We start from the raw sequence: 67,797 nt of genomic DNA, 5'->3' as shown, positions 1-67,797 counted from the left end.
CTTGCTCGGGGTTCCGGGACCGAGAGAGCAAACCGGGAACGCCGCGGTTTGCTCTCTCGGTCCCGGAGCCAGCCAGCAAACCGCAGGGAAGGAGACCTGCTTGCTCAGGGTTCCGGGACCGAGAGAGCAAACCGGGAACGCCGCGGTTTGCTCTCTCGGTCCCGGAGCCAGCCAGCAAACCGCAGGGAAGGAGACCTGCTTGCTCGGGGTTCCGGGACCGAGAGAGCAAACCGGGAACGCCGCGGTTTGCTCTCTCGGTCCCGGAGCCAGCCAGCAAACCGCAGGGAAGGAGACCTGCTTGCTCGGGGTTCCGGGACCGAGAGAGCAAACCGCGGCGAAGCTGGTTTCCTTTCCCGGTTTGCTCTCTCGGTCCCGGAACCCCGAGCAAGCAGGTCTCCTTCCCTGCGGTTTGCTGGGTGGCTCCGGGACCGAGAGAGCAAACCGCGGCGAAGCTGGTCTCCTTTCCCGGTTTGCTCTCTCGGTCCCGGAACCCCGAGCAAGCAGGTCTCCTTCCCTGCGGTTTGCTGGGTGGCTCCGGGACCGAGAGAGCAAACCGGGAAAGGAAACCAGCTTGATTACCAGAGGCTTCCTCCTTCCACGGAGGTCAAGAAAAGCGCTGGTAACTGTCTACATTGGATTACCAGCGCTGGATCACCAGCGCTGGATCCTCTACACCCGAGACAAAACGGGAGTACGGCCAGCGCTGCAAACAGGGAGTTGCAGCGCTGGTGGTGCCCTGCAGATGTGTACACCTTCAAAGTTGCAGCGCTGTAACTCCCTCACCAGCGCTGCAACTTTCTGATGTAGACAAGCCCTAAGTCTTTGTCTAGTGGAACAGTTTCAACAGGAGAGAGTGAGACAGCCTCACATCAGCCTTATCCCAGTGGATAGTGCTCTGCTCTTTCAGGATGGGATTTTCAAAGAGTTAGACACCCAAACTCCCCTTTCTGCCTTTGAAAAATCCTCCCCTCTTCAGCTTCATATTGAACCTCACTTTGCTAATTCCATAACCCCTAGAATGAGAGATGCAGCCCCTCTTTCCAGCAAGCAGCACTGCCCTCAGGTCTAAGACTGTACCTTCATACTACTGTTTGCTGGGTATAGGTCAGTACATCTTAGTACGTGGTGCTGATTTTTAAAGTCTTGTTTGTTCACTTAGATGTGTAACTCACTTAACAAAGGGACAAATCCCGATCCCTGCAGAAGTCCCCTACAGTGGGAAGCTGGTACATTTGTGCTGGGACAGGATTGTCACTGGAACACTATGGGTCAGTTCCAATTCCCAGTTAAATCAGTGGCAAAACTCCCATTGATTTTGGTGAAAGTAAGATCAGCCTCTTTGCGGTTAAAGTGGCCCTTCAACAAATGATCCTGCTCTTTTGAATTCAATTTTTTTCCATAGACATAAATGGCAACAGGATGAGGCCTGTTGTTAGGGCTTAATTCTGCAAGGTGCTGAGCAATCCCTGGGAGATGTGGGAGTTGTGTGTGCTCAGTACTTTCAGAGAAGCTCTCAGTACTTTGCAAGTTTGGGCCTTAATTTAGGGCTATGCGCTGCATTCCCATAAGTCTGACTCCTACTGATGTTTTTATTCTTTGGCTGGGGTAAGGGCCAACTCTGCCCATTCTTACTCACATAAAGTTGAAGGAACTGTCTTATGTAAGGATTTGTAGAATCAGTCTCTAGGTTGGCATAAGAAATGACTTTTGTCAGGATAAGTTAGTAATAAGTTTCAGTAAGATGCATACATGGGGAAGAGAGGTTCATGCACTTATGGCCATCCATGTAACTGGACACTAACCAGCTTGCTGCTGAATAGGCAAGCAGTATCTACTACATTTCACCCTTTATATATCATTGAGGCCATATGATGTTTCTGCTTAACAGCAAAGCAGAAGAATTTCCATTTACTATTTGCTTGTCCTATAATTGTCTTGTTAAATGCAGGAAACAAACTTTGGGGTGGTTTACACTGCAGGGGAGGGGATCAATCTAATATACACAACTTCAGCTACGCTATTCGCGTAGCTGAAGTTGAAGTATCTAAGTTCAACTTACCTGGCCATCCTCACGGCAGCAAGTTGACCGCCACGGCTCCCCCCTCGACTCCGCTTACTCCTCCTGCTGAGGTGGAGTACAGGCATTGATTCGGGGATTGATTTATCACATCTAGATGAGATGCAATAAATCGATCCCTGATAGATCTATTACTAACCGCTGATCCGGCGGGAAGTGTAGGTCTGACCTTTGTCATGAGATTTCAGTTGAGAACTAATGCTGCATAAATGTAAATTGAACGCATTATCTTCATCTCCAGCGATACAAGTGCATTTTCTAAGTTTACTCATTTATGTTGCAATGTTTTTCATTTACCACATACAGATGGGTTGCTTCAATGGGTTTATCATAATTAAGTATTTCACATGAGTGTTACAAACTAAGTACTAAGGTTGCTCTCTCTCTCTCCATGCCCACAGCAATTGTGTGGTACAGAAAATACTGTTGATTTTGTCACAGAAGAAAGAAAAGCAAACATTAACCAGAACTGTGCTCTTGCAAGCCAGGACAAGCATTTGTGAGCTGGATTAATGGTTGTCTTAATGGAGTTTGAAGATTTTTAGAAGACCTGAAAATCCAGCTACTGGCTGAAATACGTGTTTGGGGGCAGTTGGGCCCTTCCGAAGGGAACATTTGCTGGCTGAAGGGCAGGACTGTAATACTTTTTAATTGCTGTAACTCTTTCACATTTTGTTTTTTGGACAGGTGTACCCCACCCACTCTTTTGGTCCCACCACTGATCTCATGTTCCAGCTAAACCCAGACACCAATTAATCTAACTGGTGGCTGCCCCAGGGCTTTTAGTTGCAATGATTCCTGGTAGCTGATCCTCCATCTATCTTTCCCCCTGACTGAGACTTGATGTATATCCCCATCCCAGTGATGCCCTCCTTTCGAGTTTAACAGAAAGTCAAACTGATGAAGACTCATTGTTTTTTACTAATAAGTAGCTACTGACGTCTGCTGAGGTAACTATTAATATTTATTAACACAAGGAGTAAATAAAAATATCAAGCATACCAAGATGAAGCTGAAGTCAATATTTACCTCAAGGAAAATGAATCCTTCTCTTTTGCTGAAACAAGAAGTCTCTTGAGGTTTTGTTAGAAATATCAGAAAAATTAGAAGTCTAGCTATTGTTGAGATTAGAAAAAGCTTGCCAGCACACTCCCTCTAACACCACTGGTAAAAATGTAACAGGTTTTCCACGGAAATTACCAGTGGTAAAAAGGTAACAGGTTTTCCATGGAAATTAGCACCCTAAAGGGGAGAGGAAGATCCAGAAATCCTATGATTTACCTGAGAGGTAGTGAAAAATCATTTTTACAGGGCATGTTGCAGTCAAGATGCTGTTAACCATATATGTGACCTACTTGATCTTAAATGTCAGTATTATTTGCATCAAGGAAGTAAACCACAGAAAAAGAATGACTCCCTTGCCTAGGAAGGGAATCTTTTTACGAGTTTATACAGTGCTTAACACAATGGAGTGCTAAACCTTATTATGGCTAGTCAGCATTATCACTATACCAATCATAGTTGTGTTCAATAAATCACATCTCAAGATGTTTTCTTGCCTTACTCAGATATCACATTTGAGTGTCTTTGGCAAAAATCATAATGCGCTGGAATAAATGGCAGGACAAATCATTATGTTTGTTAAAAATTTAAATATTATTGCTTGCATCTGAACCATTCAGTGCCTGTTTTATTTAGTTACAGTTCAGATTTTCTCTTGTATTTTACATGATTGTGACAGAGTGCAGGGAGTGAGTGGGTGAGCCTGCACTCTTATCACTTAGATGCTAATTAGTGCCCCAGGAGAAGCTGATTGGGGGGTAATAATCTGAGCAGGCTGGTGGGCTGGATGGGGGAAAAACTTAATTGGCCTTATCAGCGCCAGGCTGATAAAAGAGGCACAGGAAGGAAAGGAACAGGGCTAGCTGAGTCTAGTAATACAAAAGGCTGAGAGTTAGGAGACCTCTATTCCCCTCAGGTCTTGCTGAGAGGGTCTAAAGGTTGGCAAATATTGTAAATAGGCAGGAGCATGGCAGACTGTGGTGATACTAGTGAAGGGGAATTGAAATAAAATTTCATGGAGAGCGCACCCAGGGGAGTCCACGCAGTTTCTGTAGGGAAAAGGACATGAGCACAGAAGGGCCCCTGTTACAGTGAGGTTACAAAAATTTTTTCATTTATTTAACAGCTGAGTTAAAGTATTTCAAAAGTTGAAGCACCAAGGAATGAATCCTCATTATTTTTATTGGTGCCTTAAGTGTCTCTGAAGTGCAACACAATTGCAGCATTTTTTATGGCTGTGTTGCATAAATGTATGACCTAATCAGTTATTTGAGCAGAGGAGGTAACAGTCTGTTGGGCAGCTAAAAAAATAGTTAGAGGGAAACGACCTTAAAACCCTGTGACGTGATGTCATGTTTGTCTGGCTTTTACAAAACAATAACTGACAATATTTGGAAATCAAATTTCCAAAGAACTCCGTGGAGGAAGATACATGTTTTCTTTGTTACTGATGCTTATCTGCAATGTGAAATAAAGTGAGCAAACACTTGGCACTAGAGCTACCTGAACTAGTAGTTAGGATTTGTTTTTTTATCCATTTTCATTGAACAGTAGCTCAATCATTGCTAATTGAATTCCTGTTTGATAAGAAATCTGCCAAGTCAGAAACGTCTGCTCATTGCCCAGAACAGCTCTAACTACCATGGAAATGTGGTGAACCTGCTCCTTATGAGCCATTGATGAACTGCTTGGGGACAATCCAATCGCTATGTAACTGCTGAAGGCCCAAGTTTGTCCCCCTAGATTACCACAGTGCAGAATCCTCCATGCACAAGTCTCCTGTTGTTCTGCGCAGAATGGACGCTCAAACACCTCGATGGCACTATTTCCCACACCCCTCTGCATCTCAGTGGAATCCAGGGTCTGCAATAGAAGGGAAGGGGTGGCGAGTGAACAAGTAGGAGATGGCAGCAGTAGAGGGCCCTTTTCAGCACCATGGAGATTCCTTGGGAAAGATAATACAGGCCGTTTTCCACAGCCTCCCCCATGTCTTGGGGTCAGTCATAGCCAGGGGGAGTCTCTGTTAATATGGCTCTAACGAAGTCATACTGCCAGGGAGCTTTTTTAATTAAAAAGCTATTTTTTGCCATGGAAATATGGCCTGGAGGAGCTGCCAATAGCCAGCACCGGAAAACTGACAACTGTCCTTTTGTGCTGAAATGTACAAGTGCTTATTTCAAATCACAGATACAAATTTTTGAAATCTTCTCTCAGCCGTGCTGTACAGATGGCTTCTGTACTATTTTTTCCCCTTTGATAACAGTCCTTTGCACTTATGTAGTACTTTCTACCTGAAGGCCTGAAAGTAGGGTAGAAAGGGGTTTTTTTTCAGCTGGGCGTTAAGTAACTGTATTCCCCAAATTACTAAATTTATAATCTATAGAAACAAGAGATGGTCAAGCCAAATCTTAATAACTGTCTGTCTTCACCCAAGTCAAGAATGCAACTCCCACTATTTTAGTCACATGGGGTTCTTGCCATGCCTTAGGGGACACCACAAGAAAAACAAGCAAAATAATCACAATTATTAACTAGGAGTGACAAGGTGGGTGATGTAATATATTTTATTGGACCAACTTCTGTTGGTGGAAGAGACAAGTTTTTGAGCAACACAGAGCTCTTCTTCAGATCATGGAGCTCTGTATAACTCAGAAGTTTGTCTCTTCCACCAACAGAAGTTGGTCCAATACATTACCTCACCTGCCTTGTCTGTCTAATACCCTGGTGCCACCACAACTACAATAACACTGCAAATAATGCAGCAAAGAATCCTGTGGCACCTTATAGACTAACAGACGTTTTGGAGCATGAGCTTTCGTGGGTGAATACCCACTTCCTCAGATGCATGTAATGGAAATATCCAGGGGCAGGTATATATAGGTTGCGTGCCAAAGGTTGCCAAAACCTGCCTTAGATACTGTGGACCAGATCCTGGCAGGTGTTGAGTTCTCCCTGAGGCGCTGAGTGCCCTTGACTAAGGCTTGAAACTAGCTGGTACCAGCCCAGGCAACACACTCCACCTTTCTGTAGATACTGTGTTGTTCTCCAGAATCTCAGGTTTCATTTTTCTTAAAAGAAATCTCCAACTGCCGTGGTTGTGAAGAAAACCACAAAAATGTGACCTTGACTAACGTGCTGAGATGAACAAGTTGAGCTTGCAGAGAGCCTGGAACGACTGGGAGGGGCAAACTGCCCCATTCATCTAGTGAGCTGTAACTCCGATGCTCAGTGACCATGATTTTTGTCAACACTGTGAACAGGGGCGGCTCCAGGCCCCAGCACGCCAAGTGTGTGTCTGGGGCGGCAAGCCATGGGGGGCACTCTGCCGGTGCCATGAGGGCGGCAGGCAGGCTGCCCTCGGCGGTTTGCCTGCGGAGGGTCTGCTGGTCCCGTGGCTTCGGCGGACCTCCCGCAGGCATGTCCGCCGAAGCCACGGGACCAGCGGACCCTCTGCAGGCAAGCCACGGAAGGCAGCCTGCCTGTCGTGCTTAGGGTGGCAAAATTCCTAGAGCAACCCCAACTGTGAACTATTTTACTGCTGCAGTAAGAAAGGTTGATAAAGATCAGAGACCTAGACAATGCAGTGAGACAGATGCTGGAACAATTTGTGGAGTGGGGGTGCTGAGAGCCACTGAACCAAAGTGTAAACCCTGTATATAATGGAAACCACTTCAAGCCAGGGGTAGCGGGAGCACCCCCAGTTCAAGCACCTATGCACCTATGGTGCGCGTTTCATTTTCCTGCTACAAGTGGGTAGCGCTTAAGAGATACCACTATTTATTCCCTCCAATCAGGAAGCCAGCCAGAGCCCATGGTTACACTTAAGCACAACCAAGCTGGAGCCCAGCAGGGCAGATTGCTGCATGACTCTAGTTTGAACATCTCCACAATCTCCCCTGGGCAGAGCCTCATGTTGTCCACGTGCACGGAGACAGTTTGCTAGGGCCAGAGCTGACTCCCACCCCCTCTCCCTTCCTCAGGCTGAGCCCCCCCGGGTCCCCGGCAATTCCACGCTTTGGTTACAGCTAGTGGAAGTGAGGGGGCCGCAGGATCACGCCCCAGAAGAATGGCACGAGCCCTGCAGCTCCCCCCTCCTTCCCGGGGGCCCTGTGTAGCGCGCCCACCCCGCTCTTCCCAGCCACGCGCGCTCCGGAGCTGGCACCTGCCCCGGCCCCAAACTCTGCCTGCGGAGCGGAGCCGGACCCGCACGTCGCAGCCGGGCTCTGCCTGCACCTCCAGCAACTACTGACAGGGACCGCGGGCATCTCCCCCCGCCGGCGTGGGAGGGGGAGCCCCTCGCCCCCCCCCCGCCTCGCTCCGCGGGTCCCCGCCTCTCCGGGAAGCGGCCGCGGTACCCCCGCGCCGATCCCTGCGGGGGAGGGGGTGGGGCGGAACGTGCAGCCCAGGCCGCTCCTCCAACCCGCTTTATAAGCGGGGATGCTGCGGTGCAGCGGCTCAGACCCGCTCGCGCTCCGGTCACCGCCTCTGCTGGCCATGAGGCGCCTGGCAGCGCTGCTTCTCCTGGCGGTAGGTGCGCGGGGGACCGTGGGGGACGGGGCTCTCCGCGGGGGCTGCGGGGCACCGGGCGGTGGAAGAGGCTGGGGCAGCCTGGAGCGGTGCACAGGCAGCGGATGCGGGAGCTGGGGAAGCTCCGGAGAAAAGATACATAAGAGTCTGCTAGGCGTCCCCCGCACCTGTGCAGGGGTAATTCAGTGCCACCAGCTACACCCCACCGCATTAAACTGCCCCACTGCGGTAACGCTGGTTAGGGGGGAGGGGGATGCCTTTGGAAATAGAAATCTTTGCCCTTGAAATAGTTTGCCTGTTAACCTACCTTCTTCAGAGAGGCGTTGATCTCAAGGAGGTGGGCTTGGCCAACTTTGGTTTTTGTTTTTTAATAATATCACTTTTAAGCACTTTGATTTTTAATCAATTTACATTTTCATAGTTGTGGGAAGTTATGGAGGGGCCAGACACTAATTATTTAATGACAGTAGATGAGATTTAAAAAAGTTAAGGCTTTATAACCATTAAAACATAAGTTGTCAACAGCATAATAGACAAAGTAAATATCCTTAAATCAATTCTAGTACATTTTGAAGCAGAATTTTTCTTACATTGTCTAAGCTGTAAATTTAAATCATCATGGATGGAAATTTGTCAGTTTGTGTATCTTTGGTGAAATCAATGTTTACCAACAAAAATCTAATCCTTAAAAGCCTACAAATCAATTAATCAGTGATTTAGATAATGGCATAGAGCAGGGGTTCTCACACTGGGGGTCAGGACTCCTCAGAGGGTCGCAAGGTTATTACATGGGGGGGCTGCGAGCTGTCAGCCTTCACCCCAAACCCTGCTTTGCATCCAGCATTTATAATGGTGTTAAATATATAAAAAAGTGTTTTTAATGTATAAGGGCGGTCACACTCAGAGGCTTGCTATGTGAAAGGGGTCACCAGTACAAAAGTCTCAGAACCCCTGGCATAGAGAGTACACTTGTAAAGATTGTGGATGATATCAAGCTGGGAGGGGTTGAAAGTGCTTTGGAGGCTAGGAATAAAATTCAGAATGATCTGGACAAACTGGAGAAATGGTCTGAAGTAAATACAATGAAGTTCAGTAAGGACAAATGTAAAGTACTCCATTTAGGAAGGAACAATCAGTTGCACACCTACAAAATGGGAAATGACTGCCTAGGAAAGAGTACTGCGGAAAGGGATCTGGGGTAATAGTGGACCACAAGCTAAATATGAGCCAATGGTGTAACACCTTTGCAAAAAAAGCAAACATCATTCTGGGAGGTATTAACAGGATGTTGTAAGCAAGTCACGAGAAGGAATTCTTCCGCTCTACTCCACCCTGATTAGGCCTCAACTGGAGTATTGTGTCCAGTTCCGGGTGCCATGTTTCAGGAAAGATGTGGACAGATTGGAGAAAGTCCACAGAAGAGCAACAAAAATGATTAATGGTCTAGAAAACATGATCTAAGAGGGAAGATTGAGAAAATTGGGTTTGTTTAGTCTGGAAAAGAGAAGACTGAGAGGGGACATGATAACAATTTTCAAGTACATAAAAGGTTGTTACAAGGAGGAGGGAGAAAAATTGTTCTTCTTGTCCTATCCTCAGAGGTTAAGAAGCAATGGGCTTAAATTGCAGCAAGGGAGGTTTAGTTTAGACATGAGGAAAAACTTTCTAACTGTCAGGGTGGTTAAGCACTGCAATAAATTGCCTAGGGAGGTTGTGGAATCTCCATCACTGGGTATTTTAAGAGCAGTTTGGACAAATACCTGTCAGGGATGGTGTAGATAATACTTAGTCCTGCCTTGAGTGCAGGGGACTGGACTAGATGACCTCTTGAGGTCCCTTCCAGGTCTATGATTCTATGAAATAGGTTCTTTTGGGCAAAAAATAACCAAAGAAGTTGAAGATATTGCTGCAAGGTAAAACAATGGAAATAATACATAAAGTGTTGGTACCAATCTCAGTCCCCAGTTCTACAAAGAATTACTTTAAAGCATATGAATAGTCCCATTAAGATGAGTGGAACTACAGTAGAACCTGAGAGTTACGAACTGACCCATTCAACTACAAGCTTCACTTGGAACCGAAAGTGAACAATCAGGCAGCAGCAGAAATAATAATAATAATAAAAAAGCAAATACAGAACAGTACCATGTTAAATGTAAACGACTAAAAAAAAAGTTAATTTTTTTTGACAAGGTAAGGAAACTGTTTCTGTGCTTGTTTCATTAAAATTAAGATGGTTAATGTCACGGAGTCCCCAGGTGATACTCTGGAACTGCTCCCCACAAAGCCAGTCAGGTCTCTGGGGAGCCTCCTCTCCCTTGGAGCAGACTGTTTTCAGGGTAAGAAGCTCACACGACTTCACCTTCATGGGTCTGACCTTGGAGCATTCAGCATATGCTTCTCTGTGTGCTTCCCACAGTGAGTCCACCCAGGCGGGGTCCTAGGAAAGCACAGGGTCCTGCACCCCCACTTCGCAGTCAGCAATGACTCTTAGCCAGCCAGTAAAACAGAGGTTTATTAGAAGACAGGAACACGGTCTAAAAAAGAGCTTGTAGGTATAGAGAACAGGACCCTCAGCTGAGTCCATTCTGGGGCCCAGCAAGCCAGACAGCCCCGTCTGCACTCACTTCCCGTCCCCAGCCAGCTCCCAACTGAAACCCCCTTCAGCCCCTCCTTCTCTGCGGAGTTCTTTTCCAGGGCCAGGAGGTCACTTGACCTCTTCGTTCTCCCATACCTTTAGCATCCCCGTGCGGGGCAGGGGGGAAGAACTCGGGCCATTAATTGCCAGGAGACAGAGCGTTGGTCAGAAACTGAGGCATCCACACAGTATTCAGAGGAAACATTAAGAACAGTTCCACTTGTCACAGTTCAAAGCAACATTTTCTTCTGCATAGTAAAGTTTCAAAGCTGTATTAAGTCAATATTCAGTTGTAAACTTTTGAAAGAACCACAACATTTTGTTCAGAGTTACGAACATTTCAGAATTACAAATTACCTCCATTTCCGAGGTGTTCATAACTCTGAGGTTCTACTGTAGTGACATGCTTGAAGTTAGGCCATGCCACGAAAGGGGGAACAATATTTCTCTGATCAGCAGTTCACACTTTTGTATGCTGTTTAAGGAAATGGGTATGGACCGTGGAGTAACTTCATTAATTTCAGATGCAATAAAGCAGACCTTTGTACTGTGCTTGTGCTTAATGCCCTTTATGACAAAAACTTGGTCTTCCATGGAAAAGCTTGTTTGTGTTTGCAGATAACTAGTTCTACATAATATCCTTTCATATACTATTGTGATGTTCCCCTCTGGTGTAACTTGGTCCCGTGATCTGCTCGGTCACTCCAATCTTTGACTCTGGGAGCCAGCCTTACCCTGCTCTGCTGTGAGAACCCCACTCCTGGGCTGTTCACACACAGCCTCCGGCATGTAAGCTGCTCTCAGCTACTTGCAACCGAATGACACTAGCCTATATCTCCGGTCCCAGACCCAACCCTAGGAACCTCCGTCTCGCAGTGTCCAGTTATGCCAACTGGACGCTGCAAGCTTATATGAGTTCATCAATTTAACAAAGAAAACTGATATGTATCAGAGTTCTTATCCCAAGGGGAGCCTCTAACATGCTTCAAACCAAACACACTGGTTAAAGTAGAATAAAAAACCCAAATGTATTAACTATAAAGATTATAAATCAAAGCATACCAAGTCAGATCTGGTCAAAAGAAATAAAGGATTCTGTCATTTGTTCAGCTGCAGAACTCCGCCAGCTAACAATTGGGACAGTTTCCTTAATCCCTTCCCCTGTGCCTGAGAGAATGTTGCCTTGTGCTGGAAAGGAGCTAGTCTCAGCCCTCCCATATTTGGAAGCAACCTGATTCCCTGTGTTATAGAGCCGCGGTTTGCCGCTCCAGGCCAACATTTTCATAGTTGTGGGAAGTTATGGAGCGGCCACACACTAATTATTTAATGACAGTAGATGAGATAAGGCTTTATACCCATTAAAACACAAGTTGTCAACAGCATAATAGACAAAATAAATATCCTTAAATCAAGTCTAGTACATTTTGAAGCAGAATTTTTCTTACATTGTCTAGCTTTAAATTTAAATGATCATGGATAGAAATTTGTCAGTTTCTGTATGTTCGATGAAATCAACATTTACTAACAAAAATCTAATCCTTCCAAGCCTACAAATAAATTAATCAATGATTTAGATAATGTCATAGAGAGTACACGTATAAAGTTTGCCGATGGTACTAAGCTGGGAGAGGTTGAAAGTGCTTTGGAGGATAGGATTGAAATTCAAAATGATCCGGACAACTGGAGAAATGGTCTGAAGTAAATACAATGAAGTTCTATAAGGATAAATGTAAAGTACTCCATTTAGGAAGGAACAATCAGTTGCACACCTACAAAATGGGAAATGACTGCCTAGGAAAGAGTACTGCGGAAAGGGATCTGGGGTAATAGTGGACCACAAGCTAAATATGAGTCAATAGTGTAACACTTTTGCAAAAAAAGCAAACATCATTCTGGGATGTATTAGCAGGAGTGTTGTAAGCAAGACACGAGAAGGAATTCTTCCGCTCTACTCCACGCTGATTAGGCCTCAGCTGGAGTATTGTGTCCAGTTCTGGGTGCCATGTTTCAGGAAAGATGTGGACAGATTGGAGAAAGTCCACAGAAGAGCAACAAAAGTGATTAATGGACTAGAAAACATGATCTAAGAGGGAAGATTGAGAAAATTGGGTTTGTTTAGTCTGGAAAAGAGAAGACTGATAACATGATAACAATTTTCAAGTATATAAAAGGTTGTTACAAGGAAGAGGGAGAAAAATTGTTGTTCTTAACCTCTGAAGATAGGACAAGAAGCAATGGGCTTAAATTGCAGCAAGGGCGGTTTAGGTTGGACATGAAGAAAAACTTGCTAACTGTCAGGGTGGTTAAATTGTCTAGAGAGGTTGTGGAATCTCCATCATTGGGGATTTTTAAGAGCAGGTTGGACAAACACCTGTCAGGGATGGTATAGATAATACTTAGTTCTGCCTTGAGTGCAGGGGATTGGACTAGATGACCTCTTGAGGTCCCTTCCAGGTCTATGATTCTATGAAATAGGTTCCTTTGGCAAAAAATAACCAAAGAAGTTGATGATATTGCTACAAGATAAAACGATGGAAATAATACATAAAAAGTGTTGGTACCAATCTCAGTGCCCAGTTCTACAAAGAATTACTTTAAAGCATATAAATAGTCCCGTTAAGATGAGTGGAACTACTGTAGAACCTAAGAGTTACGAACTGACCCATTCAACTACACGCTTCACTTGGAACCGAAAGTACACAATCAGGCAGCAGCAGAAATAATAATAATGATTTAAAAAAAGCAAATACAGAACAGTACTGTGTTCAATGTAAATGACTAAAAAAGGGAAACTTTAAAAAAAAATTGGACAAGGTAAGGAAACTGTTTCTGTCCTTGTTTCATTAAAATTAAGATGGTTAAAAGCAACATTTTCTTCTGCATAGTAAAGTTTCAAAGCTGTATTAAATCAATATTCAGTTGTAAACTTTTGGAAGAACCGCCATAACATGTTGTTCAGAGTTATGAACATTTCAGAATTACAAATTACTTCCATTTCCGAGGTGCTCATAACTCTGAGGTTCTACTGTAGTGAGATGCTTGAAGTTAAGCATTTGTGAAAGTCTCTGCAGAATTAACTATCATAAGCAAACCATTACTGTGCAATGCTCCTGCTGCAGAGGACATTTTTGTGTGTGTGCGTGCGTGTGTGCGTGCGTGTGTGCGTGTGTGTGTGTGAGAGAGAGACAGGTGGTGGGTAGGGGCTGATGGCGAGTTTCCACCCTACCCCTGCCTCTGTCTGAATTTACAAGACAGCATGCTGACACACTCTGCCCCCCCAAAACACACTTTCTCTCCCCCTACATACACGCAACACACTCCCTGTCATACTCCCCATCCCCTCATTTGAAAAGCAGCTGGCAATCTAGTAGGATGCCCATGGAACAATGGGATTGGGGAACCTGCATTATGTGACACTGTGCCTGCCCCATTGAGCATTGCTAACCCTTTCCAAAGCACGCTGCAGCCACTTGCACACTGGGATAGCTACCACAATGCACTGCTCTCTGTGGCGTTGTAAGAACTGCTAATGTGGACGTGCTCCACAGTCACAAGGAGCAAGTGTGAACACACGGCAGTGCTTTCCCTGCTGCTGTCTCCAAGGGCTAGTTTAACTCCCGGTACTCTACATCTGCAAGTGTAGCCACAGCCTGAGTCTGTGTTGTAGAGTGAAAGGAAGGGAAGTGTGGCTGGAAGGGTTATGGGTTTTACCAGGCACAGACTGAGTTATGGCCACATTCTGTTACTGCTTGCTGAGCACCTGAAGCCAGCACTTCTCAGGATATGGTCCTGTGGAAATGGCAGAGAATGACTTGCCTGCCACATGTACTGGAAGGGTGTAAATACCGAAGACAGAGAAATCAGCATGGTACAAAGTGGCTGTAGCTAAAAATAATGGAATGAAATGAAGAGAAGGGTAACTAGGAGAGCATGTAGCTGAGCTGAGCTTTACAAGATAATTTCCCATGGAAAATGGTGAAAGCCCCATCCAGTGGGCCATTTTGTTCAATCAGTTAATGAACAGCAATTGATATTAACAATGCATATCACAATATAGTCCTGGGAGACACTTCAAACTAGCATGCGAAGCATTAGAACGTATACATTGGGGGATCAATCCTGCACTCTCCCCAGGGGATAGACTAGAGGACCTGATAACATGCCATGAAAGGAGGAACAATATTTCTCTGACCAGCAGTTCACACTTTTGTATGCTGTTTAAGGAAATGGGTATGGACCTTGGAGTAACTTCACTAATTTCAGTTGCAATAAAGCAGACCTTTGTACTGTGCTTGTGCTTAATGCCCTTTATGATAAAAACTTGGTCTTCCATGGAAAAGCTTGTTTGTGTTTGCAGATAACTAGTTCTACATAATATCCTTTCATATACTATTGTGATGTTCCCCTCTGGTGTAATCTGGACCCGTGATCTGCTCGGTCACTCCAATCCTTGATTTCGGGAGCCAGCCTTACCCTGCTCTGCTGTGAGAACCCGCTCCTGGGCTGTTCACACACAGCCTCTGGCATGTAAGCTGCTCCCAGCTACTTGTAACCGAATGACACTAGCTAATATCTCCGGTCTCAGACACAACTCTAGGAACCTCTATCTCGCAGTGTCCAGTTATGCCCACTGGACTTGCAAGCTTATATGAATTCATCTGTTTAACAAAGAAATTGATATGTATTAGGCTTGTTATCCCAAGGGGAACCTCTGACACACTTCAAACCAAATGCACGCTTCAGGTAGAATAAACAAACAAATGTATTAACTATAAAGATAGATTTTAAGTGATTATAAGTCAAGGCATAACAGGTGGGATTTGGTCAAATGAAATAAAAGCAAAACGAATTCTAAGCTGATCTTAACACTTTCAGTGCCCTTACAAACTTAGATGCTTCTCACCACAGGGGGGCTGGTTGCTCTTCAGCCAAGCTCTCCCTTTTGATCAGTACTTCAGTCGCTTGGTGTGGTGTCTGTAGATGTAGGTGGAAAAGAGAGAGAGAGCATGGCAAATGTCTCTCCTTTTTATCATGCCCTTTCTTTCTTCTTGGCTTTGCCCCCTCCCGCTTCAGAGTCAGGTGAGCATTACTTCATCGCAGTTCCAAACTGACCAAAGGAAGGGGGGTGACTCCCTCGAGAATCTAAGGGCTTGTCTACACCACACAGCTTTTAGCGACAAGGCTGGGTCGACCCAGCCTTGTTGCTAAAAGTCAGCATGTGTAAATGCTCTTTGTTGGTACTTTGTCGGCACTTTTGCCGACAAAATACTTCCAGCCCCTGCCAATAAAGCTGCGTTCACACTGCTACTTGCGTTGGCAAAACTGTTGTCTTTCATGGGGAGCGGGGGGGCTTTTTTAAGTACCCATGAAAGAAAAACGTTTTGTCAATAACTTCACAGTGTAGACCTACCCTAACAGATTTTTTTGTTGCTGCCTATGCCAGCATCTTTTGTTCCTGTGAGGCGGGGCTGGGTTTGCCCCATACCTGCCCAGATGAGGTGTGAACTGCCTGTCTGCTCTTAGAAAGTTTTTGTCTGGGCCTGCTTTAAGCCATAAGGATACATTTTCAGCCTCACAACTATATACATGAAATTATAACCCATAACATAACTATAACATCACTATAACAGCAATACTTAGTACATCATGAGCCTTCCATAGACACCCGACATGACAAACTTTGCATTGGATACCACACAATCATTTTACAAGGATGAACATGAGGGTGCTGGGTGTTCCCCCGAGGTACAGAGCATCACAACTAAAGAGACAGAAAGCTCTCAAAAGGATGGGCTTTCTCTTCTGGTTATAAACGGCACTCACAACACTTGATCCACAATTACATTGCAGTTGCAAATCAAATAGTTTAGTGGTCTTGACTGCCCTTGCAAATAATTTTGCAGGTACAAAATTGAAAATTCCGGTTTTGTGGGTACAGGCTACATCTGGAAAATGGAGCCTAAGTCTCAGCTTTGTTGAAAACATACCCCCACTTGTGAGCTCAACACTGAAAATGCCACAGCTGTGAAAGTTGTTTTGTAGAACTTCTTTCTTTTAATTTGCAAAGGAGCCCAAGGGAGTTAGATAGCTACTGAAATTCCATGGGAGCTGGGGTCTTGACTCCCTTAGTCTCCATTGAAAATCTCAACTGCAGACCAAATAGAGTGGGATTTTTAAAATTGTTCATGGTTGACGTGGTTCTTCTCCCAACGATACTGACATCAACGGGAAGAGTGATAAACCACCAGTGAGTGCTTTTGAAAATCCCACCTGACAAGTCCTTGTTTTAGGACCTAACACTTTTAAGCCATAAAAGTCAACGAGCTCACTCTTAAAGCAAAGAAATAATTGACCACTTGCTTGTGTAAGAGTACCCTTTACTACAGTAATTATCCTTTTAGGTTGAGTACTGGTATGTTGTAGGACTGCATATCAGAATATTAGTATTTCCTAGTATTTGTTTGGATTTGGAAAAAAACAGAAATGTATGGAGTCAGGTGTGAAGCAACACTATTACAAGAAGATAAACAAATTTATGATACTAGCAATTTTTAGTAAGTTCTGGAGAGAGAAAGAAACCCAATCCACTGTAAATCAATCTCTGTTTTATACTTCACAATTTGGGAAATGCTTGATGAGAACTCTTCTTAGAGTCAGATGTCTTTTGGTTCCTTTTTCTGTTTGAAAAGCAATGTACTTTCTGTTGTGTAAGTACAATATTACATAAATCTCACAGACAGCTTATAATTAGCCATCCCTCTAATTAAAGCCATTTTGTTTTATAAGGTTACTGCTGCCAAGAACACCTCTCCTGAAAAGGACAGTGTCCGTCTAATAAAGACCATCAGCAAGACAAGCAGCAAGGTTTGTTAGTCTACTAATTTACTTAATAAATAATGTATTTAAAATTGGGAGTAGAGTGATATATAAATATTTAGGATTTGCAATGCTAGTCGTGGCTTGCAAGAAATCACCATGATATAAAAAGGCAGGGAAGAATTAGTTGCATTATTAAAAGGCCAGGTCACGCTCTTTGATGAACCCTTTATGCTTGAGAAGTCGAAGGGAAGAGTGGCCTATTTGCAAAAGTGTTTCCATCAGGTACCTGCCCCCCTTGTATCTAAGTGCCAAATTTGTTCTTATGGCTGCGCCTGTTAGTATGTATGTTTGGGGAAAAGTTCACTCCCTATTAGAGGAAGTATTAGAGCAGGGGTAGGCAACCTATGGCACACATGCCAAAGGCAGCAAGTGAGCTGACTTTCAGTGGCACTCATACTGCCTGGGTCCTGGCCACCCATATGGGGGGTGGGATCTGCATTTTAATTTAATTTTAAGTGAAGCTTCTTAAACATTTTAAAAACCTTATTTACTTTACATACAACAATAGTTTAGTTATATATTATAGACTTATAGAAAGAGACCTTCTAAAAACGTTACAATGTATTACTGGCACGTGAAACCTTCAATTAGAGTGAATAAATGAAGACTTGGCACAGCACTTCTGAAAGGTTGCCAACTCCTGTATTAGAGAGTAGACAGGTACAACACTTGGTCAATCACTTTCTTCCTTCTTGTCTATTGTACCCCACATAGGGCTGGGAATCAGGAAATTCCAAGTTCTAATCCCAATTCTGTTGAAAACTTTAATGATTTTAAAATATTAGGTTTATACTCAAGACTCTTATAAAATAGTTTAATCATAAAAGCAAAATCTGCAATTCACAATCTATTGGGAGAGTCACCTCTCACTTTGTGACCTGAATTCATTATTATATCAACAGGGGCTGGATCATTATCAGTCAGAAAATCTTCATCCTCTATGGCGTACAAAAAGGAGATGGACTATAACCACCTTTGAACTTGAAGAGGAGGACAAAGGACCATTCCCCAAACTTGCTGGAGAGGTAAAACAAAAACTCTTAGTAAGGATATTCCTCTTTCCTCTATAGAATACTATCCATCGCAGATTGAGGCCTCCAATGTAGTGGGGTGGAGAGGCTGCCACTCTTCCACTGTGGAACATGACTGGTCCTCATTTGAGAGACTGGTACCTTGCTTACACACCACATGAGATAGAAACATAAGAACTGTCATAGCAGGTTGGACCCGTGATCCATCTAGACCAGTATTCCTTCCCTGACAGTGATCAGCCCCAGCTGCTTCAGAGGAAGTGAAGAAATCCATGGACAACTCAGGAAAAAGTGTCCATAGGAGTTGTTTCTTCCTATGAGTTAGCATTAGGTACATTAGAGTTTATATGGAGGAGAAAGTCCAATAGAAAACTAAAGTCTTTGTTCCTTATTTGATTAATCTTTTGGTCTTTCATGACAGTACATTGCCTCTCATTCCATGGCTACTTAGTCTCCTTAATAGCCTCTGGAAGGGATTTTGTGGAAGACTTTTTGAAAGTCCAACTGGTTCTCCATTATCTACTGGTTGTTGTTTTTTTGGTCACACTAAAAGAACTGCGGTAGGGAGGTTTGATATTCCTTTACAGAAGCAGTGCTGGCTTGTCCCTGTCATATTATGTTCATCTAGGCATTTTTTTATAGTATTCATCTATTTTTAATTGTTGTTTCAACAAGATTACTTGATAATGAAGTAGGGTTCACTAGTCTGTAATTCTCAGGTTCTCAGAGTGATCATATCTTAAAGATAGGCATAACTTTTTGCTGTTCTCAATATCCGCTTTTACAGTTGCTGATTCTGATGCGTGATTATAGATTTTTGGTAACAGTTCACACCTTTTGTTCTTCAGTTTCTTAAGAACACTTGGGTCCAAGTTAACTGGGCCTGGGGATTCGCTGCTCTTTAATTTATGAGTTTGTCCTTCCTCTTAATACATTAGGGTCCAATCCAACTGGCTTTCTATTAATTTCAATAGGATTTGGATCAAACCCTTAATTACAAAGGCTCCATGAGTACTATGAAGATCTCCCACTTCTGGTAAAAATTGCTTCTTATAAAAAAATTGGCATCACAATTTGAATTAACATAGTAGCTAGAAACATCCTATGGTATTTATTCTCCCAGAGTGTGGAGTCATATAACTATGACTATATAAATGTACCAGATGAATATGTTGTCCTGAACTTTTTTCAGTGTGTCTTTAAAACCTTTAAATTCCAGTGCTGAAACTTAATCCTTATGATACAATTGGCTTTTCACTAATGCTCCATTTCTTTTGTAGCTGTTCAACAACGTGTCATATAATATGTCCATAAAATATTTAATCAGTGGACCTGGTGTAAATGAATCTCCAGAGTTTGGGTTGTTTTCTATAGAAGACGATGCCAATGGACATGTGTACGTGCATCGTACCATTGACAGAGAGAACACCCCCTTTTTTAAGGTAAATAGAGTTTAGAAGAACAGTTAAGCATATGGCAACTCTAAATTACTCTCCCAGTGCTAAATGTTTCATATGAAGGAGAAATCCAGTAGTAAATTCAAGTCTGTATTTGTTTGTTACTTTCTTGCTTAACTCTTATGATAATAAATATCATATAAGAGTTATCATAAATAAATATCTGCATGGCCAATGATCTCCATAAAATTGCTTCAATTATCTAAACATTGATCAATGTCCTTGTCTAACCTTTGTGCCTTGCTTGAAGTGCTGCAAACCCAGAATTTTACTCCTTGCATAGCTACAGTGATATTGCTATAAAGCCGCACAAGGAGTTCTAAGGAAGCATTGTTGAACCTGAAGTTTAAGGTTCTTGTTGTACACCTCATTATAAATTGCAGTTCTAGCAGAAAAGTACGAGTTGTAAAACCATAAACTATTGGCCTGTAGTACAGTGCTATTGCACCATTACTGTTTCTGGAAGCAAATTTATGCTGATGTATAAAGGAAGTATTGATACTGGTCATCAGAAAATTCCTTCTCCTCTTGTATGCAGATTTGAGAGCTCAATGTTTAGGTACCATAACCAAAGGATGGCCTTTGTATTCAGGGAGGCTAGGCATTGTGAACCACCCTCCCGATGTAGAGTTGGGCCCTCTTCCGCCACATGAGTTATTGTCTGGTGCTGCCCCACAAGCACAGTGTGGAGAGGAAACCAGGCCAAGCTGGTGTATAGTTGCAGCAACTCTGAATGGCCTAGAAAGAAGCCTGCCAAGCCTGGTCCACAAACTACATCAAGTGGACCAAAAGGCAGGTGCTGCAATGGTCTTCTGAATTTACATGATGTGTTAGATTCTCCCGTTGCTGGGTTATTTTGCACAGCTGCATTTCCATTTTATCTCTGTATTTATTTTTACAAAAAGTCTAGAACTTTACCATGTTTAGTTTTTAAATGCAGATGGTAATTGTTTTGAGTTGTACTAACTTTGCCAAGTGAAGCAACTTATTGTTAGTGATGCAAAGCAAAAAAAAAATAGCCAAATATGTTTATAACTGAAATGGCTTAAAGAGATTTCCTGTGCAATTCTGACAGCTAACTTTTTTGTTTCTGTATCGATATCCATTACTCAGATACGTTTTGATGTTGCACATACAATGACTGGGAAGATAGCGGACAGATCTTTATTTTTCAATATTAAGATTAAAGACATTAATGATAATGCACCCAAGTTTCCCAAGGAGGAATTTAACATTACTATAAAAGAAAACCATGATACAGGTAAGTGCTATCTAAAGAAGCGATTTCTAGTGGCTTGTGGGGTTTTCCCCCTCCCCTGTAGTTTTATTCAAATATACATAGGTTTAGGGCAGTGTTTCTCAAACTAGGGTCGCCGCTTGTGTAGGGAAAGCCCCTGGCGGGCCACGGCGGTTTGTTTACCTGCCCCATCCTCAGGTCCGGCTGATTGCAGTGGTGCGGGCCGAGGGACATACTGACCGCCACTTCCAGCAGCTCCCATTGGCCTGAAAGGGCGAAACACAACCAGTGGGAGTCGCGATCGGCCAGACCTTTGGGTGGGGCAGGTAAACAAACCGGCCCAGCCCACCAGGGGCTTTCCCTACACAAGCAGCGACCCCTGTTTTGAGAAACACTGGTTTAGGGAGTGAAAGAACAATTTTCCATTTCTGTTAGAGTCATAAGTAATGTACAGACAGGTCACAATTCTGTAAGTACCAAATAAAAGGTGCTTACAGACTGTCACAAGTAGCCCCATTGCCTTCAGTACCATGATACTTGCTGTTGTTTTCAGACTTGGGCCCTATAGTAATTCCTTTGCTACTATCACCTCTGATTGCAGTATGGCAATTGAATTAAGTCTTAACTAAAGGAAGAATTGGTCTGAAATCAGTTTCTTGTAAAGAATGCAGCAAAAAAGAGAATGCAGTTTGGGGAGTCATTTTTATCATGCAGTTGAAATGATGTTGCAAAGTTTGAGGCTTAAAGTCGTATTTTCCTTGACCAGAGAAGGTTCATAATGAAAGCCCTGCATGAAGTGTCTTAGTGTGCATGTGAGAAGCTGTAATGCCCAAGTTATTGTGTACATCAACTTTAAATACACATTGGCAGCATGTTATACATAAACACCAAATATCTTTAGCAAAACCTCCAGCATTCTTGGGTCTGGTACCTTTTTATCAGTCAAAACTTGCACACAATTGTAGAGAACTTAAAGGATGAGAAGTAGACAGGGCCAGCTCCAACCTGGAAATAACAATCTCAGGGTCATACACTGTTGATGTCAATGGCAAAATTCACATTGATTTTAGTGGGAACAGATTCAGAGCCTTTCTACATAATTCCAGTATCCTTTATCTCCATATGGAACACAGTCATTTTCAGCAGTAGAGCTTTCAGTGTTCCTGGCAGGCATGTGAATCAGTTGTCTAGTGGTTGGACTTGGAAGCTGATAGGGTCCTGCTCCTTACAGGAGGTGCTGAGCATGTTGCAGGATTGGACCCTTTCATCCTTACAGATAAGAACATAAAAGCTGCCATACTGGGTCAGATCATGGTCTATCTTGCCCAGTATCCTGTCTCTGATAGTGGCCTGTACCACAGCTTCCGGGGCAATGAAGAGAACAGGATAATTATGGAGTGATCCATCCTGTCATTCTTGGCTTCAGGTAGTCAGAAATTTAAGGCAGTTGTGAGCATGGGGTTGCATCCCTGACCATATTGCCAAATAGCCATCAACGGATCTATCCTCCATGAACTTATGCAGTTCTTTTTGAACCATGTTATACTCTTGGCTATCAGAACATCCCATGGCAATGAGTTCCACTGGTTAGTTGTGCATTATTTGAAGAAGTACTTCCTCTTGTTTGCATTAAACCTGCTGCCTATTAACTTCATCAGATGACCCCTGTTTTTTTGTATTGGTTGAAAGGATAAATAACACTTCTCTTTCCACATTTTATAGATCTCTATCATCGTCCCTTAGTCATCTCTTTTCAAAGCTAAGCAACCCTAATATTTTTAGTTTTTCCCTTGCATGGAAGCCATCTCTGAACCTTTTCCAGTTCCACTAATGAACCAGACGATAAACAAAAAACTGGACTGGGTGTGCTCGGAAAGAACAGTGATGTGAACACACAGTGTGAGGCTGACTGGCAGCACTGCTGGGTTAGAAACCAGTGAATGTTTAGTAAAGAAATACAGAAATGCAATAAATATCTTTATAGTATCTCTCTCTTACAAATTTCTGTCCCTAAATGAGCTAGAGTAATTATAATAGTGGGAGAGGAAGCAGGAGCTGCAGAGGAAGAGAAACATAAGTGGCAAACCTCAGTCCAAATGTGGAGAGAATATGTGGAGGTACAGAGGAGTCTAGTGGACATGCAGAAGCCTTGGAGTAATGAGAGGGGAGGGGAAGTAGTAGAGAGGGATAAAAGTCATTAGGCCCAAGCACATCCATGTCAGTAGTGAGCTCATATAATAAATGCTTCAATTCTTCATCCTAGATGAGCCAGTTTTCCAAGTGACAGCCCTTGACAAAGATGAAGAAGACACCGCTAATTCTCGGGTGACCTATTCCCTTACTACACAGACACCCAATCTGAAAGAGCCCAGATTTGACCTCAATCCTACCAGTGGTTTTATAGTGATTTCAGGATGCTTGGATCATCAGGTGAAGTACATAATATGTTATGATATATACTTGCCATGTATATTTAGGTAAATTTAGATTCATATAGGAATCTCTGGAGTACGGAGAGATTCACAAGTATAAATACACCTCTACCTCGATATAACATGAATTCGGATAGAACATGGTGTGCAGCGCTCCGCAGTGGCGGGGCTGCGCGCTCCGGTGGATCAAAGAAAGTTCAATATAACGCGATTTTACCTATAATGCGGTAAGATTTTTTGGCTCCCGAGGACAGTGTTATATCAGGGTAGAAGTGTAGTTTAAAGGATCAATTTTGTAGCAGCAACCAGACACTTTTTCCCAACCTATATTTTGGAAGTTAATTAACTTGTTTTTCAGACTGCCAGCTCTTTCAAGCTTCTGATCAAAGCCAGAGACCATGGTACTCCACAAATGTCATCTACTGCAACAGTTAACATTGCCATTGAAGATACAAACAACCACCTGCCTGTATTCACCAAGGAAAATGTAAGGAAAAAGTGCACTACTTTACTGAATCATCCTGCCAGGTGCCGAGTACGCTCAGCGGCAAATTAAGAGTGCTTGGCACCTTGCAAGATCAAGCTAAACTACATATGGATGTGAGTTATTAACAAAACAGCACTAAGATTTGGGGGTTGTGATGGATACTCAGCTGAACATAAACTCCTAGTGCGACACTGTGGCCAAAAATGCTAATGACATCCTGGAATGCATAAACAGGGGAATCTTGAGTTGGAGTAGAGAGATTATTTTACTTCTATATTTGGCAATGTGTGCCTGCTGCTGGAATATTCTATCCAGTTCTGGTGCCCACAGTTCAAAAAGGATGTTGATATATTGGAGTGGGTTCAGAGAAGAGCCATGACAATGATTAAAAGCTTAGAAAACTGGCCTTTAATGATTGAGCTCCTTGAGTCTATTTATTTGGATTATCCAAGAGAAGGTTAAGGGTTGATTTGATGACATTCTATAAGTATCTGTCTGAGGTAACACATATATAATAATGGACTCTTCAGTCTAGCAGAGAAAGGGATAATATGTCTGGAAATTAAAGCTAGACAAATGCAGACTGGAAATGAGGCATACATTTTTATTGATGTGAGTAACTAACCATTGGAACAATTCATCTATTGCTGACAATTTTTAAATCAAGGTCGAGTGTTTTTCTAAAAGATCTGCTCTAGGAATTATTTTGGGCTTGTTATGCAGAGGTCAGACTAGATGATCAGAATGGTCCCTTCTGGCCTTGGCATCTATGATGTCAATAGAAATCTCTTAAATGTTGACAGGAAGACATTTGACAGGATGTCATCAATTTCAGTGGATTCCCATGAACTGATATTGGCTCCTCTAAAGGTTTTAGTGCCATTTCTGTAATCAGGTGCTATTAAAACAGCACTTACATGTTGTAGAAAAGTGGACTCACTGATGTCATGCCCTCTTTTGGCTGGGCGTGGCATAGCAGGATCTCTTCTTACCAATAGCCTCTCCGGCCTTGCCGCAGTCTGAGGCTTCTTGTGACTCAACCCTCTGGACAGGCCACGTTTAGTCCCATCTCTTCTGGAGTAACAGAGTCTGATAAACAATGGAGTGGCAACCTCAAGCCAACTCTCCATCCCAAGTCCTAACACAGTAGTCCTTCCACAAGTGGTCTCCAGGATCTTTTCTGGTGGCCAGTGTGGAAACCCAGACCCTCTTCTCCTCTGGGTTCCAGTCTAGGGACACTGTAGAAAGCAGCCAAGGTCCATCTATTCAGACTCCTTGCTGCCTCCCCGGAACCACTTCCATTCTCAGCCTGTCCACAGACCTTTCCTACCAGCCCCTTCCTGCACTCACTGTGCACCTGCATGTCTCTCAGGCACTCCCTTCTTTCAGGGCTCTGGCTTGCAGGATTCTTCCCCAGAGTTCTTTGCCAAATCCCAAACCAGAAGTACAATCTGACCCACTTCCATCCCTGCCAGGCTTGAATGTTAGTTCTTCACAAGTCTCCTTGGTACTCTACTTTTCAGCTGAACACTGACACCCCAGAGCTGCCTCCCGCAAATCTTGCCTTCATTTTGAGATGCACCACACAAACTAACTCTCCTCCTGTAGTTTTTCCCAATTCTCCTCTCTCCTGACTTCTATCAGACCATTCTCAGAGAGCAGGAACTCCCAGCCTCCTCTCTTCTGACTCTCTCTCTGAGTTTTCTCAGTCCTGACTCTCTTCCAGGTGGACCAGCTAATTGACCTACTTAGCACCTCTCTGGGTTCCGGGTTCCAGCTCCCAGGCTCTTGTTAATCTTTCCAATGCCAGTGTGGGGTTTACATCCCATTATACCTATGTTCTCAAATGCACATTATAGAGTCAATTAATTTTAATATAGCTGACAATTGGAAATGTTGATTGGATCACAACCAGAATTTTTTCACATAATGCCCTGTACACCTGGCTACTTATGTATCCTCTGTATATCCCATTGTAGAAGTTAAGTTTTGTTGAGTTGTATCTACTGTCAGGTCAGAGGATAAAACTGTCTCTAATACCGGCAGCAGGGTTCTCTCAGGAGGGGGCTTGCTATGACAATGGGACCAATTAACCAAGCTTGCCTAAAGAAAAGTGATTTTTAAAAGGGTTATGGATTAATCAACAATTGCCTTGGAATTCTGGAAAAGAGCTCAAACTTATGGCCAGAGTTGATCTGAGGAAGAGCCTGATGCGTGATGAGAACCTTGTTTGTGAACTGAACGTGTTGCTAAGTCCCTAGGCTGTTTTTTGCGTAAAAAATATTTTAGGTAGATGTAGTTCCTAGATGTCTCTGGAAGGAGGATAGTGAACAGCCTGGTCTGAGAGCTTTATAAAAAACCTAGAGTGATTTTGAGGAGAGTGGGACCAGTTTGGGTGTTTATTGTTTTGTTTCATGGTCAGGATCTTCCCTTTCCTTTTTCTTTTTCTTTCTGCTGAGTTACGAATCTCCCCAGGCTGATTACAACCTACTGGAATGCAGGGTCAATGTTCTTTGTGTTTAGCAATGCATCCTCCACTGTTGTGGTCCTGGAAAGCATCAGTGGGTAAGGAATGGTGTCCCTAGCCTCTATTTGTCAGAGGATGGAGATGGATGGCAGAATAGAGATCACTTGATCATTGCCTGTTAGGTTCACTCCCTCTGGGGCACCTGGCATTGGACACTGTTGGTAAACAGATACTGGGCTAGATGGACCTTTGGTCTGACTCGGTACGGCCGTTCTTATGTAATTGCTTTCTCTGCTGAACCCGAGGCTGAGAGAGAGGGGAACCCTACCTCATCCAAGAACTAAGGAAGTCCGGAACTCTTCTCCTGAAGCAGGCTTCCTGATCAATAAGGGACTAGAAATCCTCTCTGCTTGAGAAAGGAGCCATGACTTTAGTCTGAGCTGAAAGTAATTATAGCCACCCAACTACCACCCAATCTCCAACCAGCATGCTCTTTCCATTTCTCCTCTGCTATCTCCTCCTTTGTTGTTTGGTTTTGGGGAAAGCGTTCTGAAAAGCTTATAAATTAGCTGAGGATTTTAGGGTTCTAGTCCAGTTAATATTTTCCATTTGTGTATGAAAAATTAAAACTGGTTTTGTAACTTGCCTGTTCTAGTGACTGAAGGTGGGAGGCTTGACAGGGTATGTGTGGCTATTAATAAGTTAAGGTGCAGACCAGGAGAAAAGGGTTTTACATTGCAGCATTGGCCACAAAGTGCACAAAACAAACATCTGACTGACTTAGTCAGACCTCTACCTATGTAATTCACTCCCCAGGACTGTTTGCCAGAGTTTGAAAGCTTCAGGGCAAAAATGCGCCCTGTTCCAGTAGGTTTCTGCATGAAGTTTGGGCTTTGTGGGGATAAAACATGCTAGTTAAGTTCTATGGTTCTTTGTAGACATCGTGATTTGTTCACTCCACATAGGTATAAGCTTCCATGGTCTCTGGCAATGGATCGTTCTTTAGATAAGCTCCAGGATACAAGTGCTAGATTCCACCACCCTTAATCACGTTGAGTAGAACCTTGTTTCATGAGTAGTTTAATTGATATCAATAAGTTAGCTCGCAGAGTAAAGTGCTACTTTATGTGAGTAAGGGAGGCATCATTGAGCCCTAAACAAAAAATTTAAAATTACCTGCAGAAGATACAGAATCTGATGGAAGTAACTATTATTAGGGAGATATTTGCACTGTGCAGAATTATGTCCCCACCCAGATCTTCAGAGATTACTCAACCTCAGGCCATATCCACAGAGCCTCTGCCATCCTGGGGAACAGGATCCTGGAGGAAGCTGTAGGAGAGGGCCTAGTTGTGCATCTGCACTGGAGCTGCACTGCCAGGGAATAAGGATCCTAAAGCTAGTGCAGAGGAACAGGGCCTCTGTGAAATGGATCTTCAGGGCTTGGAAGTGTGATGGGAACCTGGATTGATGGACTAGTTCAATGTGATGATTCCTGGTTAGACATTGATGAGACAATCCTCTTTTTTTTCAGTATCAGTGGCAAATTGAAGAAGGCAAAGTAGGACCAGGCGTGTTAAGGCTCCAGGTGGAAGATCAAGATTCTCCAAACACACCTGCTTGGAGAGCAAAGTACAAAATAGTGAAAGGCAATGAAAAGGAACAGTTCATCGTTGAGACTGATCCCAAAACAAATGAGGGCATTTTAAGTGTTATTAAGGTAATATTACTGAAGCCGTAGATTTGATACAACATGGCATTTTGTAGCATGGACAGATTGATTATAATGTTAGTAGTTGGAGCTGCGTGTAAGTTGGGATCAGTTACTGCTCTCACTTATAGAGAGATGAACTTTCCACAGGAAAAGCCATAATTTCTAATGGAATCTTCTCTTTGGGGTTTGTAGCCTCTGGACCATGAAGGTGACTCGGAGAAGAGACTTGTCATTTCTGTTGAAAACGAAGAACCTTTATTTTCATGTCATAAAGGGAAACTGAGGAGCCTTCCTGTAGCCCCCATTAGTGTATCCGTGGCTGTGAAAGTCCTAGACAGAAATGATGCTCCTGAATTTCACCCTCCTACACTTGTTTTTCAAAAAGAAGAAGGCGTGAAGCCTGGGACGAGGCTTGGAAAATATTCTGCTGTAGATCCAGATGTGGTGCCAAATAGGATTAAGTAAGTGGAGACACTGTAAACCCTGAGCTGGGGAAATTGTTAAGGAACATAAAGGAAAGAGCGTTTTAACTTTAACAAAGAAATCTCTGCTTAGTGCAACTGTTCTAAACTGTATGTTGGAGCATTAGACTGACTGGATCCAGCCAACCCTCCAGACTTAGACAGAAAATATCTGGTTTTGCTTTTGGAATAGTAAAAATAATGATTCCAATAATACAGTGCTTGCTTGGTCAGAACTCCCATTGACTTCCTCCTTCTTGAACTGGAATGGAAACTAAATCATCCTCTCATCCTTAACAGTGGTTCCTCCAGGCTCTGGGTGATGCATATTAGCACTGGTGTGGGGGACCCTTGCATTGCCACTAGCTACACTGCAGATGTTTCGGCCAATAAAGAAAATTCAGTCCCTAGTGAAGCCATCTCATCACTTTTCATCAACAGGAAACACTAAACAAAGTGAAGTCCCAGAGTGGAAATATCTGAGGCTTAAAAAGATACCAGGAGATGTAATGGAACTTGTATTTGAGTGCCTAAGACATTTAAATAATTGCGTGGCCTTGGATTTTTTGTCTTGTTTTCTTCAGATACAAAGTAGTTCATGATCCAGCAGGGTGGGTGACTGTTGATGAGAACTCTGGCGTTATTACTGCCATGAAAGAACTTGATCGGGAATCCCCCTATGTGAACGACGGTGTTTACCCCATCATTATTCATGCCATAGATGATGGTAAGTTTTTTTGCTCAGATGGTAGCAAATGAGTCCATTTCTGAGTATGTGCTGTGAGCATTAGCACCACTGTAGAGAGGAATAACAGCTCCTGTTGCTGGAAAAATAGTTCCTGTTGAGGAAGAATGGGGTACTTGAGTCCATTGCACAGTGAATAAAGTCTTCACGTGCTGCTATGTGTCTGTAAGTCTTTCTTTTCAGGACTCCCTGATTGTTTTGTATCCAGAATGCTGCTCATTTGCGTATTTGTTCAGAGGATCAGATTTTCAGTGACACCTGTCAAATTCTCCAGGCACATGTGTGAAGGATAAAGGCACAACTATCATCACAATATAGCAAATAAACATTCAAAGAAAACTAATTTCCCAACAGCCTCCTGCTTAAACCCTTCCCACTCTAAAATGCGCTCCACTCTGTCTCCTAATCAGTGCCTCAAGTGAGCGCCTGGGAAAACAGGCCAGACTTGTACTGTGTCCTGAAGTTCACCAGATCTGAGCTCTAGAGGACCAAGGGAGTGTGACAAGTGGAAGCCTCCCTCAGTGAGAACGGCCTGCTACTAGCCTCACTTAGCAGATAAGGATGCAGTCAGCTCATCACTTCAGATGATTGCAGTTGTGTTGGGAGCTTGCAGAGGGAGAGGTGGGGCATTGCAGGTCTCAAACGACACCTCTGATTTTACCCAGACACTAATTAGCTGCAGTACAGATGACGGATTACATGGGTAGGGCAGTGCTAACAATCCCTCATGTACTGATGGGAACTGAGGTACAGAGATGGACTGACTTGCCCAAGCTCACACAAGAAATCTATGGCAGAGCAGAGAATTGAACCTTGGTGTTCCAAGTACTTGACCATCCACCTTCCTTTTGTACTTCCTTCTGTGATCTCATAATTGGGGCAGGAGACTTGGGGAATGAGAGGGAGGACTGTGTTCTAGTCCTAGCTGTGACCCTGCTGTGTGCCCTCTGATAATGCATCTAACTCCTTAGTATCTCAGCCCTGGTCTACACTACGGGTGGGGAATTGATCTAAGTTATGCAACTTCAGCTATGTGAGTAACGTAGCTAAAGTCAACATACTTAGTTCGACTTACTGTGGTGTCTTCACCACGGTAAGTCAACTGCTGCCACTCCCCCATCGATTCTTCTTGCACCTCTAGTGGCTCTGGAGTACACGAGTCGACGGGACAGGGCTCGGGGATTGATTTACCGTGTCTAGACTAGACGTGATAAATTGATCCCCGCTGGAGCGATCGCAGCCTGCCGATGCGGCAGGTAGTGTAGACATACCCTCAGCTAACCCATTTGGAAGAGGGGATGATGATATGTATCTAATTGACAGTAGTATCAAGGGTTAATTATTACTGGCTAATTGATTATTACTAATAAAGCATATTCTCAGGTTAAAGACACACTGTGAAATGATTGACTATGAATCTGAATGGAGGATCAGTACAGAAAATCCTAATGTCCTTACATCTTGCTAATGTATTAACTTGGGGACTAACAGGAAATGAACTGGGCAGAAGAATCATGTCAGATTGTTACCTCTGTTTTCTCCACCTAGGTATCCCACCACAGACGGGCACTGGCACCATTCTGCTTTACCTGTCTGACATCAATGACCACATGCCAACACTAGTCACGCGTTTCTTGGAAGTCTGTGACAAAGCAAGACTAACTCCTCTCATCATAAAGGCGGAGGATAAGGACTCCCATCCGTATGCCAGTCCTTTTACATTTAAACTCGCTGATGACTCAAAAAGTATAAAGCAAAACTGGAGATTAGGAAAGAGTTTTGGTAAATTCTTCCTCCCACACACTCTGTGAAACCCCTGCTCACTTTGTCATCCTGTCACTCTTTCACACAGGCATAGTCATGTTTACCATCTGTTATTTATTATCACTTCAGGGTTTTAAGTTCTGCACTCCTACCTCAGAGCAGATTCAGAGTAAATCCACTCTCACTTCAGTGGAGTCACTCCAGAGTTACACTGGAGTAACTCTGGAGGTCGGAATCCGCTTAGATGTCTTTTAATACAATTGTCCATGATTACAGGCTCAATAGGATTTTGCACCATTCAGCCTTCTGCTTTGAGGCCTCTAAAATCTCACATATGGCAAGAAACGGTTTTCCATTGGGATTATCGACACAGTAACTATGGAACTGAAGGCATTACACATATTGGAAAGTGATAGATCTATTTTAATGGACACAGTTATCAGATACAGGCAAGCACTAAAACACTGGCACATACAGTTATCCACTTTGCACACACTGTCTGGGTAGCAGTGTGTGCAAATTAAACACCAGATTGTGAACCGAACGTATAACTCAGAAGGGCTCAAAATGGGGAAAAAAGCCCTCCCTCCTCCATCAACACTGCTTTCAGGCTGTTTATTGCTTTTTACAAAAGGCTCAGGAGTTCTTGCCTTTCTTCTTTTAGGTGACTCAGTTGAACTTTTAAGGTTGAGAAACCTCCCACATGGAAAGTATTTGGTGCCTCTCCTAATTCTGGACAGGCAGGGATTCTCTATGAAGCAGAATCTGTCTGTGAGGCTCTGCCGTTGTCCAGATGGACGCGTATGCGAAGATCCGAACTCCGTGCAATTAAGTCTTGGAGGTGGCGCCATTGCTATGATTTTGGCAGCCCTCTTGTTATTTCTAGGTAAGATACCCTCCTAAAATTTACCCCTCACTTACTCATCACCTGGCTATAAGATGGGAACTGCAACCTATTAATATGTGGCATATAGTACCTGCCTTTAGAGGGAACAAGTGGCAGTAAAATGGCCGTTTGACTCTCTTAATATGTCTGAGTGCTGTAGAGGTGGAACTAAATAACTGCTCTTTTGTGTCACCACCATTCAGTGGTCACAGCAGATGATCTGTAGCCCTATTACATTCTGGAGCCACCTTCATCGTGCAATGGGAACCATAGCTGTGCTCTTGTAATGACTACTGCAGTCTTTTCATCTCCAGCAACCAAGAGAACAGTCTGTTAAATTATTTGGCAGAAATGCCATGATGTGCAGCACAATGGCAGATGATAGCCAGTGCTGACAAATGAAGGGTAATGGACCTTGGAAGGGATTATTTAAATAACCCATCTACATTTGGGAGGGGTGAGGGACATTCTAAATTAGCTGTAGCATCTCAGGAGAAGGACCTGGGCTTTATTGTGGAGAACTCAGTGGAAACCTGTGTTCAGCGTGCAGTCATGATCGAAAAAGCAACATTAGGCTGTATGAAGAGTGGGTTAGAAAGTAACACTATCAGTCCTACAATGGTATCCCAGGAGTAACCTGGGACACTTTCATCTGGAACAGTGTGTTTGTCTCAAAAGTATAATGAAAACAGAAAGGGTCCAGAGATGAGCAGTGGAAATGAACAGTCCTGGGAAGTCTTCCATCTGAGGAGAAAATGAAAAGCTCAGGGCAGCGTATTTTAGAGAGGAGATGAGATAAGGCGGAGTGTGAAATGTATGTCATGCTCCTGCTGACCGTTTCGTGTATTAGTATAGGGGACCTCCAATGAAATGGAAAGGCAGGACACTTGAAATGAATAAAAGGGAATTCTCTCTTTTACAGCATGTAGTTAACCTGTGGAACTCATGGCCACATGCCAACATTAGTCACACGTTCATTAGAACGATATCATTGAGGCCAAGAAGAGTTCTGTAGGAAGACAGAAAATTTGAGTAGAATGTAGGCACTTACAAGGATAGTGAGAAGATTCCTGGATGAAGTTAAAATGTATAAGGCTAAAACTTTTGGCATTAGCCAAGCCCTAACTGATTGGGAATAGATATGCAGTGTTGTAGCCCTGTCAGTCCTAGGATATTAGAGTAACAATATCTCTTGTTGGGCCAACTTCTGTTAGTGAAAGAACCAAACTTTCGAGCTTACACAGAACTCTTCTTGAGGTCTAGGAAACGTATTTAGCTGTGACACTCAGTACAAGGTTGAACAGATCGTTTAGCCTAACACAGATTTCAAGGGACCTCCCATCACTGGGGGAAAGGAAAAGGGGGAAGCTGGGAGTGGGGTAGGTTTTGCTGGTGAGTTATAGATTGTTTTAATAAACCATAAATCCAGTGTCTCTATTTAATCCATGATTTTTAGTGTCTAGAAAGTTATGAATTTAAGCTCCCGGGCTTGTCTTTTGATGGTGTTGTGCAGGTTTCTTTTGAGGATGAGGACAGAGAGGTCAGATATAGCATGATCACTTTGTGAAAAGTGTTCACCCACAGTGATGGGGTGTTTTTTGTCTTATTTTCCTGTGTGAGTTCATTCAAGATGGTAGTGATTGTTGGTTTCACTCACATAGTTATAATTGGGCATGTTAGTGCACTGAATGAGGTATACAATGTATTATAATAGCAATGGAGATAGGGGTTGATCATAGCAGCAGTGGAGATATGTCTGCAGGTTTCGCATCTGTTTTGGCAGGGTCTGGTGCAGCTGTGAGTTGGTATGTCCTAGTCGGCGGGGAGCTTGCTTCTGATGCTGAGCTTGGAGAGGCTGGGGGATTGCTTCAAGGCCAGCAGAGGGCATTCAGGAAAGATTTCTTTCAGGATGGGTTCCCACTGAGCATGGGTTTATTTATTTGATTCCTCCTATGGGTTCCAGTAAGGGGTGGTAGGTGACAGGGAAAGGTGTGGGGGCAGGTGGTGTTTTATTTCTGTATTGAAGTAGGTTCTCTCAGGGCTGGTACCATAATGTGATCCACTTCTCTGGTGGAGTGTTCTTGTTTGGTAAAGACAGTTTTCAGTGCGCTAAAGTGTATATCCTGGACTTTCTCCTTAGAGCATATTCTGTGGTATCTGAGTGCCTGGCTGTAGATAACTTTCTCGGTGTGTTTGAGGTGGTTGCTAGATTTGTGGAGGAAAGCGTGGTGATCTGTGGGTTTCTTGTACATAGTTGTCTGTAGGGTTCCATTGTTGAAACTGACTCTGCTGTCCAGGAAGTTGATGCTAGTGTGGGAGTTTTCCAGAGAGAATTTAATGGACAGATGGTGGCTGTTGAAGTTGTGGTGGAAATCTAGGAGGAATTTTAGGTCATCTATCCAGAGGATGAAAATATTATAGACATATCTTAAGTTTATCAGTGGTTTTCTGGTGCATTTGTCCAGGAATTCTTCAAGTGGCCCATGAAGAGGATGGCATATTGGGAAGCCATGCTAGTACCCATGGCTGTTCCCATGGTTTGAACAAAATGTTTGTTGTTGAATGTAAAGTTGTTATGGGTCAAGATGAAATGGATGAGTTTAGCAATGTGTTCAGGGTAGAGATCTGAGTATTGTCCAGCGTCTTGTAAATATTTGAGGCAGGCAGCAATGCTGTCATTGTGTGGGATGTTGGTGTATAAAGAAGTGACATCCATGGTGGCAAAGATGGTGTCCTGAGGGAAATTGTTGATGTTCTGGTGTTTGTGGGTTGGTTGTGTCTTAAAGGAAGTCTTTTTGTGTGGTGACTGATTTGAAGATGGTTTCTAAGGGCTTGTCTACATCACAAAGTTGCAGCGCTGGTGAGGGGGTTACAGCGCTGCAACTTAGGAGGTGTACACATCTGCAGGGCATCACCAGCGCTGCAACTCCCTGTTTGCAGCGCTGGCCGTACTCCCGTTTTGTCTCGGGTGTAGAGGATCCAGCGCTGGTGATCCAGCGCTGGTAATCAAGTGTAGACACTTACCAGCGCTTTTCTTGACCTCCGTGGAATAAGCAGGTATCCCAGCATACCTGAGGAAGCCTCTGGTAATCAAGCTGGTCTCCTTCCCCGGTTTGCTCTCGCGTTCCCCGAACCCCGAGCAAGCAGGTCTCCTTCCCTGCGGTTTGCAGGGTGGTTCGGGGAACGCGAGAGCAAACCGCGGCGAAGCTGGTCTCCTTCCCCGGTTTGCTCTCGCGTTCCCCGAACAAGCAGGTCTCTTTCCCTACGGTTTGCAGGGTGGTTCGGGGAACGCGAGAGCAAACCGCGGCGAAGCTGGTCTCCTTCCCCAGTTTGCTCTCGCATTCCCCGAACCCCGAGCATGCAGGTCTCCTTCCCTGCGGTTTGCAGGGTGGTTCGGGGAACGCGAGAGCAAACCGCGGCGAAGCTGGTCTCCTTCCCCGGTTTGCTCTCGCGTTCCCCGAACCCCCCTTGAAGCCGCCCAACAGCGCTGCAGTATGGCCACATCTAACACCACTTGCAGCGCTGGTTGCTGTAAGTGTGGCCACTCTGCAGCGCTGGCCCTATACAGCTGTACTAATACAGCTGTAACAACCAGCGCTGCAAAATTTTAGATGTAGACATACCCTAAGAGTCTGAATATTCCTTCACTGAGAGTACCGTTGCCAGATATAATGTGTCTGCCTGGGTTCCCTTGTTTTGTATCTTGGGAAGCATGTAGAAGGTCCCAGTGGTGGGTTCTTGGGGGATGAGTTTGTAGAGTTTCTCTTGGAGTTGTTTGGGAGAAGGATTTGATGATATCCTTAAATTCCTGTGGTGTGGCGTCTTTGAGTTCTTTATAGTAGGTGGTGTTGGAGAGTTGATTAGACAGAAATTTCCCATAGAGGAAGGTTACTCCACAATTGCCTGTTGCGGGGTTTCTCGCATCTTCCTTTGAAACAGCTGGAGCTGGCCATTGTCAGTGACAGGATGTTGTGCTAGCTGGACCCCTGGTATAGTCCAGTCTGATGTTTCTTATGTCTGAAACATGAATTAATGAATGATATGAAATCTGACCTCTACATTCATAGAGCTCAATGAGGTGCCAGCAGGGCTGCTTTGAAAGGCTGTGAGGTGTCAGTAGTAGCTCTGGTCATTCTTTTCCTGTTTCAGTGGCAGGCTGTCTTGTGCTGCAGTGTTCATGTGGGTCTGAAAACAGGAAAAGCCAAGCCCATCTCCCTTTTGAAGAAGGCATCCAGACTTTAATCAAGTACAATGAAGAGTGTGAAAACGTTTTGTCCCAGGTGGGCAGTCGAGCTATATCCACTTTCCTATTGTGAGCATCCTGCCAACTCGACATCTGTCTGCCCAGATTATCAACCATCTGGTCTTATCACTCATGTCTCCTGTCATTTGGTTTTGAGCAGAACGCTCCTCCCTTTCTCAGCAGAATGTGGCAGGGAAATGACCTGCTGTATGGTATTGGGTTATCCAGGTAATGAGGACTAACTCTGATGCATCCTCTGCCATTCCAATGGTTTTCTGGGTAACCTTCTTCGTGGACACCTCATCCCGTTGGAATGTATTAACAAGGCAGACCTGGTGCTTTGCTGAGGAAAGATTTGAGTGGCTCCTCTGTCTCTATTTGACATGTGATACCTGCCTGTTTAGTGAGAACAGGGAAATAACAGATGACATGAAGAAGGGCAGGGGCTGCAAAATATCTGTTAGGAGCCAATAAGGATTAATAGTCCTTTGTTCTGTACATTTAATGAATGCACGTCTCCATCTCTGCCCTCGGCAGGTTATGCCAGATTATGCTAGCCAACTCTCTACATGTGCAGAAGTTAGAAAAGGAAAACAAATGTCTGAGGTAGCCACTTGTTTGTTTATACATTCTTGTAAATGGAGTGGTCCCTTTTTAACACCCTAAGTAGATATTAGAATTGGAAGGACTTCAGGAGGTCATCTAGTCCAACCCCCTACTCAAGGCAGGACCAATCCCCAGACAGATTTTTGCCCCAGTCCCTAAACGGCCCCCTCAAGGATTAAACTCACAGCTCTGGGTTTAGCAGGCCAATGCTCAAACCACTGAGATATTGTCATGCTGTCTGGAGTAGCTCACAATTGTGAGCCTACTTCAGGGCAGACTGTCGGAAAACAGGGCAGTTACCCCAAGCTGGTAGTATGGTTAGATTTCACCAAATCAGTAACAAATGTGAACTCCTGGATTGCTATATCAGTCTTAGCATGGAGTCACAGACAGTCCCCGTAGATTCTCCAGCCACCCAGACAAACTGGACTTTGTGATAAAAGGTCACAAATCAAAAACAGACCACATCAGGCTGCTCCCAGTCCCAAGAGACCAGTCACTTATCCCATATCGATTGGTACTCCAGATCTTACACCAAAGATAACACTGGCAGCCAATTCTATAGTAAAGTAAACCACACTGCCAGTTTCCCAAAAGTCTTCTCAGATTGTCTCTGGGGATCTCTGCTTTGCATCAGGTACACTTCTCTGTAAGGGTCCAAGCAGTCCAGAGATCAAGGGTCTTTCCTTGAATCCATCTCCTGACAGAAAACAAGCTGACAGTGTCTCTATCCATTTGGGCTTTTCCTCTGACAGTGAGAGAGGAATGAATTTTGAATCCTTGACCTCCGGTCATCACATACTATGGCCACTTGATTTGAAATTAACACTTTTCTGTCAAAGTCCTTCATTAGCATTCCACAAGGCTTCTTTGAAGAGTTATTTAGTTACAGGGGTATTTACAATGTAAATGTTTGCAATTACATTATAACAGGATACAGATAGGTAAAAAAGAATGCATGTAACATCCCTTTTTCATGATGCTTAAATGCCAAATACATTCTTATATATTCAACAATTACTTTGGTCAATACTAATAAACAAGTGAATTGACCTGGGGCTTTGGCATGAGCTGGCACCTGGTCTGCCAACATCACACATGTGCCTAATACATGGCCTATGACATGAACCAGAGTGAAAAGAATAACTAAGACAGCCCTATTTGAAAATAATAACCCTGTAAGTAAAATGAAATTGCACTGCCATTCTGAGCACTGTGCTTAGTCACTTATTTTCTGAGGCTGACATTTCTCAAGCTTAGTCTCCATTCAGAATAAAACTATTTCCCGTTACAAGATTCTTAACTATCCAGCCAGGTATTTTAGTGATGTGAGCTTGTTGTTTGTCATTGTAGGATGTAAATGGAATGGCACCATCTCTCTCCCTTACATCCAGTCGAGGACACTCTGACCAAGGTCTATGTGTAAGTAAACTCTACAAACTAGCATAGAGTATTGGGGGGAGGGTGAAGAAGGGGGGAATGGTGGAAGGGATGAGAGGTTAACTGTGATGGGTTTTATTAACCCCTAATAACTTTCCTGGAATCATACAACAGTTCCCTGTGTTTATTTTTTAAAGAGTGCCAGTACAATGGTCCAGGCCAGACCAGTAAGTGACAACCACAGTTCCCACGTAAGTAGAATGCCTTTCACTGTGTTATGCTCACTAATGGGCTCCACAAACTCTGTCTGTCTGGGGACAGGTTAGAAAAAAAATTCAAAGCATAGCACCTTTATTTTCATAGCATAACCCTGAATCGGTAAGCCTCACTTAAAATATTAGGACATTGCAAGTAATGACTACTTGTGTGAGTAAATATTGGCAGGATCAGGTCCTGTCTTTGGTGTCTTTAACTGAAAGGAATGCTATGAATTATGATGATTCACCATGTTTTTGGTGGTCCCAAGACTGGGGCCCATCGTGCTAGGCACTGTGCAAACACAGAGTAGCAGCTGGTCCCTGCCCAGTGAGCTTGCAATCGACAAGACACATGAATGCCTACAGACCCCAGTCACTGGTGAGCAGGATTGAACCAGGGACCTCTGGAGTTTAGTGCATGAGCCCCTACCGCATGAGCTAAAAGCTACCTGGCTGTTAGCGAGGGCTGTAGGGCACACTAATTTTTACCTCTCTCTCTAAGTGGTCTCAGCACCACTAGATGGGACAGAACACCACACCCAGGAACTGTGTAGGTTACATACTCCCCTAGCTGAGGAAGCGTGTCCTGAGCATCAGAATCTTCCCAGTTGAAATCCCAGACAAGCCCCCACTTGTAACGCCGACAGATCCTGGTTATCGGCGGGCAGGATCGAGGTGGGGACCTTTGGAGCTTAGTGTATGAGCCTGTACCGCATGAGCTAAAAGCCAACTGGCTGTTAGTGAAGGCTATAGGGCAGACTCATTTTTACCTCTCTCTCTATAAGTGGTCTTGGTGCCACCAGATGGGACAGAACACCACACCCAGGAGGTGTGTGGGTTACACCTGCACAGGAGAAATGGCTATAACATACAATAAAAGCTGAGGAATTTGTTCAGACCAGAATGACACTTGTAAAATCTTGATGGAGGGCTATGGCCTTGCTGAGGTCCAATGCTATGTCTCTCTTTCAGGCGGTCTACAATTCTAGGCGCGTGGAGACACTCCACAGAAGACCCCTCACTGTGACTGTAGAAACAGTGGGTGAAATGTTGAATCAGGTAGGGAATGGCTGGTTTTGAACTCCTCAGCATTGTCAGTGGGTCCTGGCTGTGGAACACGGTTTGCCATGGGAACTTTCTAGTTTGGCTGCAGCTGCTTATAGGAGAGACACACCTTCCAGGAATGGGAAAAAGGGCTAGGGTGTGTGAAATGGGCATTAACTCGCAGCAGAATCCGAACCCCTGGCTGAGAGCAAGGTACACAAGCTGGGGGAGTGTGAGGAGGGGTCACTTACAACGATCTCTGAGCCTTTGCTGAAGATTTAGTGTCTCCAGCACTTCTTGCTGTGCCATTCTGGTTACCTACAAGTTACCTGGACACTTGCGTGTCCGCCACATGTGCACCTTTTCCTGGACAGGCCCTGGGTGCTGCAGTGCTTCCCGTGGTAGGTGCATGAGTAAAGACAGGTTCCTTGCTCTTTCCGTTCTGTGTTGGCTGGGGAACTTGTAATTTTTCATGCTTTTTGGATTTCTTCTGATAGCTTCCCAGTGCTATTGTATTGCAGCGCTGCTCCCAGGGCGCTCTTTGGCATAGTTGATGTGCCTTAAAGGAGCTGGCTGGTTGGGTGGGAGTGACTAGTGTTTCTTACAGTATCACCCTGGGACTTCTTGCTAACCTGCTACTTAAAATGAATCCCACTGGCTTCCAAAGGGATGTGAGAGATGGAGTCTCCAGGGAGATTTTGTTTTCTTTTTTGTACTCTTTCCCTTCCTCAGAGGCTCTATCACTTCAGCAACCTGGAGGAGGACATAGTCACTTACCAACCTCACACCTATGCTGAGGAGGGAATGCTAGAGAGAAGCGACTCTTTCAGGTCCCTGCTCATTGACGACAATGAACTGCCCAAGGATTTCTTGGATGCCCTGGGACCAAAGTTCATTGCTCTGGGTGAAATCTGCCAGAAGTGATTTCAGTCACAGCCACTCTCATAGGAACCATGGAATGGTGTGGACCTTCCCAAACAGGTTTGGAAGAGACTCAACCCAAGCACAAACATCTGCTGACCTTTGGTGGCACTCTCCTACAGGGAATGTCCCCAGAGTTACACTATAAACAGAGCCGGGCAGTGGTCTGGATTTGTATTGTTTCTGTTTAAACTTGATGGTGGGTCGCTCCCCTTTGGGTTCTCTGCCTGGCTTGACAGGCTCTTAGTTGTCAGCAGAGAGCTCTTTCTTTTAGAACAGTTACTCCAACTCTCTTTGAGCTGAAGAGACTGAAGTGTAGGTCCAGTCTGGTCAGGTCCTAGGCATCAAGCATCCCTATCCGCCTGCAGTCAGCAGGTCTCCCCTTTCTGATCAAGGGCTCAGTGCTTTCCTTGAATGTTTCCTTATGAGGATACATTTTAAAGATGGAGGGATCTAGAATAAAATTGATCTGGGGCCCAGATCCTCAGACATTTAGGTGCCTAACTCCAACTAAAATCAATGGGAGTTCGGTTGCTAAGTATCGTGAGGGTCTGGACTTTGGAAGCTAAGCCCCATTTTCAGAAGTGACTTCGGACACTTCAGAAAATGTTCCTGCTAATTGTTGTAGAAGCAGGACCCATTGTGCAGGGAGTTGACCACTCACAGAACTTAGTCATCAGAGGCAGTCGGTTATAGTCACTGCTGTTCACTGAGTCAAAGGCAACTGTAACTTTCATCCCCCAACAACTAACTCATGTGGTGTTTTGTTGAATGATGACCCCCGACCCCGCACAGTGGAGTTGTCACCCAGGGCCTCTCAAGCTGAAAGCAGGAGCCTCTGCTGCCAAATGCAAAGGCCTAAAAGCCCAGCTCAGCAAAGCATTTAAACATGCACTTGACTTCAATTAAATGGCTCACGTGTTTAAAGCAATAGGACTGTTGATGCGTTCAAAGTACATGCTTAAGCACCTTGCTGAATCAGGGCCTACGCCTAATAGCCAGGAGAAGCAGCTGATCCATAAACCTCTTATATGGCCTTTCTGCTACAGGGGGACAAAGACCGACAACAGGGGTAGGCAACCTTTCAGAAGTGGTGTGCCGAGTCTTCATTTATTCACTCTAATTTAAGGTTACGCGTGCCGGTAATACATTTTAATGTTTTTTAGAAGGTCTCTCTCTACAGGTCTATAAATTATATAACTAAACTAGTGTTGTATTGTAAAATAAACAAGATTTTCAAAATATTTAACAAGCTTCATTTAAAATTAAATTAAAATGTTGATCTTATGCCGCCAGCCCGCTCAGCCTGCTGCTGGTCTGGGGTTCTGTTCACCTAGGCCGGCAGTGGGATGAGTGGGGCCTGCAGCCAGGACCTCAGCTGGGAAGGGTCTGGCAGCCAGAACCCCAGACCGGCAGCGGGCTGTGCAGGGCCTAGAGCCGAGACCCCAGACCGACAATGGGCTGAGCGGCTCAGCCTACTGCCGCTCAGGGGCTCCATCCGCCGGCTCCTGCCAGCCTGCATTCTGGCTGCCAGACCCTCTCAGCCCGCTGCCGGTCTGGGGTCCCGGCCCTCCCCACATACAGTGGGTACCTACCTTCTCCCTGGTTCTGGCCCATTCTCTTCCTCTCTCTGCATTGAGCTGAGGGTGGGAGTGGACCGAGCACAGGGCTGGGTGTGGAGGGTCTGGCCAGGAGCTAGAATGAGGGAGGGGGCTCAGGGTTGGGGCAGGAGGTTTGGGTGTGGAGGCACTTACCTGGTCAGCTGCTATTTGGTGTGAGGGGTGCAGGTGGGTATGTGAGTGGGGGTGCAGAAGCTCCCGTTTGGTCCTCAGGGTGGGGGTGGGGATCTGCGGGGTGCATGGGATGTAGGGGGGGCTGGGGATGTGTGGGGTGCAAGAGTCAGGGCTGGGGTGAAGAAGTCAGAGGGCTGGGTGGTAGAGGGCTCAGGGCAGGGGCATGGGGTGTGTGTGGGGGTGCAGAGCTCAGGGCAGAGGGCTGTGTGGGGGGGGCGGGGGTTAGGGCTCAGGGCAGAGGGCTGGGTGACTGCCCCCCCCCAGAAGCCCCAACCCCTCCGCTCCTTGTCCCAACTACCCCCTCCTGGGACCCCACCCACTATCTAAGCCTCCCTGTCCCTTGTCCCCTGACTGCCCCCCAGGACTCTATCCCCTACCTGTCTCCTGACTGCTCCAATCCTTATCCACACCCCCATCCCCAGACAGAACCCCCTGGACTCCCATGCCTCTCTAGCTGCTACCTGCCCCCTGACAGGACCCCCAGAATTCTGGACCCATACAACCCCCCCACCCGCTCCCTGCCTGCCCCAACCCCTCTCCACACCCCTACCTCCTGACAGCCCCCCCCAGAACTCCCGACTCATCCAACCCCCCCAGCTCCTTGTCCCCTGACCACCCCCTCCAGAGACACCCCCCCTCGGACCCTCCTTGCTCCCTGTCCCCTGACTGCCCTGACCCCTATCTAGCCCTCACCCCCTAACATACCCCAGGACTCCCATGCCTCATGCACCCCTGCTGCTCCCTAACTGCCACCTCCAGAGACCCCTGCCCTTAACCACCCCCCTGGGATCCCACCCCCCCATCCACCCACCTTGCTCCCTGTCCCCTGACTGCCCCCACCCCTTATCCAGCCTCCCCAACCCCAAACCCAAACCCCTTACCATCAGGCTCCCCGCTCATCCGGAGTTTTGTCGCTGCCACGTGCACACAGCCCCGCCCCTCAGAGTGCTGTGCGCATTGCGGCGTTGCTCTGAATGAGCCGGGAACGGTTTGCTGTCCCCATGGAGCCAAATGTTGCCCCGCGGGAGCGTGCAGCCCCGGCCCCCAGAGCATTGTGCGTGCGGCGGCAGGGCTCCAGGGGAAGTGGGGGAAGACGGGGGAGGGGCCGGCGGCTTGCTGCGCTCAGCCGGACGCTTCGGCCAGGCAGCGTGGACCCTGCAGCTTGTCGCATTGGCAGGATTTTTAATGGCACACTGGAGTCCCGGCAGGCTCCAGCGTGCCATTAAAAATCGACTCGCGTGCCGCCTTTGGCATACGTGCCATAGGTTGCCGACCCCTGGTCTAGACAGTATTTGGTCCTGCCATGAGTGCAGGGGACTGGACTCAATGACCTCTCGAGGTCCCTTCCAGTCCTAGAGTCTATGAATCTATGAATCCACCCAGGAGTTTTTTTGGCTGAGTATTCTTTTGGGTAGGGGAGTGAGTGTGAGTGTGTGTGTGTGTGTGCACGTGTGTGTAGAGAGATCACACAGAAACTGAGATCAGACAGGAACAGGCTGAGTGAGAGAGACAGCCTGAAGGAGCAGCTGAAAGCATGGTAGCTGACTTTGGAAGAAACCTGAAAAGAAATTTTGGGTCAGAGGTGCAGGCTGAAATGAGAGCTCTTGGTGCTCTGAGCAAAAGAAGCTGTTTCCTGTCATTTGAGTCCCTCGGTGCTCAGGGACACAGGACTTTGTACCTTCTTTGTAAATAAAGCTGCATCAAAGAAAATACCAAACTCCATCAATTTCCATTTCCAGTTGGAACAACCTGCTGGACCCTGAAATTTTGGCTAGCCACTCAGACCAAAAATGGTAATAATATCAATCCTTTATTTCAGCAACATTACGCATACATTTAGGTCAGGAAGTGAAGTTCAGTATATCCAACTGAAACTGTAGGGGGAGATTTTGATAGGCGGGATGTATTTACCCGATGCAGGATTTGGCCAGGACACTAGGGTGAATATAAAAAAAATCCCATCGGATCTTTAATGACCACAAGTAGTCAGGGTCTCAGTTTCACATCTCATCTCACAACCCAGATGCACAGAGTCCCCCAACTCTGACACACCGAAAATTCCCAGCAGCACATAAACAGCGACTCTGTTCTGTATAGGCTCTTATACCACCCTCATCCTGTAGTATCTGAGTGGTTTCCAGTAGTGCATTAAGCATCCTGACATCTATTACATATGGTTTGTTCTTGTTCACCTTCTCTCAAGGGGTAGAACGTCCAGTGATTTGGGATAATCTGTTGCCAGATCAGAGAGAATGCCACCAATAAGATATATTGTAAATATTATAAAATTGGTACCATATCTTAATGGTCAACAATGGGAAACATAGCAAAATTGTTGGAATCATACTTTCATAACTGTCTTTGTAAAATATAATGATTATTCATAAATGCGGAATATTATTACTTTACTAATAATTTTCTAATATTTCATTTGATCAACATTCTTAAAAATAAGGAAAACTATTTTTGGGATGTGATTAGAAAACTCTTTAACAGTACTGATAAATACTAAAGCTTCTGACTGAGGCTTTTGCTACATAAACATACATAACTAACTAACCAGAAGATGGCATCAGTAAACTGGATATGGAGGCTACTGGACAAAGCAGCAGAAGCAAAGGCAGAATATTCACTGTTGCTCAGTTTCAAAACAAACCTCTTTATAAAGAATCTCTTTTTGAGTAGGGAGGTTGTCTGGCGGTGAGGGGGGTGGGGAGATTTGGTTTTGTTAGGACATTGTTACAGTGATTAATTAGCCTCACTGTTAAAAAATTACATCTTAATTAATGGGTGATACAGAGAAGGAAGATGAGAAGCCCATTATGTTTTATTGGGTGTTCGTGCTGTATGCTTGCGGTAGAGTTTGTCCTTTATACAAAAATCTTTTTGGTTGTCCAACTTGTTCGTATATTTCTAAGTGATAAGTTAGAATGAAATAAAAATGTCTCCCTCTATTTTCCTTTGAGACAGATGTGCTCTGGTTAGTGGATTTAATTCTATCTGGTACTTTAGGAAATTTGTTTTTATGACTTTCAAAAGTGCAGTGGTTATGGGAGAACAAGCAAACTGCCGTTTGTGGGTGGAAGAAGGGGACTTACACTTGCAATTGCCCTGGAACATACAAATGTCCACATGTGGGGTTTGCATGTGTCAATACGCAGTGTAAATTGAAGTGATTGGCATGATATAAAAACCACAGAGCAACAGAGAAAATAAATGATGCTTAGCACAATACCATAATTGCTGGTACAAAGGCGCGACAAATAAAAATTCAAGTAGAGGATGTTTTTTCCCCCCTTCATTGTGTGTTTAAATTTGCAGTTCACAGCATTAAGTAGCCACATGATGGTGCAACACTGAAGCTCACCACAATGCAAATATGCTTTAAGTTAGTCTGGACGTTGCCAAGTCAAAATCTGCTGCATGCATAAACTAAGGCTCCACACACAAGTGAACAAATGGGGAAAATGCAATTAAACAAGCATCCCTTCAGGTCTAGGGTTCAAATCTCAGTTAGGCTCTGAGTGAAAATGATCTTGGTGATCTCCTCGCCTCAGTTTCCCCCCTTTCACTAATTTGCAATTTACCACAGTTCATTGTAACTGGCAGCCTCTGCTTCCAAAAGGCTAAGAGCTGGATTAGTAGGTTTGCTGTGGGTCAGGACTGAGACACCTGGGCTGAGCTGCGTGGGGAGGTTTGCACATGCCTGGCTTGGCGTCCCTCACATTTCTAAACACTGGAGGAGGCAAGAACGGGAACAATGCTGGGAACTGGAAAGGATTTACATGCTAAACTGTAGGAGAGGGATGGTATTAAACAAGTATCTGATTCTCTCCCAACTCAGTATGAATTAAATACTGGGGGGGAAATCCTGCTGTCCTCCCTGCAGCTGTGGAAGGCACTGGACACAGCAGGATTGGTGCTGGGGAAGGAGGATTCAAGGAGCCAGCCCAGGGAGTCCATCCCTGCTTCACAGGCTAGCAATGGTCTCCGTGGGGATTCCTTGCACAAGGCTAGGATCATAGAATCAGAGAATATCAGGGTTGGAAGGGACCTCAGGAGGTCATCTAGTCCAATCCTCTGCTCAAAGCAGGACCAATCCCCAACTAAATCATCCCAGCCAAGGCTTTGTCAAGCCTGACCTTAAAAACCTCTAAGAAAGGAGATTCCACCACCTCCCTAGGTAGCCCATTCTAGTGCTTCACTGCCCTCATAGTGAAAAGTTTTTCCTAATATCCAACCTAAACCTCTCCCACTGCAACTTGAGACCATTACTCCTTGTTCTGTCATGTGGAATTGAAGAGCCAATGGATCCAGGGGTGTGTGTGTGTGGGGGGGGGGGGTGTGTGTGGGGGTGGCAGCGGTGGGGGTGGCAGCCCTGAGGCTACTTTGCTGCTGAGGGAAGACGATTGATATTCATGTAACCCGCACCTGGACTTTGCCAACTAGGGTTGCCACCTCTCAGGTACAAAAACTCAGGCCCTCCATGATGATCCTGAGCCCCTAATACTGGACAGCAGGCAGTGTGTACTGAGCCCCCTCACAGATTCCCCAGGACAGCTACCTCAGAAAAGGAACAATCCTGGTAAAATCTAGACAGATGGCAACCCTATTGCCAGCTTGTGGAGTGCCAGACTGAGCCTCTACAGGATCCGAACAAAGGGGTTACAACTGTCATGGCTACCAGAGTCTTCTGACACCATCTTCTAGCAAACTCAGCTCAGGGATGGGGGCAGAATGTACTAGAAACTCTGACTGAGGTCAACAGGCAGGCGTCTGCATGGGGGCTCCGGACAAGCTGTTTGCTGGGCCCAGGATAAGCCAACCTGGCTCAGAGACAAAGAGACTGTAAGTTTCAGCTCCGAGTTTGGGAGCTGCGAGAAGCAGAGCAGCTCAGGGAATCCCTAGTTGACTCCCCCGGACCCTGTGTGCAAAGGGGACATCTTTGCATTGTTGTGGGATCCGGTTGCATGAGTCAGGCAGCTCCAGCCCAGCAGAGACCAGTGGCAGGGAACCAACCCAGCACCAGCTACCAAGAGCCAGACAAGACCCTCATAGGATGCCAGACCAGGAAGCCAGAAGAGGACCCTGCCCCATCCAGGGGCAGAGACACTGTAAATGGACCCTTTTTGTTTAAGCTGATCACAGTGCTGTGCCATTTGTCTCCAGTGTCCCATCTGCCTGGCACCTTCCAGATGGGACAGGGAGGGGTTGGGAAGAGTTGTGGGGTTGGAAGTTGATGCTCAGTATCTGTTAACCCTGACCTTTTGCTTCTCCAGAATCTATGTTCCTGCTCCAAATAAAGGCCTCTTTGTAACACTGTTATTTTGAGTGTCATTCTTTTGCTGTGGTTTGTGTTAATGTACTTTGGTGTTTCTTGTGCACTGGATTTTATACTCCTTGCCTGTTAGCAGCATTGTGCAATATCCCAGCACCACCTGAGTACTGGGCCTAAGACTTGGCTGGAGGTGCTGGGAGTCAGAAAAACGAAGAACCCAGGACCCAGCCTACGTGAAGAGAGGGGGAGAAGCAGCTACAACAGCAAGCACCAGTGAGAAGGTTTGAGCCAGGCCTAGGAGAAGGAGCTACAAACACTCAGAGACCTCGCTGCTACACAGCCATGGTGAATGGGATGTGCTGGGGAGAGGAATTGGGTGGCATTTGGATATCTGTCTAGGTCACTTCTATGGTCCTTGTGACCACAGTCTTGGAGCACCTCACACTTATTAATGGATTTTAGTCTAACATCACCCCAGTGAGATAGGGCAGTGCAATTTCCCTCATTTTCCTAAGGCCACGTGACTTTGCCCAAGGTCACACAGGAAATCCCTGGCTGAGTGGGGAACTGAACCCAATCCAATGCCCCAACCCCAGGACAGGTACCTTAGAGACCAAGATTGGTAGGACGTCTCTTTAACCTATTTTTCTTTAATGTCTCTATTGCAAAAAATAAAAATGTCAGAACAAAGCTCCATGCTATGGAGATTAGAAAATATTAAACACGTGTGCAGAGGGGTATAAATAATCACTGCTGCATCTCTGCTGACTTGACTGCTATTACTTCGAGCGTGAATATGACTTATTGGGACACTGCTGAAATGTATACGACCTGGGCCAGGGCATTTTTGTTTTCTTTATAAAGAGGTTAGTTAATCGCAACACTGTGGCAGCATATAAAGGAAAATCCTTGTGAAAATACCTCCACAAAATACGTGTCTTGTTTGCAAGATCATTTACCCTGTCACACTATTCCAGGGTGGGGATTCTCAGTGCAAACAAAACAGGAGAGTGTGTCAAAGGCATATATGCAGTCAGGCGCCAAACTCCCAGTGAAAGTCCATGAATTATAAACGTGCTTAGATAGTAAGTTATGGGAGAGGAGGAATAATCTTTTTGTTCTGTGTTTGTACAGCACCTAGTGCACTGGGGTCTTGACGAGGGCTCCTAGATGCTACCACTTGATACATAATATTGGGAGTTAGGTGCTTACATGCCATTGGTGCCTTTGCAAATCTCCCCCAATGTGTTTTGCAGGGGGTATGAGGACGCATACCATGTCCTGTATTGTGTGTTCCTGCCCTGGACAGTTTCTCTTCATTACCAGAGATGAGATTAAAAAAAAAAGTTTCCTGCTACATTTGGTCCAAGAAACCCCTGCTGTGATCACGGCTCTCATGAAAAGAACACAACAACTCTTTCCAGTTCAGCCTGTCAGCTTGCCAAGAATGCTGTTTAGATTAATACAAACACCATCAGTCTATTTAATTGAATTGCATTTGGAAGAGACATGGGAGAGAATTAAAAGTGATTTGCAGATGCTGTACCAACAAATGTTCCAGAGAACACATGACACATTTTTACACAACAAAGGAGTGGCGAGTGCAGTATGAGGCACCAGCACGCACACTGTACCTAGGAAAAAAACAACACAGGGAAGCGGCTTTTAGCACAGAAACTAGAGTGTATTCAGGCTCCTGCAAAGCTGCTGACACAGGCAGCTGCTGATGGAAATCCAACAGAACCTGTTATTTCCATGTTATAGTATTGACAGTATAAAGGGTCTTTTCATTTAGAAATTCATTTTAAAGTGATGGCGACTAGTGAGTCCCTATTTCTGAAATCCATTAGAGCTAGAGAGAATTCCCTTCTTCAGGCCCTGATATGGCTTTCCCTTATGCTAGGAGAAATCTGGAGTGACTCCACTGAAGCCAATGGACTTGGTTGGTACAGATGAGAGGATGATCAGGCCCACAGTTTTCTTGGTCACAAAGCAACTTTGAAGGAGTGAACATGCCCGTGTGCTCCGAGCTCAGGGCCGGCTCCAGGCACCAGCGAAGAAAGCAGGTGTCTGGGGTGGCCAATAGAAAGGGGCGGCACTCTGTTCGCTGTTGGGGTGGCACATCCGGGTCTGTGGTGGCAATTTGGGAACGGGTCCTTCACTCACTCTCTTCGTTGGCACTTCAGCGGCAGGTCAATCAGGGTCCCCCCCCTTTTTTTTCTTCACCTATCAGGGCAGCAAAAAAGCTGGAGCCGGCCCAGTCAGAGCTGCCAGCGTTACACCAATGGGATAAAATTGTCTCCTTATAGGCAGAGTGACGGGAGGCAAGGGAGGCACAAAAACAGCAAATGATGGCAGGAGCTGGAGGAGGTACAGCTCATGGAATCTGGGCTGAATGAGGCAGGATCTCTTGGCAATTTCTTACCCACAGGGCCCTAGGAATCTCATTAGAAAAACGGATCTATTCAAAGCTGTATATTCTAAGGGACCAAACAAGGAATTCAGGAGTTACTCAAATTGTAAAGTCTAAGCCCATAATAAATCATAGAGGACTTGATTGTGCCTTGTAGGCACAGCACCGTGTTGGGGACGGGACAGTGCTGCATTGCTCCAGGGGGAGCTCAGATACTCTGGGAGTCAGACTGCCTCCTGGAGCTTCGCAGTGCATACAGGAGAGCACAGACTGCTACATCCCTACAGAACACTCCTAGCCCCTCTGTGTGGGGCTGGCTGGGGTACTAGAAGGAGGAGCCATGCTCACCCCGTTTGGGGCTCTGGGCGTCCCAGTGGGCATAGTTAGGGATCATTTCTGCCTGGCCTTCACATGGACCACACAAATGGGAAGGCTCTTCTTCCCCTCCCCTGAATGCTCATACAAGGGTTAGGCCAAAAACTAGGAAATCCAGGCATAAATGACCTCATCTGAACGTACCGGTATAACACACAGCCTGCCTGCTAAGCAGAATCGCAGAATAACTCACTATACAATCAAATGAACATGTATGTTCAGCTCCGACAGCACAAATGCATAAAGCCTTTGCGCTATCGTAAAAATGCCAAAAAATTATTAAAAAAAAAAATCAGGCTGAATGTTTCATGGGAACACAGGGCTTGATTCTGCTTCCTGCCCCCATAACTAGCCACAAGTAGTCTCACCGAAAGCAAGGAGACTACTCTGAGAGACAGGTACTACTAAGCGGGAGAAAACAGGGCAGAATTATGCCTGTAATAAAGAAATCAGGGAAGGATGGTTCAGCTGTGAGGGTGTTAGACTGGGATTTTGGAGACCCATCTTCAATTTCCTGCTGCACCATCAACTTCCTGTGCGAGCCTGGGCAAGTTACTTAGCCTCTCTGAACCTCAGTTCCCCATCTGAGAAATGAGGGCAGTAGCACTGTCCTATCTCACAGAGGTCTGGTGAGGTTAATAGGTTAAAGGGTGTGAGATGCTCTGATTATATTGCAACAAGAGACATATAAGTATCATAGATAGAAATATAAAGTATCTCTGAAATTCGATGGTGCATTAATGTACTGAATAAATATTGTTTTTAGGAGTTGCAACAGTCAGGTTTATGAGCCAAATGAAAGCAAAGCCCAGAAGATATTTTTAGTGTGCTGAATATATATTAAGCAAGATACACATTTTTAAAATTATCTTACTCCTAAATAAATTTGTTAGTCTCTAAGGTGCCACAAGGACTCCTCGTTGTTTTTAAACTAAACACCCAATAGTATATATTCTACTTTTTTCATGCAGAAAAAGATAGTTTCTCTTGGAGAGAGAAGGAGGAGGAGAACTGTACTCTGCCATCAAGTAACTCTCACAGCAAGAACATGACTAGAGCCAAATCCTCCTCGCCTACTCCACATGAATGATCTCATTGGCTCTAATGGAAAATGGAGGTGGGTGCTCAACACCTCTGAAAAATTCAGGACTTTCATTTAGGTACCCAAGTGGATTTAGGTGGCACTCACATTGGAAAATACAGGGCCAAGCGCTTGCTTAATGTCACATATTGGAAGAGTGGCAAGGATGGGAACAGAACCCAGGTCACCTGACTCAAAAAAAATCTGATAGTCTTGCCATTGACCCCCCCGCCCCCAATATCTCAGTGGCTAGCACTCAAACATTTGTAGAGCTGTTTTTTGATGCTTGATCTCATGGGATCGAAGTTAGTCCTGATCCAAAGCCCACTGAAATTAATGGGACTCTTTCTACTGACCTCAGTGGAGCAAAGCCCATCCAGCTTATACAGCAGTAGAATCTAAAAGCCTCCAAAAGGAGTTTGCATTGTTTATACTGGGACCTGTATGTGTGTTGCTAAAATTAAAATTATTTCCAGGAGATAAGAATTTGGAATTTCGTTGTTATGCCCCCACTTCTACAAAAGTTCCAGCACCCTTGGCTGGTGCGACTCAGAACTGGACTCTAATGGCCTCGGGGCCAATGTCCTATCATGTCAGGTGTGTTTTAACCCAGGGGAGAATATTGCTGTTGGGGATCATGTCTCATACTCACAATGCAGATTACATTCTGCACACTTTCTGGTTTACTAATCTCCCAGCTGAATTCAGGACAGAAAATGAGATTGAGCCTGTTGGAATAGGTGAGAATGCAGAGGCACTGCAGTCAGAATCAAACAGGGCTGCTCAAGGTGGAAAAATACAAAGGAACATGAAGGGAAGAGAAGACACAATAGTCTGGCTGGTTACTTGACATCTGAATTACAGCAATTACCCACCTACTCCTTTATCACTTTACAGCTCCATCCTGCCCTCCTTACGCTGGCACAACTCCAAAATGAAATCAGCAGGAGTTTCGCCAGAATAAAGAAATGGAGGATTAACCCTCTCAGCTGCCAAGGGCCCACATGTGCTACCAGAATGCAAAAGTGGGACACAAATCCCATTGGCTTGGCTAGAATTGCCCAGTGGGCTCACAAAAAGGAGAGGAATGAAATATTTTCATTGCATCTGCCTCATTTATTTATTCTTTAATGTATGGGCCTGTAGAGAGGGTTTGTGAGGGTTCATCCCTCTCCAGGGCGGTGGGGAACCACACCGCCTCCCTTAGTCCTTGCTCGATCCCTTGCGAAATCGGTTGGGCTGCAGGAGTCCTGGCTCAAGCCGCCGGGAAGGTATTTAGCAGATAACAAGCACAGGCCCTGGGTCAGGCGGGGCAGTAAAGAGTCACAACTCAGGCCCTTAGGCAAGTGCTGAGCAAACACAGGTAGCAGTTAAGAATCAGAGGGTAGCAGTGTTAGTCTGTATCCACAAAAAACAAGGTGGCACCCTAAAGACTAACAGATTTATTGGCTTTTGTGGGTAAAAAAATGCACTAGTTAATGAGCCCAGGCCCTGGGGCAAGACAGGATAGCCATGAGTTCAAGGCTCAGGCCCTCAGGCAGGGGCTGAGCAGCAGTTTATATAGTCAACAAGGCCAGGCCCGAGGTCAGGGCGGGGCAGCAATAGTTCAAGGCTCAGGCAGGGGCTGAGCAAACACAGGTAAATAACTCTCCCATGCTTTAGGGTCCAAGCGGCCTGGGAGAGGGTGTCCTCAAGGTGGTGTCCTCAGGGGGGTGGGTCACCATTGGATCCTCAGGGTAGCTGGTGAGGGGTAGGCTCAGCGACTCTTCTGAGTATCTGGCAAGGGTTAGGCTCAGCAACTCTCCCATATGCTGGTCCGCGTTGAGTGTAGGCCAGTCAGACCAGTCTCCAGGTCTGCCGCTGGTTGCTGGAGTCTCCCCAGTGGGAGTTGGGCTGGAGGCATCTGGCCTCTCCAGCGGCTGCCTCTTGAGTGAGCTCTGGGGTTGGGCTCTTATACTTCCTGTCCAGCCTCTGACCATCTAGGGGGTGGGCTTGGAGTGCTCTGGCTCTGCCCACTCTGGTGTCTGGCGGAGCTCGTCCCGCACCGGGGAACACACTGCCTCCCTACAGGACCATTAAGGCTAGAATGGGGCACCAACTGACTCCAATCCTAACCCTAGCCCAAGCCCACAATCTGGTCTCAAGCCATTCCTTAAAAAAAACAAAAAACCCTGTTGAATTCAATAGAAAAAGGTAGCCATTTTATAGGCCCTTTGAATCATCCTGTTTTTCCTAATAGAGAATAATATCCCTGCTGTAGAATTCCATAGACTTCCATAGAATTCCACTTCCTTCCTATAGAAGGAATCTCATTCTCTATTAAATTCTCCAGGTGTTTGGAGTAGTTTCTATGGAACCTTACTGGGTTCCTCTCTCTTGAATGCTATAGGACTTTTCCATAAGGGACTGTGTTCCCCTAGAACTTTGTCTCTCTTTTATCTTTATTTTCAGCCTAAACATGCCCTGCCTTTGAGGCTAATCTTGCAGAGGAGGAGAGTAAAACATACTTAGGAGAGAGAGTAGAAGAGTTATGTCCCAGAGCAGGTAAGGAAAGTAAACTCGGCATTTTGCACAGGATTGTTCGTCATGGTTATGTCTACAGTGCAGTCAGAAGGTGGGATTGCAGCATGTGTTAGCACACCTCAGCTAGCTTTTGATCTAGTGGCAGCTGCTCCAGCATATACCCAGAGTTGTGGGTGGGTGGGCCTAAGTCATGTATCCACTTGTGCTGCTGCAACATCACTGCTATTGTTACTGATCTAGCTAACCCAAAGCTGGCTTGGGTCTGTCTATAGGTGCTGCAGTAACACCTCCCAGCTGCGCTGCAGACGTATCCCATGAACTCATGCCTGCCCTCCGGGGCTGTGACATCGAAAGTAACTTGTGTCATGAGAGGCAAATGGAGAAAGTAGAACGATACTAGATTCTGGTTCTGAGCCCTTCCTGTCCCCGTCTGTAACTGACCCAGATTTGAAGTAAGTGTTAAAACAACAACTTCTTTATAAAATTGTGAGGTCATGAGCTTCTGGCTGTGGATGTGTGTGAGCAGGATTCCTTGAGCCACCAGCAGGCAGTAGCAAGTATCAGCCCAGACTCATGGACTTCAAGGTCAGAAGGGACCATTGCGATCATCTAGTTTGACCTCTTGCACATTGCAAGCTACAGAACCTGCACAGTCGAAGTAGTAATAGCAAACTGCCTCAGATCAGACCAGACTCCGATCTTGCTTACACCAGTGTCAATCCAGAGTAATTCCACTGACACAAATGGAGTTACAACTGATAGATTCGTTCAGTGGAATTACTCTGGATTGACACTGGTATAAGCAAGATTAGAATCTTGGCACCCATTCAAGGCACACAAGAGACCTTCCAATGCTAAATGTGTTTACTGTAGTAAGCAATGGATATTAACTCACAGGATTGAATCTTTCTATCCTGAGCCTTTACTGAGGCAAACCTCCCATGAAAGTGAGTTTTGCTTGTGTAAAGGAATCGGGATTTGACCCATAAGCAAATATATAGTATATATTGGGATTGTATTAGTGTTCCCGACTGGGACCTCTGAGTAAGCCCTGTTGTGCAGAGCACTGAGGAAACACAACATAAGAGGAAGTTCCTGTGATAGTCTTCGTACCTTTCCTTAGCAAGGACTTGTCCTATAGCACAGCCATGCATTGCTGACCCAATGCGTCCCCAAGTAACAGGAGGTTATCGTGGCACCTTCCCCTTTGTAAGTTGAGTTCAGTGCTTTCACACACAAGAGCTTTGAAGAGGCATATTCACATGCTCCCATTTTTGCCATAAAGCTGACTTCTTTGCATAAAAATCGATGAGGAGTTGTGAAAAATTGTCACAAGAGGTGGAAGAAGCAGATAGGAGTGACAAAATGGATTCTTTTGGAAGGGATGTGACCTGCAGATGGAGCTCAAACTTTTCAAACCTGGGTGGGTGCATAAGGCTGGGCAATTTAGGCACCTAGGTGGAAGAGGCTTTCAAAGGTGCCAAGTGCTTTTTCCAGCTGCCCCCATCCCCAAGTTTCCAACCTGGGAAAAGGTCTTGCTTGTGCTCACGGCAAAATTTCCCATCAAGATTTTTTTTAAACTTTACTGGGAGCTGCAGGTAGCTCAGCAACCTAGGCAAATCAGACCTAACGAGATGCAGGAATGTGGATTTCAAAACTTAACTTTAACCAACCTTTTGGCCTGCACACTGCAACCTAAGCAGAAAAAGTTACATCAAAAAATTAACACGAGACACAAACTGAATAGAAAGGAATGACAAAACCAGACCTGAGGAAGAGCTCTGTGTAGCTCGAAAGTGTCTTTTTTTCATCAGCAGAAGTTGGTCCACTATAGGGTGACCAGACGTCCCGATATTTAGGTGTTTGTCCCGCGTCCCGACTGATCTTTGGTCAGGACGCAATTTGTCCTGATATTTCACTCTGCAGGCACCACTTGCCTTTTTTCTTTTTCTTTGCCAGCAGCATTTGGCTTCCCTCCTCTCTCCCCTCACCTGACCCCGCCAGCAGCATTTATCTTTTTTTTTTTTTTTTGGCTTGGCCGGCAGACCTCCTCCCCCACCCCATATTTTCTTCCTCTCATCTGGTCACCCTAGTCCACTAACAGATATTACCTCCCTAACTTTGTCTCTCTAATATCCTGGGACCAACATGGCTACAAAAGCACTGTGGAAAATAATTAGGCACATACTTCTTATTCTCAGAACCCCTTTCAGAAGCATCTTAGAGCTCTTAAGCTCAAATCTAGTGAAGAAATACAATATTGGGAGAAAAAAATTCTTCTGTTTGGATTTGAAAATGAGGATTGAGTCTGACAACTGGATTAGTTTGAGTAGAGAATTCCACCAGAGGCTAACTCAACAAAAACTCTATAACTCAAGCACAGACATTAATTCTGAGCCTGTTTACTGCCCAATCATTTGGAATAAAATAATCTTCTTTCAAATACACAATAAAATGGAGGGTGGGGGCGGAAATCCAAAGATCACTTTTATGACCCAATGAATAACATCAGTGCTAGTATAAAATAATAAGCGTTAGTTCTTCCATCATTACTCACATTGGTACTTCCCGCTGGGGTTACTCGAGTAAGGCACCGCTCAATGTAAGAGTGGCAGGACTAGGCCTCAAATAAAGAGGAAGTCATAAGGCAGGTTAGTTTCATGCTTGCATAATGTTTTCTCAACCTCTGTTTCTAAATATACATCCCGGGTTTGATGGAAACACTACTACTATATTCTAATAGGTATAAGGAGGTATTTCCAATAACTCTCCTAACTTCCAGTATTGTCAACAGGAGCTATCCACCCATGAGGCCAAAGTTTCTGCTAGTGTAAACTGATGCAGCTCCATTGATTGAGACAGAGAATTTGGCCCATCAAGTGCAGAACAGACCCTTGTGGCAGCTGTAAAAAAACTAAGCCTTTCCCTCTTTCAAAGTCTGACCATTCTCTGCTTTCAGATACGAAAGGCCTATTGTCAAGAAACTAAGGCTAGAATTCACAAAGAGACCTAAGAGAATTAGACACCCAAATGACATTGAACTTCACTGGTAGCTGGATTCTCAAACCCTCTAAATCCCTCTTGAAAATCTTAGCCTTAAAGAAAGAATCTAGCCTACCAACAGGAACATCTATTGGACGCTCTCCCACGAAAGTATGGATCCATCCTAAATCCTTCTGCTCACAAGCTAGTGATTACACAGTAAAGAAAACTGATCCTCTCATGTTAGCTCTGTACTTGCCAACTCTTTCGATCCTGAACTGTACCCACTCACTAACTTCACTGTTTGGCCTTGAAGGGACTGACTCAAAGCCCAGTGAAGTAAATAGGAATCTTTATATTGACTTCAGACCAATGAAGGTACATAATCCTTCAGGGAATCTGTGCCCTATTGTTTGGTCTTGCTAATTACTCTTTTGTCTAGTGGACTGTTTCTGAGTGTTCTTTACCACCTTGGAAAACTCACCCATCTCCTAAACGCGTGAGATATATTGCAAAAAATAAATTTGCTGGATCCTTCCTGACTTGAATATTCTGGTTTTAACCAAACTTCAGCACTTCTGCCTTGTGATTAGGTTTCACATCATTTCTACCCTTCTCCTCCTCCATTACCAGAGTCAAGGATATTCCTTTCCTTAGACAGCAAAATAATGAATTGCATGCTAAAAAACCCCCAACACCACAGTCCAGTCATTTCAGAGCAATCTCTTGGGGAACAGTTTGTCAAGGAAACATCTCAATACTGTCACTTGATACAGTATTGCCCTTTCCGAGGACTCAGGACGCTAGCCCGTGTATGTTAAAGTACATTAAATGCCATATTTCATCCAGCCACCTTCACTACAAGATGTCAAAGAGACTTTCCTCTTACATTTTCTATTGACCTCTCACTCACTGTCCACTTCACAGCTTGCTGCACCCCCCCACACCGTGTCTGTGCTCAGAATTCTCTGCCTGGCACCCCGGCACCAGATCAGAGTTTTGACTGGTGCCCCTAAATTCTCTCTTTCCTGTCTCTGTTCATTGGAGTTGTTACCATCTAGTCATTTCTGATTTCTCTATGTGCAACATTCTCTCAATGCTCCCATCCTTTTGTTTCTCGTATTACTCAGGCCCAACATCTACGGAACCTGTAGCATAGAGCAGGGCCATGGCAGACTGCTCAAAGAGAATGCTGGAAGGCATGTGGGGCACAACCCTTAGGCTCTCCTGAGCCCTTCAATGGCAATTACAGCCAGCCCTGACAGGACCATGCAGAGGGAGTGATGTTAGAATCATGACTTCCTCCTGCATGGGAATGTAAGGGCCACCCAGTTTAGAGCTCTATCTTTTTCTCAACAGTTCATTGCAAGGACTGTGACATTAAGACTTCAGCTGTAAGGAAATTCCATTCTGTATTATTGCTGTGTATTTTCTTTGTTTGGGTTTACTGATATGAAATGAAATTAAAAACAGCTCTACAATTCCAAGACAGTGAGTGTACAGTAGGTGGCGCTCATTCTCTTGAGGATACAGGAAATGCCAGTGCCTTTTTTAATTAGAAAGAGGCAGCCTGTCTTTTTCTCTTGCAAAATTAACAGCTCAGAATAGGTAAATCACCCACTGTGGTTCAGTTTCATTAGCGTCCTGTCAACGTGAGCAGTCACCTCTATTGATCTATATCCATATGCGCATCTCTGAAATATCTGCCTTCAAACTGGGCACTGTGAAAAGAGAATCAGACTGTCTGGCTGAGGGTCTGTGCAGGAATCCATTACAACTGCACAGATCCTGGCTTATCGGTCAATTGCTATAAGCTTATTAAATGAACATATTTTTGAAGCTGTGACACTGCTCAGGCCTTAAAGGTATCCCCTACCATTGCATTCTCATTATTAAAGGTACTTTAGTAAAATAACATGGTATTGGACTACAAAAGAAGAAAAGCCCCTTCCTTGTTCAATACACAGTGGTTGCCATTAAGTCATCAACATGTAACACCACATTATTTGTTGGAAATTTGTCTGGTACAGTATTGGTGCAAGAGCTGTCTCAATGGCAGGGACAAGGAGAGAGGATGGTGAGTCCAACATGGAGCGAGTGGCATTGAGACTTGGTGCCCGTGGTTCCTAGCACCACTGAAGTTTGGCCCACTGCCCCTGGAGTGGCACGGAGACCCCCATGCATGAGGACCTAATGCCACTCACTCAGTTTTTGCCTTGATGCCCCTTATCATGGTGGAGGGTCATAGGGCCAACCCTGAGTGGCAGTAGGATGGACAGTACTGTTCCAACTCGTCACTGATCTAGGGCCAGCTGCTGCACTAGAAGTCTGACCTGGGAGCCTTCCAGGCTCGCTCTGTTTCCAGCAGCCTGTTTTCTCTCTGCTCTGCCTGCAGGACTCTCCCAGTGACAGCTTCAAGGCCTGGCACAAGTATGAGGAGCCACATGGCCAGAAGAAGGGCAGTGGTGAGACCTAGGGGGGCATGAGGGGATTTTGCCTAGTGTAAGATAAACAAGTGTATGTGTAGACACTATACTAAGTTAAAGTGAGAGTGGTTCAGTTGCGTGTACCATATGAAACATTTCTGGGGGCACCCCTACTTTGTCCTCCCACAGAAGCCCTATTGACCTCCAGGTTAATTTCCCATAAATCAATGATAAGCAGAGCCTCAAACAGTGGCGTGCACCAATCAGCCCTCAACAAACCATGCAGCAAGTGACCCCCTAACCAGGAGGTTTGCCCTACTGGCCACGAGTGTTTGAGGTTCAACTGTGAAGGAGGAGATGGGGCGGGATGTTCTACCCTTCCACCTCCTCCCTTGGTGCTCAGGAACTCTATGGTCTCCCTCTCATCCAGAAGCAGAACTCCTGTGGTACCTGACACTCTGTCCTACTACCCTATTCACTAACCATGACTCTTCAGTGTTGAGAGCTACACCAAGGGCCTGCTGGTGGGGGTGTGGTGAGACAACTAGACTGCCATCTAACATCTTTTCTACATGGATTTTGGGGGCAGCTGATGATACAGGGAAAAGTAGCTTCATTGTGGGGTGAGGAAAGGAATCCTCGTGGATAATATCCAGATTCTGCTATGTTATGCACTGCTGATTATACTGCCTGATGTTATTGGTGTTGGCAGCCACTGTAAAATGAATTTTGGGGAGATTAAGCGGATAGAAGAATTGCCTGTAATTTTTAATAATCCTCCTCTTTTACCTTCTTAAAAAGAGAAACATGATTGTTGTGGATGTACTAATGGAATCTGACTGTCAAAATAATGAAATGGAGAGCCCTTTTACCAGTTATGTACATGAAAGCAATGTTAGCATTATATATCTCCCTTGTGCCCAATGTGTTTTATCAAATCAATAAGAGCAGAAGCATCAGTTGTAATACACTGTATAATGTTGCTTAAAAATCCGCATATACACCAATATTGTTAAAATACTGACTGCCCCGCCCCCCCAAGTTATAAATCTTCCTAGAAGCCTTTCACAATGTTGCTACCAGTTTTTCAATATTTGTTGATTTAAATGCTCCCCTTGGAAGAAATATTCCACTCAAGGAGCAATGCTTTCTACCAAACTGATCCGGAAGGTAGATTCGAATTATGTATGCCTTAGGTATGTAGTTTGACACTTCCTCTCTCTGGGCCTGACTTTAAAAATTCTCTGCCATTGCATGTAAGAAAGTGTGTGCAGAATTATCACAAAGGTGCATGCAACCTGTGTGCCTTGCAAGTATAAATGACCAGTCAGAGAGACAGTTGGCCACTCGTGCCTACGAACACCTGGTGTGTGCAAGAGATTAAAGGATTTTCTGAAGCACACAGTGGTCATGCTTAAAAAAGTTGTCCATTCCGTGGTCTGTTTCAGAGGCTATCATAAACAGATAGCTAAGGGTTAATGTCTCTTTCACCTATAAAAGGTTAACAAACAGTGACCTGCAAACACCTGACCAGAGGACCAATCAAGAGACAAAATACTTTCAAATCTCGTGGAGGGAAGCCTTTGTTTGTGGGTTTTGGGTTTGGCTTTGTTCTCTCTGGGTCCTGGACGGGACTAGAGGTGCAACCAGGTTTCTGCCAATCTCCCTGCTAGTCTCTTATCTATTCAGAATTATAAGTAAGAAAAGGCGGTCATAGTCTTTTAATTTGTTTTTTTTTCCATTTGCATATGTGTACTTGCTGGAAGTAGCTTAAATTGTGTTTCTGTTGGAGAAAGTTTCTTTCTATTGTTTATAATTAAAAGACCCTGTAACTTTTTACCATCTAAAGTGCAAAGATGAACCTTTTACTTTTTTCTTTCTTTTTTATTAAAAGTTTTGCTTTTAAGACCTGTGTGATTTTTTTCTCCTAGTTAAGGTTCAAGGGAATTTGTGGGGAGAAGGGAAGGATAAATTTTCTCTTTGTGTTAGATTCACACAGCTTGAATCTGTACGGCCTCTGGGTGAGGAGGAAGGTAACACTCCTCTCGGTGTGGTGATTCAAGAAGTTGAATCCGGCGATCTCCTAGTGTTCCCAGGGCGGGAAAGAGCTGGGAGGAAGAAGGGAGGGGGAAGAGAATGGTTTATTTCCTTTTGTTGTGAGACTCAAGGAATTTGGGTCTTGGAACCCCCAGGGAAGGTTTTTGGGGGAGACCAGAGTCTATTAGGTGCTCTACTCTAAGTCCTGATTGGTGGCAGCCTATCAGATCTAAGCTGGTAATTAAGCTTAGGGGAATTCATGCTAGTACCCATATTTTGGACGCTAAGGTCCAGAATTGGGAATTATACTTGATAGAGGCTATCCTATATTTTTAAGTACATAGAGTCTCTCACACTGGTAGAATCATTCCAAATAGGCAAAACTTTTAAAGTGGTATCACCGTCCATGCTGGAACTTGTGCAGAAAGAACAATAATTGAAAAAGTTCTACATCAGCTTAGACTTAAGGCTCTGTTTCTGCTTGAGTGTGGAATGCAGTTGCCCTTGACAGGCATATGGTGAACATTTCTGTAGTAAAATAACACTTTGATGTCTTCTGATGAAAGTGCAAAGAACATTGAAAATGCTGGTATAATCCCCATTTTACTGCTTTAAAGCAGAGGTCATAATGGCTTGATTTTCAGAAGGCTGAGGCCTGAAAGCTGCATACATTTACAAGGACTTATTTTGCATGTTTTTGTGACTGGAGATATAAATGCCTGTTTGCATGTGCAATTGTGGCAACTGCAGATGCAAAGTTGGTGTTCAAATTCATAGATCTCAGGCCTCAACATTCTGAAAATCAGCCCCAAATTCTTCTTCCTTCTGGCTTCCATCCTATCTTTTAACTTCCCTCTACCTCTTAAAAGGACTGATACAGGGAACACGATTTGTAACCAAAAAGACATAATGGAATCTGCTAAGAGGCTGGGACACATATGGTTGAGGTTTTTAAACAGTGTCGTGGATTTAACCAGGCATCTTCCATGAGTCCCGGGCGGTGTCTGAAAATCTGAACTGTGTTTTTACAACACAGTGATGGAATTTAACCTGATAACACAGTTTGAATGAATGGTGTGGAAGATGCATCGTAGCTAAAGCACAGAACTAATTCCCCACTCATCTAATGACTCACTGTGTAATCTTGAGCAAGTGACTTAATTCATCTCTCTCTGTAACTCTCTCTGTACCTCAGTTTCCCCACCTGTAATCTTGATCCATCTCTGTGAGGCACTTTAAGGGCCTTGGGTAAAAGCTTAAAAGCCATTGTGTAAGTGTTAAATAGCATTAGTATTTTCATGATGCCTCCTCATAAATGTAACTTAAAATCCAGTGAGATGTCCTTTTAGCGTTCAGCCTTGGCAGGGCAGAAGGTGCTCCACTCTCAGCAGACTGCCTGTCCCTGTGCGGAAATGCAAGCCAAAGTTGATGCTGTTGTTGTAAATAGGCCAGTTAAACAGTGCAGCGAAGATGCAGAAATGTTATTGCAGAGGCTGAATATGAACAAGGGAATGGAAAGATAACATCTCTTAGGCTACATGCAGGCAGTTCAGGGGGTGCTTGGAACAAACGCCTGGGTGAGGCACCCAGGGAGAGATCACAGGTGGACATGTGCAGGGGACCCATTTCTCTTTCTCCTACTAAAAATGGTTCATTTGTCTCCTACATGTAAAACAGCTATGGCCCATCATGGCTGATCACATGGAGGCAGAGTTCAGGGCCCCTGCTCTGTGGGCCAGACTCTGAACTTGACCCCTGTTGGTGAGGGGGTGTTCTCCCTGGGACACTGTCAGAGTCCAGCATTGAGAGTGCCTGGACTGGAAGGTGCCCCTTTGCTTGCTTGTCAATGACGTGGCCGCCGTTGGCTTCCTATGAGGACGAGATGTGCTTCCACTGGCATCTCTAACATGCAGCCCAGTTCTAAAGCTTTCCAGTCACTTAGTGAACGGCTGCTGGCAATGGGACTGAGAGACACATCTGGAATCCAGGGGCTAAGCTCAGGTGTCACTTTGCCATGCCCATCAGTCTCTGGCAATTTGCTTTTGTGTATGTGCATGAAATGCTTGAAATCCTTGGGACTGGGAGGGCTGTCCTACCTCAGCCCTACTCCAGCTGCTAGAGACCATTGGTGACTTCTCTTTGTCAAACTGACATTACTTGGAGCAACCCCACTGGGTAAATCAGGAGCTGCAGACCACATCCTCTCTCTCTCTCCACCCCAGGGACTGCTACATTTTACATAGCACAGACCACAGCTTAACAGCGGTCGTCTCATGGAGCACCTGCTCTCCCATTCACCACTGCCTGGACCATCTCCCTACCCACCCCACATCCCAGTCACATCTCTCTGGCAACTACAGCAGCTAATTATGAAACAGTTAAGCTGGTTCCTCCTCATTTCCAGCTGCTTCTACTGGCAACCGGGCTCTCCTCTCTGCAATGAAGGATCCAAACACCTAGAAACAAGGAGCAGGCAGCTCCTGTGAATGGGAACAGGCTGGTCACATGTGGTGCAGGGGGGGAGCAGGTTAGGACCGTCTACTCCTAGTAGTCCCAAATCGGATTCAACTTCCAATATGGGCACATATTCTTCCTCCCTATCCCAGCACCCCCAATGACCTAGCTGTATTCCAGTTTAGACTGTAATGTCTCAGGGCAGACACTTCTTTACATTTGCCAATAAAGCGCCATGACACAACATAAATATTGGGCCAGACTTTCAACTGGTTGAAATCTGCATCACTCCTTGAAGTCAATGGAACTATGCTACCAGCTGAGGAGCTAGCATATCCTCTGTAACAATTAACCAGGGGGTTGATAGCATGTGGAATACACAAGGGCTAGCCAGTTTCACAAGTAAGCAGTTACACCATTCAATCACATATGAAGAAATCAAGGTCCTTGTGATCAGAGTAGTATGTTAGCGTTATGCACTCTGCTCTCTGAATGGCCTGAAGACTTAAAGTTTCCTTTAAATTACTGGTGGTTAGACAAGGATACAGGACACGAGGCCTGGCTGCTTTGATTTCAAATGCCTTGCCAGAACTGACAAACATGAAGGGCAGAAATTCTGCAAAATGCACATGACGTGGTAAGAAAAGGAATGGAACCAAATAAAAACACAACAGGCTTTTGGTTAGGGAAGAGATCAAAGGTAAAAGCAGTGCTGTTAGCCTTTCAAAATCTTTTCAGGAGTGGTGTTTTATGTGAATGCCTGCTGTGGTGCCATCTGCTGCTCTTTGTGTCTGTACAATCTGTGCCAAGGAGACTTTAGGAAGAGTTCAGTGGAAATGTGTGAGCTGCTGATATAACTGGCAGCAAAGTGAAAAGTATATTTTATTATTTACACCAAGCTTCTCCAAGCAGGGACCATGTCTTCCTGTGAGCTTGAGCAGCACCTAACGTGCCGGGGTCCTGATCACTACTGGAGCCTCTGAGTGCTGCTACATTACAAATGACTGATAACTGTTAAAGTAACTTTCAAATTCATAGCAAACAGTTTTCAAAATGATTTTGAGCATGTTCTTTGGGTCACTGATGGGATTCCAGGTGGGACACATTACAAATATGAGCTGAATTCATTGGTTTGCAGGGAGTATAAGCATTGACTCATTTTAACTTTCCTTCTTCCATCTAGAGAATAGGAACATACCACATGCCCTACTACTGAATAAATTCACATAACAAATCTCAACCATTTGTCCTGGATGGTTTGCAAACAAAGTGGCAAAACTAATTGGATAATTTTGCTATGAATTATTCACTCTGCTCTATTAAATCCCTTGTTCAGAGCTACAAAATGACTAATAAGAAATAGCCTTTTAATTGCTTTTTATTTATGTCCTCTTTGTGATTATTCCACAGTATTTTAAAGAGATGTGAGATTTGGGAGCAATGAATCCTTGTAGCTCCTGGATGAGGTTTCCTCTCTGAGACAGAAATGTGACTCATGAATACAAAGGCATTTTTAAATTTTATAACTAAAGCTGCTGAACAACTAAGTCTCCTGTTCATCATCTTGACAGTCCAGCTGAAGACGTGAATACCTGGAGTAAGTGATACCTTCTCAGGGTGACAGCGCTGGGTTATTGCTCATTTATGAAAGCCACACAGGCCATGGTCCTGACTAGGCTGCAAGAAGAGACCTAAGCACTGCAGATCTGCTCCGTATCTTACAAGGGTTCGTTAAGCTGTACTGAGAGTAGTTCAGAAGTTTCATATTAATTGTGGTAGGATTGGGGCTAGGGCGTAAGTTTAAAGCCAGATAAGGGGTTAATGCTATGCTATGCTAATAGCAGTAGGTTGGAGCATATTGCTACTCAAGTCAATGGCCGGCAAAGTCAACGTGATGATCTGGCCCACAAAGAGAAGAAAGGCAGTTTATTTAAAATATGAATGGTCTAGGCCCAGACCTGGTGACTTCAAACAGCATTTTGTTAACATACTTGGCCTTAAAAGAAACGCCACACTTACTAGGAAACCCAAAGAACCAGTCTGTAGGAAGTTGCCATTAAAAACCTATTTGATCATAGAATGAAATATTTATTGAGCATATTATGCTTTCTCAGTGTCCACAGAACTTTCTTTAGTAGTGTTGGAAGCGTCCGCAAGCACATCTCTGGTGGGAAGAACGAACCTTTACAAGTGGCACAGGATTTTCCTCTCTCCAGCTTGTTTATTTTAGCTCTTCAGGAATGGTAATGTGTATTCTTGTGTTGTACAGCTCTCTTGGGTCCCATAACTAGAGAGAACACCTTCTCTTAAATCATACAGTGTGAGATTTGGAATGACTCTGACTTTTCACCAACTGAAGAGCTGGCCCAGAGTGCTGAGGAAATTTCCCCTTCCTCAACGTGCACTGCTAGGGCTCACCAGGGCCTGAAGGAACTCTTCAGAAAAGCTCAGAGCTCAGATTGTTCTACAGAAGGATTTGGTTCTAGCTGCCCCATCAACTCCCATTAAAGGCTCTGTATGATCATGTCACACCCTTACTCTTGTCAGTATCTAAAGTATCGTGTTGCAAACATTGAAAAAGACCTTACACGCTGCAGACATGAGGGTTTCTTTCATACCAACCTGCTCCTTGGTAATTGGATGTTGTTGGCTCTCCCGCTTCAGAAATCAGCATTAGATGGGAAGGAAGGCTCTGAAAATGATCCTCACAGGCAGGCTATTCCCACAACTTTGGAAATGTTCCATCTTCATTAAATAAATAGATTGAAAGCAGAATGGAGGCAGGACTCCAGTTTTAACTTGGTTTTTTTTCAGACACCACTCAGTAGAGGATGATGTCTGATGGGAGATCACCCATTTGCTTTCAGATTGTTAAAGAAATGGCTCCATTGCTGACATAGAGTAAGGAGCAAAAAGTGAAGACTTCGATAAGGTAGCTATCCACGGCCAGTAGGTTTGTGAGCTCCTAAAGGCAGCTGGTTCAGTATTAGCTTAATTTCTACTTAAGCCATTTCCTTCAGATCTGGTCAGTATATGTAGCTCCTTCTCTTTCCCTTTATGCCCTTCTCCCACCAATGGCTGTAGAATGATCTTAACAAACCAACCACTTACAGAACAGTGAGGCTCTAATGAGTACCCTTGCTCCTGTTTACATGGATCCACTTGAGATCATCCCCTTTTCAGTCCATGTCCCATGAGGCTTCATGTGTTCAACATGCCAAATGCCATTAATAAGATCTGCACCTCTGACTTCAGTGAATGCTGACGTTATGTTCCCTTGTGCCAAACCTGTGCTCCCATTCATCTTGTACATTTCTGACTTCTTACCTGAGTAGAGTAAGCAGAACAGCTGCCTCTATAGAAATCAGATTGATGCACATGATTACATGGACTGTTAACTTTGGCTATAAATAAATAAAAAATTATTTACCTGCCAACACTCACAGACACCTTCACAAACCAGTTGCTGATGACACTTCTGTTCACCTTGAAAAGGACATGAAATGAAGAGTGCAGTGTGACATACTTAATAGATTGCCCAGAATTTACTGTAGAGCTTGTATAATATGACTTTAGCCATGTTCAATGGATACAAGCTTTTCTAAGAGACAGGGATGATTTAGTCAGAAAACAAAGCTTATATGGCCATATCATGAGGGTGTTTACATTGACTTAATGCTACAGTGCTTCCAGGCACCTCAGATACAAAAATATAGAGCAGTATTTTCAAAGTAGAGGGGAGCAAAATATTAATGCTGCAATTCAGAACTGCCTGGAAGTCAAAGTTTTTTAATATTTTTTTGTGAAACATAGAAGGGGAGAAATCAGCATTTTTGGTGGGAAACGTGTGTGTGAGGATGGCCTTTGGGCAGAAGCACACATTTATATCCCATATCTCTGTGCATAACCAAAATCCTGCACTGAATAAGGCTTTGCTAAGGAGAAAAGAAATGACCCAAATGTATAGGGAAAGTTGCCAAAAGGCTGCCATTTTACTGAAGTGCCTTTGCAAGCAAGACAACAGCTAATAGCAATTAGACCTGGCTCAGTGGGCTGTACAAGACCAAAACAGGTCTGGCTAATCCCAGTGCCCAGACAAGCCTGCTTCCCTATGCAAGCT

At 44.8% G+C, this 67,797-nt stretch overlaps 1 protein-coding gene across 1 annotated transcript; it reads left to right on the top strand.

Annotated features, from left to right (window-relative positions):
• Nucleotides 1-7,585: 7,585 nt before the first annotated feature.
• On the top strand, nucleotides 7,586-41,448 carry CDH26 (cadherin 26). Its single transcript, XM_030533343.1, is given in 18 exon segments — nucleotides 7,586-7,666; nucleotides 17,091-17,168; nucleotides 18,086-18,208; nucleotides 19,495-19,656; nucleotides 20,785-20,932; nucleotides 23,172-23,338; nucleotides 23,699-23,827; nucleotides 27,829-28,014; nucleotides 28,201-28,469; nucleotides 29,054-29,196; nucleotides 30,763-30,996; nucleotides 31,643-31,864; nucleotides 36,014-36,144; nucleotides 38,067-38,135; nucleotides 38,291-38,344; nucleotides 39,323-39,409; nucleotides 40,127-40,309; nucleotides 40,311-41,448. Coding segments are annotated over 18 exon segments (2,571 nt in total). The 5' UTR covers nucleotides 7,586-7,633; the 3' UTR covers nucleotides 40,464-41,448.
• Nucleotides 41,449-67,797: the final 26,349 nt, after the last annotated feature.

The sequence above is a fragment of the Gopherus evgoodei genome, chromosome 14 (assembly GCF_007399415.2).
Source record: "Gopherus evgoodei ecotype Sinaloan lineage chromosome 14, rGopEvg1_v1.p, whole genome shotgun sequence".
NCBI lineage: Eukaryota > Metazoa > Chordata > Testudines > Testudinidae > Gopherus > Gopherus evgoodei.
This window is presented reverse-complemented; position numbering and strand designations above follow the sequence as displayed.